The sequence below is a fragment of the Ziziphus jujuba genome, chromosome 4 (assembly GCF_031755915.1).
Source record: "Ziziphus jujuba cultivar Dongzao chromosome 4, ASM3175591v1".
NCBI lineage: Eukaryota > Viridiplantae > Streptophyta > Magnoliopsida > Rosales > Rhamnaceae > Ziziphus > Ziziphus jujuba.
The window spans coordinates 24272568-24344656 of record NC_083382.1 but is presented as its reverse complement, the minus strand read 5'-3'; the positions used below and the strand labels follow the sequence as shown (position 1 = coordinate 24344656).

Genomic DNA, 72089 nt, shown 5'->3' with positions numbered 1-72089 from the left:
CTTATGGGGGGAAGCCATTTTGTTGACAAATGACTTTTTAAATAAGGTTCCCAGGAAAGATCAAGTAAAACACCCTATGAGCTATGAAAGGGAAGACAACCTTCCTATAAATATTTATGAATGTGGAGGTATTTGGCCAAAATAGTAGTATTTACACCTAAGAAGGTGCAGATAGGTCCCAAAACAGTTGATTGCATTTTCATATGACATGCACAGAATAGTAGTGCTTGTCGGTTTCTTGTATATAGGTCAGAAATTTTTTATATACACAAGAACACGATAATGGAATCGAGAAATATACCATTTTTTAAATACATTTTTCCATATAAAGTGGAAGAAGGACTAAGTACATCTAAACGAACTTACAATGCTATCAGTGATGATAATAATGATAGTAATCAAGAACAAGAGAATGAAGATGAGATTAAGGTTGAGATTAGACATAGCAAAAAAGTAAGAACCGAAAAATCCTACGGTCCAGATTTTCTTACTTATATGCTAGAAAGTGAACTTCAAAGCTTCCAAGAGGCTATAAATTCTCTTAAAGGGAATTTATGGAAAAAAGACGTAAAAAGTGAGATTGATTCCATAATGCAGAATCACACTTGAGCGTTAGTATATCTTACTCCAGGTTGTAAACCTTTGGGTTACAAATGGATTTTTAAAATGAAGATGAAAGCAGATGGCTCAATAGATAAATACAAGGCGAGGCTTGTAATTAAGGGATACAAGCAAAAAAAAAGCCTTGATTATTTTGATACTTATTCTCCAATAACGAGGATAAATTCCATAAGGATGGTACTAGTAATTGTTGCATTGCGGTATCTTGAAGTACATCAAATGGATGTTAAAATAGTCTTTCTTAATGGAGATCTTGATGAAGAGATCTATATGGAGCAACTTGAGGGTTTCTCTGCACCGAAACAAGAAAAAAAATTCTGTAGATTGGTGAAGTCCTTGTATGGACTTAATTAAGCTCCAAAGCAGTGGCATCAAAAATTTAATAATGCCATGCTAAATGATGAGTTTAAAATAAATGAATGTGACAAATGTATCTATGTAAAAGATACAGAGAATGGATATGTCATTTTATGTTTATGTGTAGATGACATACTCATAGTAAGTAATAACGACAATATGGTCCGAACCACAAAAGCCACGTTAAATTTCAAATTTGACATGAAAGATATGGAGCTTGTTGATGTGATTTTAGAAATGAAAATCACCAGGACTTCAAATGGTATCATTCTTAATCAAACACATTATGTGGATAAAATACTGGCTAAATTTAGTAATGATGATACTAATATAGCTAAAACACTCATAGATATGAGTTTACACTTATCTAAAAATAAAAGGAAGAGTGTATCTCAAGTGGAATATGCAAGGGTGATTGGAAGTCTGATGTACTTGATGAGCTGTACCAGACCAGACTTAGCCTATGCAATAAGTAGACTGAGTAGATACACGAGTAATCCAAATGAAGATCATTGGAAATGGATCGTCAGAATACTAAGGTACTTACGATTATATACTTATGAATATGGACTGTACTATACAAGATATCCTGCTGTATTAGAAGGATACAGTGATGCAAATTGGATATCAAATATCAAGGATTCAAAGTCCACTAGTAGTTATGTGTTCACGTTAGCAGGTGCAGCCGTGACATGGAAGTCCTCAAAAGAAACTGTGATAGCTTGATCCACGATGGAATCTGAGTTTATCGCATTAGATAAATGTGGTGAAGAGGAAGAATGGCTACGTCAATTTTTAGAGGACAGTCTAGGATGGCTTAAACATGTGCCAGCAATAAGTTTATATTGTCATAGTCAATCTGCGATTGGCAGGGCATAGAATATTATGTATATGGAAAGTCTAAACACATTCTTTGTAGGCACAAGTCCATTAGACAATTATTCTCAACTGGAGTTATCTCAATAGACTATATAAAGTCAAAAGATAGTATTGCGGATTCGCTAACCAAAAGGTTAAATAGAGACTTAGTTGAGAAGTCATCGAGGAGAATGGGATTAAAGCCCGTAAGTAGAGTTGATATGATGGAAACCCAACCTAGTTGACTGGCGATATCAAGATCTATGTTCAATGGTATAACGTAATTCTAAAGACTAGTGTGGATCATCGTGGGGGTTAATCATCTGCCCAATCCTATGACAAAACAGTGATAAATGAAGAATAGGCATTAAGTATACCTTTAATGATTCCTATAAATGTGTATTTGGTAATCTATGTATAGTCATGTTGATTACGTAGGAGATATGTATCACCTATGTGAAGGAGAAAAGTGGTCGCTTCAAAGGAGAATTGTTAAGGGCACAATTCTTTAGAAATTCTTGCAGAACTAGAGAGGTGTTCAAGGCCAAAATGAGCACAACAGTGAGAACTAAAATGTACCGGGAAGAAATCGTGTGTGAACTATGTTTTCATTTACACAAACGACAAAATTGTTCAAAGATATTGCATCTATTATTAATCAGTAAAGTAGATGTAGTCTCGTAAGAGAAGGTTCAAAGAGTAACATCTACCTATCCTATACAGGTTCCAACCGTAGAGCTTTACCGCCAGAGTCATGCATTGTTTTTAATAGTTAAATCATATATGTTGGGGATTGTTAAAGTTTGGGCTTGCTTAATGTGAGTGATTTTGGGCTTTTAATTATTTGAATTTCCCTTACCATTGATGATTGAGAAAATAATGGTTTTTGAATAAATAAAATAATAATTTTAAAATGTGGGGGTTGAGAGTTTTAAGGAAAACTGACTCTGAGTTAAGATTTTGAGTTTTACACGTTCTTTTAGTTTTAGAGAACACAGAGAAAAATTGATTTTTGAGAAAAAAAACATGAAAAACCAGATAGAAAATACATTGACTATGGTAAAATAAAGGTACATTGATAGTTTGAAGAGAAAAGCTTCAGAGATGCTGTATCTGATAGTTTTAGTGTCCATTGTATCCTATGAGACGATCGTCAGAAAACATCTACACCGGTGAGCAAAAATTGTCTTAAAGAAACTGTGGTACTGCACAGGCCTCGGTCAAATTTTCAAAGAGCAAATCAATACAAGGATATACAGGTTCTAATTCTCAAATCATTAAATTTCCTATATTTTATTTTATATTAATTTTATTTATCCACATATATTTACATATATATATATATATATATATATACATTCATGTATTTTGAGAACAGATTCTTCCTCTTCTTCTTCTTCTTCTTCTCCTCCTTCATCTTCTTATTTTTCTTCTTCGTTTTGAACGTGTTTTCTTTATCTTTGATTTGCAAAAACTAGGGCTTTATTATATTATATTCATTTTTTTAATCAAAGAGAAATTAAATTTTCTGTATATATTTGTGCAAAATATATGTTTGTATGTATCTTGGGTGAAGTCACTGGAGGCAGGGGTTCATCGATCTCTTCCTGAGATTTGTTGTGAAAATTACACAAAACATGAATCGGTCAATAAACCTCTGCATCCAGTGCTTGCTCAACTTTCTGATTCTATCCTCATTCAGTTTTTTTTTTATTTTTTTATTTGGTGATTGTTGATATGTATTAGGAAAATGGCAAGGATAACAAATTTTTTTTAGTTTTTAAATTAACTGTGTTTCAATTTTCTAAGCAAGCAAATAATGGATATGAACAAATATATATGTGACACGTCTGATGTTGCCAGAGCCATAGTGAGGTTACTGATTTAATGGATGATACATCGAAAAATCTTGCATTTTTTGTTCACCTTTACCTTGTGGTAGTGATGTTTCCTTAATAATCAATACACGGTTTTAAATTTATGACATAAAACACTGCAGATATGTCTATTGTTCTCTCTCTATATCTATATGTTAATATTAGCTTGATGAGTATGGTGTTTTTATTGTTGGCCACATATATTAGGCTTCTTTTTGTTTTCAAATTTAGATTTTCGGTGAATGAGCCAAGTCAATTAAGATGTATAGTTCTTCGTTATAAGATGATCTGTGTGTATGTTGTTGCTGTTCTATGACTTCCCACCAAAAAAGAAGTTTGAAAGAGAACATTTTAATAGACAGTGGCAGGTGATGCTTGCAGGACCAGATGATCAAGTATAGAAGTAAAGCTAACTAACTGAGTTTTTACGGAGAAAAAGTGGGAGTAAAAATGAGGTTTTTGTAGTGTGAGTAATATGTATGCTTGATTTTGTGTGTCAAAGTGTTATGAGAGGGAGAAAGTGTTTGTTATGGTGATTGGGATTTTCCACTAGTCTAGGTTGCGTTGTTTTTAGGCATTGTTTTTGTTTGCCTAATCACCTTTTTTTTTTTTTTTTTTTTTTTTTGTGGTTAACAAGATATGTTGATTTATGACTAATTGGTTCTTTCTTCGTGGCAGATTTGCTAATATTTGGATTTCTTTCTCTAACAAACTGTAAGCATACCTCTTTCTCTCTAATTATGCATGTAAAGCCAATTTTATATGTTATGTTTTAATATATGTTATGTAAAGACAATTTAATTTATTTCTAAAATTATATATTAATATAATTTGTGGATTAAAAAAAAATATTAAAATTTTGTTTGTAAATATAAATATATAAATTTATGATTTTAATAAAATATAATATTTTTTATAAATATAAATATATCATTTAAATTTTTTATTTTTAAAATAAATAAATAAAATAATTTTAAAATAGTCTAATCCAAACTAATTCCATATTAAATACAAAATTGTACTATTTTATAATCCACATCTATCATGTGTACCGAATACAGCATATAGGAACTTTTTTTAAGGAAAAAGCTTCTTTTTTTTTTTTTTTCCCTCTTTTTTTTAGGCTATGAAAGAAGAAGCAAAATATTGTTTTCTTGTGGGGCCAAGCTAATATAAATTTTATTGATATGCCCAAAATTTGAACTTTGAGATGTGAAAGAGCTAAAAAAGTGATGAAAAGAACTGGGACTGCAGTCCGTTTGGGACGTATTGTGGGGCTAACAGTAATGATGAACGAGTCCATTTTCACATGTTTTAGATCTGAATTGAAAGTACTTTTTAACAGTTTGAATACATACATGCCACATGGTTGTTTTCTGAGTACCATGTTGGTGACAATATGTTACTTTTCTTACACCCAAAAATCATATCTGCTGATGGGAAAATCACAACGTTTCTATGCGTGAAAGCTAATCTGAAAGTCTCAGTCTAAACTTGCCTACTTTCATATTCAAAGTGGATTGTTTTGAAAAATACCAAAAAGGTAAAATGGGGGATTGAGAGAGAAGGGGATTGGGATGGAATATTGGAATTGTTGCATGGAGATGGAGATAATGGAGTGGGAAAAAGACCACATGTTTTAATGGGCCTTAAGGCAAGAGTAGTGGGTAGAAACTAATGGGCCATGTAGAATGACATTGATGTTGGCATTGATTGAGGCCCAGTAACATGGAGGTGGGGTTTGGGACACATTGATTCAGTGATGCAGAATGGGAACATAATGGGAGGTGGGAGAGAAAGATGGTGACCAGTGGCAGAGGACTTGTTTCACATCTTCTGGTAAAGTTTATCAGAAAAGAGAGATCAGACCATTGAAACAATTATTTTATTTTAGGTCTCGTTTTTATAGCATTAATTTTATTCCATGCGCAATTTGCTCATTTTAAATATTAATCATTGTTAATTTAAATTTTTTAAACATCACAATTAATTACAGACTTAAACAAGAACTTAAAAAAAAAAAAAAAAACACAATATTAAAAACAATTTGAAATGATTTTTAATTTAATGTTTAGTTTTTTTTTTTCAAATTTATAGTTATTTGAGATGTTTAATAAATTTTTTAACTACTACTAATGAACAAACAAAGTTACAAATTATACATAATTAAATAAAAAAAAATCAACTTATTACCAATGAGACCTTTTTTTGTTTATTTTTTTTTTTATAATTTGGTTTTTGTTTTTGCTCTGGCTTTTCCTTAGTCAATTTTGAATCATTATGATGGTACCTCTTTAGTCTTATCCAAACCAATGGGAGAGAATTTCATAGCCTTGCAAATTGTGGGTAACATGCTTGCAAAAATGCATGAAAGGAAAACAAATATACAACCTTGTTTAAACTGCAGACCAATATATGAACCTTTAATTTTAGCCTATTTGAAGAACAAGGTTTTTGTGCTAATAGGACGATTATCCTTTTTTCATTCCTCTGTGGAGTTCAAATCCACTTTAATAACCTCAAAAAGAGCGTTCAATTTAAAATTTAAAAGCAAACTAGTTTTATTTTGTTATGAAACTTCAACAATTTAAATAATAATCTATTAATGACAACAGCAAAATGAACACGAAAAAAAAATTGAAAAGAAAGTGATTTGATGGACATGTCAATTCACTAAAGATTGCAATGTTTCACTTTGCTGGAAACTTCTCAACAATCTTATAACGTGTATTAAACACATCTAAACCCTTCTATATGACTGAACATAAAGTTTACCAAATCAACGCTTTCTTTTTTTACTATTTTTATTTGACAAAGCTCTTATAATTACGTCATCCACTTTTGACAGTCCAATAGCCTATGCTAACATGCATTAAGAAGGTTTATATTTCATTCAAAAGTATATTAACAAAAAAAAAAAAAAAAACATAAAATAACAAAGATACTCTCTCTTTTGTCCCTTAGCAGTTTGGATTTCGCAGATCTCAGAAGGCAAGAGGGTTAAAAAATAAATAAATAAGTAATTGTGGGTCCTAACAGACTCCTCTTTTACTATTCCAACCCTTTATCTATTTCTCTTTAATAGGGATTAATATCATGTCGGAGAAGTTACATTTTCTGCAATAGGGATTAATATCATGTCGGAGAAATTACATTTCTGTACATATATATATATATATATATGAATTTGAGTGTCATTCAAACTAGAACCCTTTTTGAACCCTTTTTTTTTTTTTAACTTCGTTCTTCTGGGTTATATAAAACCCAGAAAACAAACTGAATTTCCTTCATTACAGGGGAAAAAAATGTACAAATTACTCAAAGCAAATGGGCAATGAAGCACTTATCATAAGCCCATTCAATAAAGTATAGCTTCTCCGTGACTAACAAAAAGTGCCATCACATCATAAGAGTGGCGGAACAAGGGTATCTCTATCCCTTTGCAAATAGACCAATGTCCCCCAATATTCCATCTTTTTCTATTGCATACACATTCCCTACTCTTTTTTTTTTTTTTAATTTATATAATCAAATTAACGTGATAATATTATATTAAAAAATTATCATACAAATAATTTAAATTTATTTTTAAAATGTAAATCTAACTCAAACATATCAAAAAGAAAATTCAGTGGTTGTGATAGTGCATGTACGTACATTTATGGACAAAATTACCCTTTTACTTGTTGAGAAAGACTCTCTTCCCCTCCAAGTGAGTTTTTTTGTTTGTGCAGTATGGTTTGCTTGACAAAGTACTTAGCACCAACCAGTAGATGGTCTCGTGCATTGGCAGCTTTGGGTTGCTTAGAGTGTTTATTAAGTGCTGCTGTAAAGCGACAGCGACTCTTATGCAAGCAAGGCATCCTATCTACCATTTTCAAAGGCTCACATTTTCCTCCCTTTTTATTTTTATTTTTATTTTATTTTTTCTTTTTGACCATGTTTTGGTGAAAATTGGAAGTGAGTAAATATTGTAAAAAGCTTTTCTCAGTGTATGGGAAAGAATTGGAAATTTGGAACCTAAGTTGTTTGTCATTGGTAGTAGAATTGAAGGTATATTTATTTATTTTTTAATACTATGGATTGGTTAAGATAAGGAGACATACGCACTTATTGAAGTACAGTGGAGGTAGTGCTCAATAGTACTGAGAAAAGGATGGCCAAAACATCATTTATTTTTTTAAAAGTGTTACCACCGCAAACATTAATTCTCTATTTTATTAAAAAATATAATATTATTTCTTTTCACAAAATGATGTAACATTCCAGCTCTTTATGTAAGACAATCTCTGTTTTAGATTCTGTGTGCGTGGCATAAATTTTTGACAAATTACCACAGATTTGTGTAGTTTGAGTGGATAAATTACCACTGATCCTGTAAATATATTTACATTTAAAAAAAAAAATCAAAATGTTTTCAATTATTATGATCCTAATTTGAAATAAAACACTCCCTTGTCCCACAAACAAGTTGCATGGTGATAGGTTTTGTGGAAACCAGAACTTGAAATTTTTGGAATGATAATTGCCAGCTTTTAGAAGTTTCAATCGGACTGCCTGGCCTACCCACTCAATTGGAATAACTTTTTCCTTTTAAAATAAAATTTTAGTCCCCAGCTGCAATTTAACAGCATCAAAACTTATTAATAACTTTTTGATCCTCAAATAATTATCACAAACGTCACAATCCAATGGTTTTTGTCTGTTTGCTCAAATAGTAATTGTAAATTCAAATTTTCATACCCAATATTAAAAAAAAATAAAGAAATTTGTCATAAACACTAATTGTAAATGTTTTTTTTTTTTCCCTCTTTCCTGTATGTTTTCTTTCAAAAATAAAAGTATTTCTTTTTACTTGTTTTTAGCAGAGGAGTATAACAAAATGCAGAATCCAATCCCTTCATTAAAGAACTAAAAATGGGGTGAAAAAATTTCTTGAACTTGAAGCCAATATAATCCTCAAAACACGATGACCAAGATTGAAATTTTTAATAACTAAAAAGTTTAAGAGAACCATGCAGAATTATTAAATGCTAATTGCATTTATTTTATGCTTTCCAAGATCTGATCAAAACCCAATTAGTCCAAACCGACCAATAGCGTGATTTTCAATATAAAAATGCATCTAAACTAGTTCAAATTTGGTTTACTTGTTTTAATCTTCTGTTTTATGGTAACAAACTAACAATTTTAGAAAGTACCATATTTAACATTTTGAGGAAGACCCCGAGACGCATGTTTCCAAGAACCTGTATCTCTTCCAACAAATTAATTAAATATTCTGTGCCCTGATAAAATTCTAAATAATAAAATATGTAAAATCCAATTTCAAATATAAACGAAATGATATTTTATTTATTGACTAAAATTTTTTAAAAAAATAATAATTCAATTCAAAAAAATGTAAATATAAGATGGAAAATTTAAATATATATATATATATATAAAATTATAGCTACTTTTTTAAAAAGGTACTAAGTCAATTCAGCCAAAACAAATTTATAATAATAATAGATGATAGTTTGAGTGACGAAAATGCCCTCGTGAAAAGAGAGGGGATGTTCCTCATGTTGTAAGGGATGTCCCATTTGATTTGGAGGCAGAAGTGTCAAAATGAGTGTGGGCTCACCACATCATGACACGTATTAGGGTTGGTCCTCGTGAGGTGGGCCACAGATCAAGCAGACTTTTGCAGATTCCACGTGAGGTCAGAATGCACGTCACATGATTAATGGACATAGTATGTCCCAGCCAACTGGATGTTGCCACGTAGATTACTGTTGGATCTGATCACGTGCTTATTGGACATCTTTCCGATGACTCCAACCCCAAGTTGTTCCTTTTTGCCCTTTTGTTTTCTATAAAACAAGTTTTTTAATTTTTATTACTTCTTGGATAAAACTATTAAAAAAAAAAAAAACAAGGTTACATTAGTAAATATAAAATAAGGTTACTAATCACATAAAAAAGAAGGTTATAGACTATCAAATAAGGTTACTAATCACGTGTATGTTCCATGGTTAAGACTAATAATTACACTTCTTTTGGCCCTGTTCAATAAGAAATTATAAAAGCGAATTTATGAGAAAAAAATGCCGTCCAAAAAAAAATACTGTTTGTTATCCGTTAATAAAGCATCGTCTATTGAAACCAATTAAAATTTAAAATTTTGGATTCTCCAAATTTTTTCCTAAAATGTTAAAAAAATAAAAAACTGAATTTCTTTTTTTTTCTTTTTCAAAAAATATGATTTTAATAATAAGACTATAATAACCGATTGTTTATCAAGTAATATAATAAAATGATTTATTATAAAAGATAAGTAAAATTAAACGTAAATCAATAAAAAAGTAAAAGTAAAATTAAACGTAAATCAATAAAAAAGTAACTTATTATTTTGCTCCTTGGCAAGTTTGACCCTCAAAAGTCCCGTGCCAATATACAGTTGGGGTTACAAAGATTATTTGTTTATCTTGACTTTGATAGAGTTAAGAGATAAGTTAATAAAGTATTTTGATCCAAATAATTTATAAACTGATGATTTGTATTGGAAGATTCATTTATATATATATATATATATATATATAATTAATAGACAAGTTAATAAGATATATAAAACTAGTAGACAAATTAAAAGGTATGCTGATTTAAATAACTTATGAATAGACTATTTCTATTTGAAAATTCATTTATATATATATATATATATATAAATAGATTTATAAACTGTAACATTATTGATATTTTTAAGTGTCCTTAGATTTTAGATTTTAGGGGGGGGGGAGTGTTTCAAATTTACAAAATTAAAATAACATGAAAAAAAAAAATCATCATAACGTGAAACTTTTTTTTTATAAAGGTTAAATAAAAATAAAAAATACATTTAGAAAGTTATTTCACAAAAATATTAAATTATCAATAACATTATTATCACATAATCTCAAAAAAAAAAATAATAATTATTATATTACTCATACCTTGGCATAAAAAGTTTGAAAGATATACGTAAGGAAAAGTATGAATTGACTTGAAACTAATGCTTCATGACCAAGAATCTACAGACAAGTTAAAAAAATAAATAAATAAATAAATAAAATTAAAAAAAAAATAAAATTGGCTCCATGTAACTGTAAGAAACAGCAAGACAAAGTGCCAGAGGTGCCCTGTTTAACATGTAGCAATAAGGCATTGATTGTGAAATGGACCACTAAGAGTCTAGATGGCAAAACTAAAGAAACAGCAATTATTGTTTTTAGGATATTTTACTTGGAATTAAGAAAAATGTTAAATATTAATTTTTTTTTTTCAAACATGGAACCGTCGCTGACAATGACCTTTATCCAACTATTTTTTTGTGATACAATTCCTAAGGCAGGTACATCCCATAAATACAATATAATGTATATAATTAATTTTCAAGTAAATTTCCACATGTACTACTTTGATGACCATCAAACATCTATTGGATTTTCTCTATTTTATTTATTTTTTTATTTTATGAGAGATAAATGATCGAAAACCAATTTTAATTTTAATCAACTTATATTTCATGCTAGTTTATATTAAAATCCTAGTTGTAATTGTCCCCTAAAAACCTAGTGGTTTATTCAAATTTTCCTATCAGAAAGGGGAAAGAATAACAAAATCCTTGTTCTAATTCTATACCTTAGATTTATTTAACTATACATTAATGAAGTATTATAACTATATTATAAATTTTTTAAACTTTACATGTATTGTTTACTTCAAAATCTTAATTACCTCAAAATTTACATGGGATATTATTTATTTTTTTAAGAAATTTACCATTCAAAGTTCTATTGAAAACAGAACTATATTTTAAAAACCGAATTTGTAGGACTAGTAGTTTCAACTTCCAAAATGATACTATAAAAGTATTTACAGGCTTAGTTAGTTGTTAAAATTATTGAGATTATATCTTTAGATTTAATGTTTAAACCTTAACCTAGATAAATTGGCTCTCCAGTTGTAATGGGCGTTCAAATTGTTTGGTAAAATAATCTCCTCTCTCCATTTGTAATCAGTTTAATGTTAATAAACCAAAAAAATAAATAAATAAATAAATAAATGCTATAAAAATTTAGATATTAGTTCATGAATACCATGGGAGAGGTTAAAGCTAGTTGAAGAACAAACTTTGTAAGATGGGCTCATTGTTAGGTTAAGAACCAGTATCATATATTAAATTATTAATGAAAATATGAAAATGTTATACTAAACCATGGAAAACTCAAGGCCAATTCTTTAGTCCATGCATGGTTGGCTGTCTAGATTTTTATATTGTTTTTACAATTAATTATCATTAAATATAAGCCAAATAGAGAAGACTTTCCAAGGAATCAAACAGAAAAATGGCAAATTACAGATAAATGGTCAAAATCATACCCATGAAAATTGTAAATGATAGGTTATCTACCAAATCAAGCTGGCTTTCATATTCCTTTGCATAATTTTGCTTGCCTTGCTAAAATAGTCCCCACTAGCTTGATTTAACATGGGTGCATGATAAAATTAACTTGAACCATTTTGGATTCTTATTTACGTATAAGTGCATTATAATAGTGACCAACTTCATTTTTCTTAGTCAATCTTTAAAAAAATAAAAAAAAAATATTTTTTATTGGTGAATTATTGGTTTTTTGTTTTTTTTTTGGGTAATTGGTGAATTATTGGGATTAAACCAATGATATGGTTGAGACTTAATCTTTTGGTCAATGTTAATGAAAGAACAGAAAATAAGTACACGCCTTTGACTTTTGAATGTATATTTTTTTACTTATGTTAAAAAAGGAGGGTTTATTATTTTTATTATTGTTTTTGGTTCTTTTCTTTTTCCTCTAATATGGATTTCCTAAGTTTTCATAAACTAGCATTGCCTAGGATTCTTAAAGTTCTATAGCAAGTCAATTTTAACAACCTCAAATAGCAATCATGCAGGTTTTAAATTCCCGCCTGGGGGCCGTGCCACACTAGCAAAAAAAAAAAAAAAAAAAAATTATAATTCACTGTGAGCTCATCAATTATAGTTTAAAAAAAAAAAAAAAGGTTCATAGGGACTACGAATTTGATATTTGGCTTAATCTCTCTCTCTCTCTCTCTCTTTTTTTTTTTTTTTTTTTTTTTCATGTAAACCTATTTTTTACTAGAAATTTTCTTTTGGGCGTTGGAAGTGGTCCTATAATTTGTACGTCAACGGTACCAGAACCTTACATTTATAGGAATTGACAGCACTCTCTTAGAAAGGTTTTTTTAATTTTTTTTTTTTTTTTGGTAATAACCCTCTTAGAAAGGTTGAGAGTGAAGTTCAATAACATGTTATATTATACTTTTGCTCACAATATTTTTTAAAAAAAAAGAAAAAAAAAAGCACATTACTATTACTTTGCTGGATTTTGAAAGATGGAATGGCTCTCTGTAAAGTTCTCACCTACCATTCCTCCTTCTACTGCCACTGGGTCACCCTCTTTTTACCCTTTTTCATTGTTTGATTAATTTTGAACTGAAAACTTATTCTTATCCTTCACTCATCAATGCATGTACTTTAATGGATAAATTATGAGTTTTAACTGTAAATTTTAAGTCTTTAACTACACTTGGCAAAAGATTCAGCTTTAGAAAGAAGATAGTCAGGATGGAGGATATATAAACTCTGATCTTTCTGACAAAAATATTAGACATTTAACATTTTTTTTTGAAAAATAGTAATATCAAAATATTTTAAGTTTTATTTATTTATTTATTTTATATCAATTGATAATCCAAGTCTTTAGCCATATGGATATCTCTACAGGACAATGACAGGAAAAATACTGTCGTATATTATAATTGTTTATTTTTAAATTTTTTAAAAATTAATGTATCTATTTCCGACTTCTTTTTTTTTTTTTGGGTAAATATATATTTATGACTTCTTATTTTCACAAATCTTGAAATGCCGCTCAAAAATAAAAGAAGTATTAATTTTCTTTTAAGATGAATTTATTGCCACCTCAGAAAACAAAAAAGAAAAAAGAAAAAATATATATATTGCAGGTGTCACAAATTTGAGCCAAAAAAAAAAAAAAGAAAAAAAATGGTTGAGCATGGCCTTAAACATTTTCCCATGTGACTACAATAGATGAGAACATGGCCTCCCACAATTGATGAGTTCCCCACCCAAAAAAAAAAGTGTGGAGAAAGGGCATTAATGTCACTTCCAGAACTGTTAACCGAGTGAGCTCATCAAGTGGGAAGGTTATAAGAGAGGACGGTTTGGTAATTTAGAAATAAGAGAGGGGGCGGTTAGTGTGTCTTCTCATTTCTGTTCAACGTCCCTTGGCCTGCAAAGAAAGAGTTCAGAGAGAGAGAGAGAGAGAGAGAGAGAAAGGGAGACACACAGAACAAAGCAAAAGGATAAAGAAAGGAACAAAACAAAGAATACAAAACAGAGTGCTCTGTTTTCTTATTCTCTTTCTCTGCTTCCCTGCTCCGCCGCTCCTCCTCCTCCTCCTCCTTCTTCTTCTTCTTACAGATTCTTCTATGCACTTGGGTTTTCTCTGCTTCTTTGGTCTCTTTGATTTTATGGGTTTTTCCTGAAAAAAAAGAAAGAAAAGAAGCTATTGGCTTTGAAACAACAGTAGTGTTTAAAAGAAGATGTCTTGGAAAAGCAGAGGAGATAAGCCTTCTAAAGGCATTATATCACATAAATGGGCTCTTTTGCTTTGTATTGGCAGCTTCTGTGCTGGAATGCTCTTTACTAATAGGTATATATCTTTATTTTGATATTCTTTATTTGTAATTTAGGCCAAAAAAAAAAAAAAAAATAGAGTTCAATTACTTATGAGTTTTGATTTTATGGTTTTAATTCAAATATAGACATATTTGCAAAAAATGGGTTCGAGCCAGCTTCTTCAAAGTCGTTTAAGTCAATGGAATACTTTTCTACTACCATCTGTGCCAAAAGATCCTTGTTTGTTTTGTGGAAAGTTGATTGGTGTTTAAGTACGTGTTATATATATATATATATATATCTTCCTTTCAATTATAAATTTTCAAGTTTGGAATAGCAATTATTGCTAATTTCTCTTCTGAGTGCCATTGTTCCATTAAAAAATGAATTTCGGGACCTTCTTTATAATTTTGCGTACAGTATATGTTGCTGTTTCATTTAGTATGAAAGTGGCATAGATCTAAATTTGATTTATATTTTTGGGTCTTTTATCTTCTTATCAAGCCGACTCATTTTGCGAAGTCCATGCCCAGTTATGCCAAATTCAATAATTTAGAGATATATTTTTTTTCTTAATTTCGTATTAATGGACGGTGAAGATCTGCATCCATTCAGTCATTGAGGGCAGAATCTGACATCTGCCTAGACGGTCCTTATCCTTCTTGTTTTATTGCAATTTTCGTTTTGCTCAAGTTGCATATTATTTTTGAGATTTTAAAAGCTATAAAAAATTAGTCCATCTTTTTGAATTGATCTGAACTGGTGTAAATAGCTTTGTAAACTTTTGGAAATTCGATTAGTACTGAAACTTTCTTAAGGATAATAATGACACAGTAATGAAACTTATGAATTTGTATATCAGGATGTGGACTGTGCCTGAAAATAAAGGCATCACACGGACAACAGCATTGGAAGCTGGGAAATTGAAATTAGTTTCTGAGGGTTGTAATCCAAAATCTGTGAGCATCTTCGTCCCGTTCATTACTTGGAATTTTCTAAATCCTAGAGTGATTCTTTATCTGTTTTCCTATGTCATATCTTTCTTTCGTGTTCATTATTTGAAGTTTCCTTCTTTACTGTATTTTTTTTTTTTTTTTCCTTTTTATGTAATTGGGTTCTTTTAGTTGCATCAGAAGGAAGTGAAGCGCGACTCTAAGGACATTTATGGTGAAGTTTTTAAGACTCATAATGCAATACAGTAAGTCTTTATGGTTTTACTTTGGAAAATATTATTGCAAGGTTTGGTTTTTAGAATTACTTAGAATGAAAAACTTATGATAGTTTGTTGATGTAGGACATTAGATAAAACCATTTCAAATTTAGAGATGGAATTGGCTGCTGCAAGGGCAGCACACGAGTCCATACGCAGTGGCTCTCCGTTGTCAGAAGAATTAAAGAACTCAGAGGCATCATCTGGGAAGAGAAGATATGTAATGGTCGTCGGAGTTAATACTGCTTTTAGCAGCCGCAAAAGAAGAGATTCGGTTCGTGCTACATGGATGCCACAAGGTTGAAACAAGAATTTTCTTATTTCTTTTCCCCACTAGTTTATTGTGGTTTGTGGAGATTTTTTTACACTTTCCTTGTGGCTTTATAAATCTGTCTTCTGATGACTGTTGCTTCTCAAAAACGTGAAATTAGGTGAGAAAAGAAAGAGGCTGGAGGAAGAGAAGGGCATCATCATTCGCTTTGTCATTGGTCATAGGTGGGTGCTAGGACATTATTTACCTTATGATGCTGTATAGTATTTGGATCCGGATCTTCTATTCCCTTTTTGGTGTTTCCATCCCTATTTCACCATTGAAATGATGCCATATTAACAAAGAAATAAATTACGCTAAGTAAAAAAAAAAATTAACTACTTTTTAAAAAGAGGGGAGATTTTATTGTTGGTGGAACGAGAATGGAGACAGAAGATCCCCATCCTTAGTATTTACTGAATTATTATAATTTATGTGACCTTAGTAGGAACTGTTGCTTTAGTTTTACCATTTGTTTGGTAGGGAGGAGGGAAGATTGGGAGGATGAATAGGATAGAAAGATGGAAAAGTGAAGGAAAGGGGGGAAAAAAAAAATCCTCCATCTGTCTTGTGGCTAAATTATCATAGAAATTATTTTCAGATTAATATGAATTAAGTACTTTAGGATTAAAAGGTAAATGTTAGAAAATTTGCTCGACTAATTTTCTTTCCTTCCTCCAATCCCTCCATTTTTGGAGGGATTAGTTTAGTGGATTTAGAAGGATCTTACATTCACTCGCTTTAGCCTTGCCTCGTTCTTTCCCTCCTATAAAAGAAGGAATGAACTTTCCTTCCATAGAGTAAAATCAGCTAAAAATTTGTGTTATTCATAGTTGCTCATCTGCATGATTGCTTCTATTGTCAACAAGAAATTATTGATGTTATCTTTGTAGTAGTCTTGGGAGATAAATTTCATTTTGACAACAAGAAATTATTGATGTTATCTTAATAGTAGTCTTGGGAGGTAAATTTCATTTTGATAGAAGTTTGATAAGTTCTTTTCTTCCACCTTATCTAGTGCCACATCAGGGGGTATTCTAGACAGAGCAATTGAAGCAGAGGACAAAAAGCATGGAGATTTCCTCAGGCTGGTAATATTTTTATTGCTTTTGTTTCACTTCCTCTATTCCATGTATATGTTCAGTTAAACACAGAATATTTCATTATTTTGGCTCATCAATTAAAAATTTAACTTATTTATTTGATCTTGTTAGCAGGACCATGTTGAAGGGTACCTTGCTCAGTTAAACAAAGAATATTTCATTATTTTGGCTCATAAATAAAAAAATATAACTTTATTTATATGATCTCGCGAGCAGGACCATGTTGAAGGGTATCTTGAATTGTCTGCCAAGACAAAGATATACTTTGCTACTGCTGTTTCTTTATGGGATGCTGATTTTTATGTCAAAGTCGACGATGATGTACATGTAAATATAGGTAAACTTTATTTTTGCTAAATCTTATTTACTTATGTTCGGTAACACATAAAGGCTGAAGGGATAAAAACGTTGTTTTATTATTTGAGAATTGCACATGATGCACGGTTTGCAATCACTAATTTAGGTCTAAGCAAGTCAAATTTCACTTTACATGGCTAGTAAATTAATCCTGTGATATATTGTTTTTATGAAAATATTGAGTCCATCTGTTTTCATACTGTTTTAGCAACACTTGGAGAAACACTAGTCAGACACCGATCAAAACGAAGGGTATACATTGGATGCATGAAATCTGGTCCTGTTCTTGCACAGAAGTGAGATAATTTTCCTCAAAATTATGTTCCTTTTTTCAGATGAATGTTCCGAATGTAAATAACTTAACTGAAGTTTCTCTAACTGTCAATTTCTTCACACAGGGGAGTGAGATATCATGAACCTGAGTACTGGAAATTTGGTGAGAACGGAAACAAGTATTTTCGTCATGCTACTGGACAGCTATATGCCATTTCAAGAGATTTGGCTACATACATATCCATAAACCAGTAAGCTTTAATCTATAAAAGGAGATAAACAGACATACATTTGTTCATATGGAGGGGATTAGGCAGTCTTCTCGCACGTTTGACAAATTTTTTAAATATATTTTCTCAGGCATGTTCTACATAAGTATGCTAATGAGGATGTCTCTTTGGGATCTTGGTTCATTGGACTTGATGTGCAACACATTGATGATCGGCGACTATGTTGTGGCACACCACCTGGTAATTTCCAGTTCTCTTTCAAAATCATGTTAATGTAGTTTTATTGTTGAAAATTTTGATTTACATAAAGCCGTAAGTACCATCTCTCATATGGATGAAATGCCTTAACAAGTGTGAGTCAATCATGTAAACAAGGTAACAAAAACATGTCATGTACATTACAGTACTGATAAAAATTTGCTCTAGAAAAAGTGTACTCCAATCAACTTAACAACTTCTGATACCAAAAAGAAGGTATGAACTTTGACTTGAGCTTCTGACGCTTGAGCTCAACCGTTAATAGACCTTCTGGTCTATGATGTGAATCGTGGTAGTGCATACAAAGCATGAGACCGGGTTTATTGAACAATACATAGTTGAAGCTTAGAAGTAACTTGTTGCTGCAGACTGCGAGTGGAAGGCTCAAGCAGGCAACATCTGTGTTGCTTCATTCGACTGGACATGCAGTGGGATTTGCAGATCCGCTGACAGGATTAAGGAAGTCCATCGACGTTGTGGAGAAGGTGAGAATGCTTTGTGGAGTGCTTCTTTTTGAGAAAGAGCTTTGGTTCTTCCAAACTCAGGAAGGATTTTTTGAGCATTTAGTATAGAAAAAACCAGATGTTCGAGTCTTTTGTCTTTTTTTCGTGCCAAATATAGAGAAAGTGTAATATCAGTCAAAACGGAGAGAGAGAGAGAGGAGGGCCCGGGGGGGGGGCGGGGGAAGAGAGAGAGAGAGCGAGAGACCGTGCCATATGGACCACCTCCATTTTAGTATAGGAGAATGGCCATTGTAACAGCCTGAATAGAAAGAATGAGGCTGACACCACAATTCTTTTGAGGCTTGAAGAGCCAACTTGTAAGTTACAGTTTCATGGCTATCAAGTGCACAATAAATGCATACCTTTGTGAGGGGGCGCTTTACTGCCTTTTCGTGTACAATCTTGCCCTTAAGTATGAATACGATGAATCTATTATTATTATTATTATTATTATTATCATGTTTTCCTTTTTTTTTTCTGTCACTCATTTTGTGAATCAGTTTATCCAAAGCTTTGAAAACGCCATTTGTAGACTCCATGACCGGAGAAAAGAATCATCTTCTGGTCCAACACTTACAAAATGCTAGAAACTTGATTTCTGATTTTTTGGGCAAGCTTAGTGTTTTTAAGAGGCATGATTAGTACTGTGAATTTAATTTCTTTAGACAAATACATCCTACAGGGATCATGAAGAAATGATTAGGGATATATATATATATATATATATATTTCCCTTTTTGGATGTCACATGTGATAAAATAATTGAAGGGGTAAGTCCAATGCCATCGAGCTAGCAGCCTCATTTAACTCAACGCTTATTTGGCAACATTTACGATTTATTTGGGATCTAGTTTTCAATTATTTTCTTTAACTTTTACTTTTTTTTTCTTATGGAAATTTTAAACTTCGGTTGTATGTAATTGGCTTTTTCCTGGCTTGTCACTTAGCTTTATAAGACTAAGAAAAGAAGGAAGAGAAAAAGCAACACAAGATTGAAAACTATTTCAAATTGTTTATCATATTGCTGAATTAGTCTTATTTTTTGTTAACTTTTATTTAATTTCTATTACAAATGACTATGAGAGTAGTCATTCACGTATGCTTTGTCTCTTGAACTAAAAAGGAAAAATAGAAAACCGTATACAGAAAGCTCTAAGTAGGAAATTTAACTCTAATTTGCAGTTCAGAAGCATCTGTTTTCCTTTATTTTAACTTTTGGAACTTGATATATAATCTACCTGGGAAGTTGCCACTCTGGTTGATGAACCCCAAGGTAATTTAAATTGGAAACTGAGGAAATATTGTTTTCCTTATTGCTTACATATTCTCAGGACATGGTTACAAAGTGAACAATGATAGATAAAATAAATTACAAACTGCTATGTTATCTTTTATAATGTGATGCCTAAATTAACAGTTTGAAATTTATGCCTTTTAACCCATGATAAGGAAAAAGATGAAGTTTACCTTCTAATGGAGATTGAAAAGACAGAAAAAACAAAGTTTTAAGAGTTCTCATGAAAACTCTTTCATGAACTGACATTGATGAACGGGACTTTGCAGTACGAGATAAGAACCTTCCCAATTCTAATGGTTGAAAAGAAATTCTCTCAAGGGTACTCTAAATATATTGTCTTTAATTCAATATGTTCAACAAATAAAAATAGCTCACAAAAATTTACTGCAATGAGTCACAATGTCCCTGGAACATCAGAAAGTTACATTGGCAAATTTCCTGCATTTTGGCTGCTGAATATAAAAAGAAGAAGCAGAAAGTTTCTTAAATAAACATACAAGCTATATATACTAGTTTAAGCGTAACGTTATCCAATTCTAAAGTCTAACCTCTCCAGTCCTCACTCAAAATTCTATAATTAAATAACTTAGCACCCAAGATAACCTTCTTCAGATCTTTTAGAGCTCAACCTTCCAGATATCGGCCATTTCGTAAACGTGAAGAGAAGTGGGAAGACTATTAATTGCTCAACCTTCCAGCTATTGTTTCATGCATCCAAAATGGTTTTTAAGATTTAAAATGAAACAGCTTTTGCTTTGTCTCCATAAACCTTGGGATAAATCAACAAGGATTTTGTGTACATTGAAGTTGTTATGAAAACTACCAAAGAAAAAATATAATAAAATAAAAACAGCCAAAGCAGGAAACGGCAAAGTGTACTAATCTTGGTACAAAATTAATGTGCCAATATCAATAACTTGGATAAACCATTGCATGGACATTGTGAAGATCAATAACAATAATAAAGAAATAAAAACAAAGAAGTATATACAAATTAAAAAGAAAATGGAAAAAAGAGAAGAGGGTTACCTTTTGAACGCCGCTGCTGAGACAGCAAGCAAATGGAATGATTAAAGAGTAGTGCCACGTGATATTGGCACGGCTCAATCAAAAAGCAGAGCCCAAAATCATTTCGAACACTGCTTTCTTATTGAACCGGACCAATATCCCGTTAAACTGATCCATTTTCTCTCTCATATGCTCTTGGGCTTCAACTTATCACAAAAAGAACAACTAACCATGAGAAAATATTAACAAAATATAATATAACAAAATCAGAGACACACACACACACACACACACACACACACACACACACACACACATATATATATATATGGTACCATCATTCAAAGACCAAGAAATTGCAAAAACTATAGTAAATACCATTAACATCAAGAACACCAAAATGGGTACCAGAAACCACAAATATATATTTTTGGTTGGAACTTTGGAAGTGCTTGAAAAGCAATATGTCTATATATATATATATATATGAGCAACTTCGAATAAAGGGGCATAAAAGTTGCAAAGAGACTGACAAGAGAAGCATACAAGAAGGAAGAAGGAAGAAGGAGGAAGTTGGTCTTTAAGAAGGTAGTGTGTATAGCAAAGGGAGATGGAAGGCCCTAGGGCATGGTGGTAAGCATTGAAGAAGTCGCATTTAAAATTTCAACTACCAAACGACAAAGGAAGTTGGGAATATTTATTTAAGAAGGTACAAGATTCGTGAAAAAGCTCACGGAGACAAATCTGGAGCTTTTAATGTGGCCATTAATGGATGATGGGGTAAAGAAAGAGGGATGTTGGTTCTGTTCAATCAGCATTTATGGTTCAAACCAAGAGAACCTTTTTTTTTGCCCCCACTATTCAACTTCTTCTACTTCTTCTTTTTTAATTATTTTATTTTATTTTTTATTTACTTCCCATGAAGCATTTCGTAGGTTCAGTGATTCTCAATCTTTTTTCTTAACTAGTGCATATATTTGAGACTTCTCAAACTGTTGTTCCCCTGCAATTCTTTAAGAAAAGTTTATGTGATATTTACTGCGTCATTTACCTTCATTTATGCTGACAGTAAATCTTGACCATCAAGTCTCTTAAAACTTCTTTTTTATTTTATTTTATTTTATGTTATCTTTTTTTAATTCTATATATAGATTTAAATTTGCATCATGTTCTTTTCAAAAAAAAAAAAAAAAAAAAAAAAAACAATGATTTTACCATTCAAATGGCCCTATGGAAACAAGTCTTTCAAAACCGGCAAAATCAAAGTTTACTGGATTTTTAAACGTTTGGACTAAAATGAATTAGGATTTGGAAATTAGATACAGAATATTAACAGCATTTATTGATGCCATCCATTATCCATTTTTGAAGATCACAATTTAAATTTAAAATCAGAACTTCATATTATTTGACTCTAATTTTCTTTTTTAAATATATATATTTTTACTTATAGCTGTGCATGCTTTTCATAATTGAAAAAGCTCAATGTCAGTCATCCTCTTCATTAACAATCCTCTGGTTTATAGAAAAAAATGAAGACAATTTTTTTTTTTTTTCAAATATCAAATTGTTAATCGATTTTATTTTATTTATTTATTTATTTTTTTGGGTGGGGCTGTAGGCCCTGAGAGGGGAATAGAATAAATGGACATAAGCAACATTTTGGGGAACCAACTTAAATAGGATGTCACTTGTGTTTGCTGTGCTTGATTATTTTTGCTGTATTGCTACTAAATGCCCTTTGGACCGGTCTGATAATAAAGCCAATCCAATTATAACATACATATAGTTTCGTTAAGGGAAAATTGTACTTATATTTTATTTATTTTGAAGGTTTGCATATAATATAGGGTGTATTTCATCTAGTACTTTGAAATTTGCACTAATTATAATAGAATTCCTTAGTTACTATTTAAAAATTATATCCCACATTTTTATAAAGGATGTGGATTAGGGATAAACATAAATCCAACCATATTAACCAAATCAAATATTGATATATGCATATACGAAAAAGGCTTATGTTAGGACAATTTAACTTTTTTAAAATCAGGTATTAAATCTTTAACTTTTATTTCTTACATATTGGCCAGGCTTCATCATTTTTTCAACCTACGTGATAGAATCAAAAATCTGATTTTAAAAAGAGAAATTCTACTTATAATACTAAAAGATCGAAATACAATCCCTAAAGTTTTTATTGTCTAAACTACCCTTTTATTTTTCTTCTTTTTAGATTTTTTCCCCCTTTAAAACTCTTTTCTCCTTTACCTGTTCTTCCTATTACGTGATAGAGGATGAGTTGCCAGCGATGTGAGACTCCCAGTGCTCTATTGATGGTTGTTGTTTTTTTTTTTTTTTTTTTTTTTTGGTTAAAAAATTTCAAATGATTTTTTATTACATGCTCTGCCACGCCACCTCCTGCTTCTTCTACTTTATCTTTCTCTTTATTCCTACAACCTTGAATGATGATCTTGACCAATCTGGAACAATCTGAGGAGCCTTTAAAGCAAGGTTCTAAGGGACTTGTTGATGAATGAATGGAAATTCAGTATTACATATCTAAAAGATTCGTCTGGTTAAAAAGTGAGATTCTTCTCAAAAGCAAGTTGTCTTGCAGGTAAAACATGTATAAATGACAAAGTTATATGAATTACGGCCGTTGTAGAGCAACTAATACCCAAAAAAAAAAAAAAAAAAAAAAAAATCTTATCATAAAATAAATAAAAATATATATAAAAAAAAAAGTGTGAAGATAAAATGGACTTTTTGGTAAATTCAATATTTATAAAATTGTGTATAGTTAATTTAGAAGTGTGAAAAGAACCTTTCTTTTAAAAAAATTAAATTATTCTAACATAAAACGAACTATGTATACACAATTTTTTTTTTTTTAATATTCAATTCGAATTACTTAAAATAATATGTATATATATAGATAGATATACATGTTTTGGGCCAAAAAAACAAGAGCCTGTTTGGCCAACTGTTTTTAGAATAGTTTTCTGTTCTAGAAAATAGAAAATTGTTTCTAAAACAACAACTCATCTGTTTGGCCATTTGTTTCTAAAAACAAATCCATAAAACAAATTGAAAAAAAAAAAAAAATTGGGAAAACATCAAAAAGATGTTTCCATTGTTTTGAAACGCACTTGTTCTCACCTTCGCCGCTCACACCCGCTCCTTCGCTCTTCGAAACTTTCACCGCTCTTCGAAACCATCACCGCTCACACCAGCGCACGTTTACCACTTTTCGAACAGATCTCGAACCAGCTTCATCGTCCTCCTCTAAGTATGAAAATATATATGTATTTTCATTCTCTGGTTTTGGGTATTTTTTCTCTTGTTATGTTCATTCTCTGGTTTTGGGTGAGCCACCGAAAAATTTTCAATTTTTTTTTTTTTCTGTTTTTGAGAAAAATTGGAAGGTCTTTTTTCGATTGTGAATTTTTCATCAGCGACTGTCAATCTTTTATCAATTGTGGGTTTAATTGCTTATTATCGATTGTGGATTTAATTTTTTTTACCCAATCCCCATCCCAATCTCAATCCCAATTCCAAGTCCAACTCATCATCATCACTAATGGTTATGAAATTATTTTCTTCCAATTTTTCTTTCCCTTTTTCTTTTCTCTTCTGGGCCTCGACTGTATTGACAAGATTCAGATATGCAGCTGCGGCTTCCTCCAGATCGATAAGATCCTGAATGCTAAATTGGACTTCCTGCGGAGTTTCATTGTCAGTGATGTCTTGTTCATTTTCACCATTCATCTTTCTCTTGCCCTTCCTTTGCTTCAGCTTCTTGAATTGAAAGGGAGTTGGTTTTCGGTTCCAGTTCCAAATCCAATTCCTTTCCTTTATCTTGAACATCGTCTTTTTTTCCTTTTCCAACAACTCTGCCCATTCTTTTCTTCGAAACTCTCTTCCCCAAATGTAGATTCGAAACCGCTTCATCGTCCTCCTCATCTTCTTCAAGTGAAACTAAAGCAGCCCATGAATCCTCCACCAACTTCTTTTTCCCTAACTCTCCTTTATCTTTAAGAACATCCTTTTCTTTCTCAAGAATTCTGCCTGTTCTTCTCTTTGCAACTCTCTTCCCCAAACGCAGATTCAAAACCCCTTTATCAATGAATCAATACTAATAGGAAAAAAAATTAATCAATAATAATAGACAAAAAAAGTTCAACGGAAAAAAAAAAAAGTTATGGTATATTTCAATATATATTTTATATTATATATATGAATATAATTCATTAATATGTGAATGAATTAATATTATGTAACAGAAAAAAAAAAAAAACAAAAACTGTTTAGAAATATGTAACCAAATATATTAAGTGTTTTTTTGGTGTTGAAAACTGTTTTCAAACATCAATGGCCAAACGTTTTTTATTTTCATTAAACAAGAAAAAATAGTTTTCTATTCTCATTTCTTAAAACAAATGTTTCAAAAATAAAAAACAGAAAACATGATCAAACAGCCCTCAAGGTTCCAAAAGCTGCCGCACGTGGCAAGGTGGTGTGGTGAAACATAAGACTAACTGTATATATACATAATTTTTTAAAAATATTTTTAAATATTTAATTAAAAATTTAAATAATATTGAATTCAAATTACTTACAATAATATATATAAATAAATATATATAGGAGGATTCTATGGTTAGGACCGTTCTGATGGAGTTGCATGCGGACCAAGAATAAAGCCGAAGCAAAGCCTAAGCAAAGCCGATATTTTTAGAAAAGCCGATGTTTTTAGAAAAGCCGATGTTTTTTTTTTCGTGTATCGTTGGCTTTTTCTCTGAGTAAAAAACTGACGTTTTTTTCTTATGTAGCATCGGTTTTTCTCTGGTCCGCACATAGTTCCATCCAAATAGTCCTAAGAAATATAGATATAGATATATATTTTAAATCCACAAAGGTTCTATGGTCAGAACATCCTGACAAAACCTCATCAGAATAAAAAAAAGTGATTTTTTAATAAGCTCTCTTTTTGGTCATTGGATTAAACCAATGGATTTTGGCTTCTCCAAATTTGAAATTCCCTTCCCTTCATGTCCTAGACCCAATCATCCACGACATCCATCGGCCATTAAAATCTACCAAAGTCACCATTGACGGAGAAGAAGCATGTCCATTCGAAGCCCATTGAAATCAACTAGAGCCACCATTGAAGGAGAAGAAGCGTGTTAGTTTGAAACCCAGCCCTTCCGTTCAAACCCATCATAATCACATAGAGCAGAACTTTGATTGCCATAAATATCAACACTTAAACCTGTTCGAAATCCATTGATGCTCAAATCGCTTCCCATCATGACAAGGCTGAACCCAAAACCCAAATCGAAGATCAATGTCCATCAGGTATTTTGGATGGTATTTTATTGTGCTTCTACTTATTATTGTGTCCTGGTTGTATACCATGTTCTTCAAGGGACATATGAGCACTAAAACTATAAATAGCAATTTCATAAGTGTATATGATGGATACCAGTGTTTATAGCTAGTGAATGCTTTAGGCATAAAAGGGATTTTTCATATGTGTTATATAGTTGGTTCTATAGTTGGTTCTCTTAGTTGAAACTGGAAAACCATGAAGATAGATCACAAATAATAAATACTAACAACAAGAATAGAAATGTTGAAGGTTCATTGATAATCCCCATTATTTCTTTTGACTGTTAAAAGTTTGCATATGACAAATAGTTTGTAATCTATGGAATCCGATATGGAGTATGAAAAATAATAATAATAAGGAAAATAAATTTTAGTTGATAACTTCAATAAGTATGAGGGAAAATTTGAACAAAATCACATCTGCTTTGCCAATTTTGGGTAATTGTTTATGGAAATTGGTTGTTACTGCGATTTTTTGTTTTGTTTGAGTACATGAATTTGAACATATTGTGTTCTTAACCTATAAATTTTACATTTTGTTGGATATAGTGTAATCAAATGAGTGCTAAGCTGAGGCACCAGGGATTTGCCTTTTAAATTTTTTTCATAACTAACAAATTCTTACGATTTTAACACTTAAATTTTATCACATCTTACTGAACCTTTCCACAGAACAAATCATAGAACCTCATAAGCCTTTCCATAGTATTGGTTGATGAATGGGGCTTACCAAAAAAAAAAAAAAAACATGAAAAACCATAAATAAGTATGCCGAAGATCAGTGCTATATAACATATGCATCTTAAGAGTACACGGAAAATAATATTTGTATGAGGCAAATGATATTTTTCTTAGACAATCATTCTGTTCCTAAATTGTACTGAAATTAATTTAAAATGTTTGGCTAGTGACCATATATAGTTATGGTTAAACTAGTTTTGGCTACTTAACATTCAATTTCAATCTGTTAGCTTATTACAAGATTATATATATATATATATATATATGTTTTTGTCATTTTTTATGCCACATGTTGAATCTAGAAAGGCCTGCCCTTTTAGCATTGCTTTTTGGCACTGCCTCTCTTGCTTTTTTATTATTTGCTTGCCCTCTTAGCATTGCATTTCTTGCTTTTCTCTATCTCGATTGATGTTTATGCCCAACTAGTGTTTATTCTCGCTGATGTCTGTTTGATGTCAACTTTAAATTTCATATATAACATGTGCTTCAAATTACTTTAAGATGCACATAAATGTTCAACATAATTTACTTTAAATTACTTTAAAATGCACATAAATGGGCATAGAGTACTTAAACATTACAAATTGATGGTCATTTTGTTTAAATTGGTGTGCATTTGATGTTGTAAGTAAAAGTATAATGGTCATTTTGTTTGGAATGGAGCACTTTGAGCATTAATTTTCCATAAATCTTCCTTCTTTCTTTTTTTTTTCTTTTTTTTTTTTTACTAGAAAATAAAATTTATTCCATATTTTTGCCATTGCAAAAATTCACCAAAAGGCATCAAATAAACCAAAAAGCTTAAGTTTTCAAGCAATTTATCAAATATTAAGAGCCAATTAAGTGGGTAAAAACTTACTTCTCAACAACTAACTTAACAAGACAACATTTTGTTCCTATCAACCAAGACAAATAGTTCAAATAGTTCCATTAAAATATTTCTAATTATTTATCAACAAATTAAAGCAAAGCCTATTAAATTAAGAATTAAATCTATTTTCAGAAAATGTTGTGTATAGAAATTCAATTTTTTAGACAATTAAAGCATCATTGCAAATTGTTAACAAAGGATTAAGGGCATTAGTTTTTTTTTTTTTTTTTTTTTTTTGGTGCTACATCAATTGCAAAATTCTATATTTATTCAAACTTTGTAGGCTACCAAGGAAAGGGCCTATGAAAGCCATATATTTCCATTAAGCTATTGTAGGATTATTTATCACACCCAAGAAGTCATCCCTTATGGTACCAATGCAGACTTGCCAAAATGAAGCAAAATATATGATGAGTAAGATGTTAAAAAGCAATTTTAAACTGAATTTAAGAACTATAAGGAAACTATTTCTGACAAGATATCAAATGTTGAAGACAAGATAGTTGGCAGGCATATAACAGTTATAATTTAGTTTTATACCTGTAAAATTAAAACTATTAGCTCAAATTGAAATTCTAATACTTATTGAAGATTATCTTCAAATTGTAAGGATCTACATAAAAATAAAAATAGTATGTACATTAATAAATAATAAATAATAAATATATAATTTTCTTACTAATTATTGAGGACTGGATAGTTTATTTTATCGTGTGATTGTCCAATTTTTTCACATTCATTGCAGTGTTGACTACTATACTTTACAACATTTGTTGCCTTCTATTTCCCTCTTTAATCTTCTTCCATATCCCTTTGCCTTTACTTGAGATGATTCTTTCAAAGTTGTCTCATAAATGTTACTATATTTTTTTTTAGAAATTCTTCCGCTTTTTGTGGTACTAACTAATGGTTTTATCTTACTAAGTAGAGTTTCGAGACAATCTTTCACAATTATACCTGCCTCTTCATTTGTTATGGCTTTATCAATGACTTTTGATGCAAGTTAGAATAGTTTAGTTCTCCACATGACAACTACCTTTTCCATTTATCTCTACACCATGCTTATTAAAGATTATTTGAGATTTTGCAATTAGTCCACCTTTTTCATGATATATAGATTTGGCAAAGGCATTTTACCAAAGAGTCGTAAGCATATCAAAATATGTCTACATGAAATTGCTTCACTCTCAAACTTCTTACAATTGCATGATGCAAAGTCCAAAACTTTATCATAAACAATTTCTGGTTCTCTAGAATCCCTTCATTTGTACTACTTTCAACCTTTTACATTTTATGTGTGTCATTTTCACATATAAGTTCTACTCTAGTTACTAAGCTATGCTACAATTCATCTTAAAACTTATAAAAAAATCTTGCGTGCGTAAATTTCAGCCATCTGTTTTTCCATTTCCAATGGCAACTTCAAAAGAGGCTTCTCATTAACATAAACATAATTAGTACCTAGCTCTTTGTGATGTTGATGTGCAAGTGTCCTATTAAACCAAAGTATAAAATCCATCAATAAGTTTTTTTTTGAAATATACTTCTTGAAAAATGTATGAGTGCTTTCTACATATTTGCTACTTGACTTTCCAGCTAAGAATATGTGATTAACATATGTAGGCACCCCTTTTGAACGTACTTCAAATACTAATTTCAACCAAACATTGTCATATAAGTTCGCCTTCTCAATAATAGTTACCCATTCTTCATGACATTCTGATTCCCACTCTGTAAGTAACTGCATTTATCTGTATAGAAAACTTATCAAGTATGTGCTAACTATAATCCTTGCGAAATGTATTGGTAGGCTCTGAGCTATAACCTTTGTCATTATAGAATCTTAATTAGTGATAATCATTTATGGACTGTTACTAGGCATGGTTTTCTTTAGTAGCTTAAATAACCAGAGAAAAGATTCAAATTTTTTATCACTTAAAAATGCACACGCAAATATGACTGTTTGACTATAATTGTTAATCCTAACCAATAGTGCAAATATCATATTATATTGATAATGTTGTAAGTTGTATTAAATATTACATCATCATAACATCTATAAGCTCTTCTAGAAACTGAATCAATCCAAAAACAACGCTTCAATTTACGATCATTATTTGCATCTATTTCAAAAATGAATGGTGGATCCCTTTCTTGCTTTGTCAAGAAATATTCTTTCAACAGTTCTACATTTTATCCTTTCATTTCATTACGCTTGTAACAGCCCGACCCAAATCACATCGGAATTCGTGCACGTTGACCGAGGTTGACCGTTGACCGAGCGGGTCAAAAGTTGACTTTTTGTTCCAGTTGAAATTTCTAGTTGATCATGGTACCATGGCGAAGTGCATGATGCCCCGAGTTCGTAGACTAGTAGCACGTCGAAAACGGAGCTACGGTTTGAAAGTTATGGGTAAAACAAGTCGAGGTGTAAACTGTCCAAAAGGTGCCATGAGTTGACTTTTTATTGTTGTGTAATTTTGTTTTGACTTTTGTATGGTCGTAAAGTACTCGTCGATATGAGTTCATAGACTAGTGGCACGCTTAAATTGGACATCTGGTTAAAAAGTTATGGACGTGTGAAGTTCGCCGGATATCGTAATATTTTATTATATCTGGTTTAAGTGCACAGTAACGCCACGTGTCGTCACCTGATTGGTCCACGTGAGTGAACAGTGTCACCCAAGGTGGCTTTTATTTGGCAAAAACGTCGAGGAGGAGAGAGAAAGAGAGAGAGGAGAGAGAGAGGGAGAGAGAGAAACGACCGGCCGTCGGACTCGACAAATTTTCTGGCCGATCCTTGCTACACGTGCCGGCCAGACGGGAGCGCCTCCCCATTTCCGGCCGAACCCCGAAATTTCACGACCGCCGGTCGCCGGACGTGCCCAGACCGAGCCGGCGAAGCTCGGCGGTGATTTTTCCCCTCCACCGCCGGCCACCGCCGTTGACCCATTTTCGGCCACTTTTAAGCCACACGCACCTGACTGGTCTCTCACCCGTGGCAATTCTGGCCTACCCACCAAATTTCACGGCCACCGGACGTCCGACGCTCCAGGATCGGAGCATTTTCCGGTGAGGCGCCGAAAATCTTCAAACCCCGATCTCTTCGCCGTCCGGCCTCCGTTTGCCTCACCGCCGGTCCCGTTGGAGTCCTCTTCCCTCGATCTACAAAACCCCCAAAAATTTAAGCCATCGGCCACCGCACGCGCCGCCGCCGGCGACGGTTGCCGGTGACTGCGGCGGCTCGCCGGAAGTCACTGTTCCGGCAAGTATCCAATTGCACCGCCAGTCCCTGTCCACTAATTCCGACCTCCTGAATCCAAATCCGGTGTCCTTTTCCTCCAATTAGCGACGGTTTGGGAGAATCGAGGAGTTGAATCCCGAAAGCTTTCCGACGAGATTCCGGCCACCTCGAGTCCGATTTCCGGGAAGTAAGACCGAATCCATGATCCTCATCACTCAAGCTTCGATTCGGTATATTACTCGTAATTTTTAGTTGTCGTTTGTGTTCGCTCCCCGGGTACCCATTTGGGAGTTACCCGATTAAAATATTAATATATTTGGTTGGTGTACTGTGGATGTTTTAGGTGCGCGTGTGGGTAGTGGAGTTGATCCTGCGAAGGATCTTAGCTGATATATGCGCTTAAGGTGAGTGACCCACCTTTAAAAATATTTTGGGCAATTAATTATATTCAATTGGTGTTTAATTGATATTTGAATTATGCTCATGTGGTGCAATTTAATTATGATTTTATTTTGATTTAATTTTATTTATTATGCATGAGCAAGGTATTTTCAATAATAAATCGTATATGGTTTTAATATTATTTTCGGGCATAATTGGTTTAAATATTTTGTGAAAATTATTTGTTTAAATTGGTGGTTTAATTTTTATAATTATACCTGTGGTATATTATTTGTTGAACTTCGTGTTACGAGAAAAATTATTGTTTTACTGTTATCGATATTTTCGTACCGGATTTGTTAAAGGAAAATATGTGGGATGGTAAAAATTGAAATTGGTATATTTCCCACGGTAATTTTGAAAAAACGGTACGGTTAAAATTAATTTAATAATTATTTTAGATGCATTCATACAGTATTGGTGTTCTGGTGTATATGTGATTAGCGCGCAAGTTATTATGTCTCCCGTGAGTTGCCATTGGACCGTGGGCAGGCAAGTTTGATATTGGCCACAGCCGCCCCCCTCCTTGGCCGGGATGACGGTTTCAGCAGCGGTACTGTCGGGACGCCGAAGTGCCGTTTACAAGTTTCTCTCTTTAATCTCCCCGCCAGTCGGTGCTCGGGACGCTGGGTATCGGAGGGCATCACTGGTATATGGTGTGGTGCTTCAAGTGTAAATTTTCAAATAAGATTTCAAACTCCAAAGTGTTCAAAAATTATTTATTATATTTATTTACATTTTAATTACATTTGGGGTATTTATTTATTTATTGTTTATTAAATTGTTTGATCCTTTGGTTTCGGAAAATACGAATATCGGGTTTTGTGAAAATGTTTTAAAAAGGGAACATTTCCAACGGAGTGATTAGTGAGAGTTTTGAGGGAAATTATTATTTTCAACTGTTATTATTTACTTACCTATTTAATTGTCGGTACTAATGAAATTTCCTTATTTGTTATATTATTATTATTAAAAGTGTTTAGTAGCTAGGGTCGCTCACTGAGATGATTAGCATTTCATATTTTTAAATTCCGTTCCCTTAGGTGCAAGGGGTGGTAGGCGTTCTTCCGGAGCGAACCAATTCTCCGCTGCTATCGTAGTTCAAGAAGTACCTTTGTACTCGTGCAATTCAGTTGTAATATTTCTTTCATCTTTGTTGTATTTTCTATTGAATAGCACTTCATGAAGCTCTATATACTATTCTGGACACTTATATTTTATTTATGCACTGAATTACTATTATTCCTGTGAAGTACTGTAAAATTGTGGAATCAATTTGTAGTATTGTGGGAGGAATAAGGGGATGATTATAGAAGTGTGTTTTCAGTGCAGGTAATTTGTGGTAAGTCCAACCCTTAGGGGAGGTTCTGCCGGATTTTCCATTGGAGGGTCCGGTAGGGTTTCCCTGGGATCAGGATTTGTCTAGGGTTCCGGTGGGGAATTTTGGACGGGTCCTGACAACGCCACTTAGTTTCACGGTCATAGATATCATTCTTTGTACACCCGATGTTCTCTATACTTCTAGCTTAAAATTTAAGAATGCTTATTTGTTGGTGAATTGGTACATTTGTTGCTGAAAACTGATGGGTTCATCATTTTATGGCTTTAGAAATACTAAGATGTGACCTCAATAAATGTACTTTGTGAGGGATTACTAATGGATGACTATATTACTGATGATATATTTTCCTAATTTTGACCTAACCACTGTAAGTTTTGCTTTACAATTTTCTCTTATTATCCGTTGACATCCTTTTTTCTCATTGACTTTTTTATAAGATGCTTCTTCTTTATAATATGAAAATTCTTTCCTTAGAACTTTATTGGTATCTTTACATCTCCTATTAGAATTACTTCGAAAACTAACCCCGCCTCCTTTAAATATTTAATATAAAACTAATGAACCTCATCTATTGAATCAAACTCTTATCCCATCTTTGGTTCGCAGTCTTCTGACACTTGGGGAATGTAAATATTATCAGCGGAATTTGAATATGAAAATAGTGATATTTCTTAAACTCCTATTGGATGATTAATTGCATCTAACTCTACATCATTCATGTTAACATCTAATATAATAAAATCAACATTACGTCATTATCAAATGCCACATAATATAAGATATATTTATATATAATACATATCGTATAAAAAGGAGAAAGACATTTCAAAGTAAAAACTGTTCTTTACTATTAATCCAATTGATGTAAATCAAGTTCTGGCTTAGGTCCTTCAAAAGAGAAGGTATTAAGTTCTCGAATACTAAATTATTAGCCAATAAAGCTTTCAATGATCCTAAATTAAAATATTAATGAACCAAAGATATTCTTAAGTCTGATAAATTGAGAAAAAGGCAGAGTAGAAGAAAATGCAAAACTACAAAGCTCAATGCTAGATAAAATAATTAAGCAAACGATTTCATCAATATGCATAAATCAATAATCCAAAATCAACCTCACATATCCACTTTTGCTAACAAAAGTTATAGTAAGATTGAAACTTACAGTGATCAAATTTGCTAACAAAAACTTCAATCTATAAGTATGGGGGACATTCAATTTTATCTAACAAAATATTGCAAGAGAATTAACCCATGATCACAATTCCCTTTGTCCCCTGCTTTCACTACATTGTGTTTTCCTCTTACTAAACTCAACAACCATATTTCAACAGAAACCAAGTGCATCCTTTTATAATCAATACAATACCAACAAACCGTATGTGGAAAAGGTTTAGCTATCCTCTATTAGGATTAGCTCAAGATCAAAGACGTACATGTAATATTATATAACAAACCTCTTACCACATACATAATTCAAGTTCTTCAAAAATATATAGCAAGGAAAAACAAAAAGAAAAAAAAAAAAAAAGAGTGAAAGGCAAAGTTGCTGGGTATTAAATAAGTTCATTTGGTCTCATCTTACATGATACGCATTACACTCCTAATAACATGACGAAGATAGAAACCTAGGTTAAAATGTATAATATAATAGATAATTGATAATAATATTCAATTGTTATAGTTTTTCTTCTATGGCTTTCCATTATGACTTAATTTTGACTTATATCATTATAAAGTATAAAAAATTCTTAGAATGCAATTTTATAGCATATATATATAAGTCAATTTGTCCTTGTTCCAAATATAATTTTTTTGCTAAATTTGATGGAATTATTAAGAAAAGTTTGTAAATTTATAATAATCACATTCACAATATCAATGTAAATGTAAGAAAATTCAAAACGACCAACCAATTATATCCATAAATAACCCAAAAAAAAAAAAAAACAATCAGTTTTCAAAGAGCATGGCCATGACATATTAAGCAATTCATCAAACAGGAATATAACAAAAAACCAGAATAAAGAGGGGTAGAATGAACCTTTGCTTCCCACCATTGGAGATGAGTTCTTCCTTTGATGGGTTTTTCTCTGTCGATGGGTATTTCCTCTTTCTCCTTTGATGGGTACTTCTTCGATATCAACGGAGGCACTGGCGATTGCAGATGGATAGGTTTCCTTCAACTTCTATCTGGTGTTGTATTTGGGAGTTGGATGATGGTGTCTGGGATGCGAAGGGAAGCGCACAAAGTTTTGTTGGAGGGAATTTCAGATATAGGAAAACTAATCTGGGTTGTTGGTATAATCCAATAGCCAAAAAAGAGCTTATTAAAAACCACGTTTTTTGTCCTGATAAGGTTTTGTCAGGATACATATGTTTGGGCCAGAAAACAATGTTTTAAAAGATGCAACACGTGGTAAGGTGGTGAGATCAAACTTCAAATTTTATGAATTACATTTTATATTTTTATTATTATTTTAAAACCATTAAATCAATAATAATAATAATAATAATATATATATATATATATATACATTGAAAGTTAATATTGTCTATCTCATCTTAGTGCATAAAATTAAAATAAAATAGTAATAACTAATCATAATATATTTATTAAAAACTTTGTGATTTCCAAGTCTCCAACACAATATAAAACTAAAACTCATAAATACTACAAATTACTTAGTAGTTTATGGTTAACCTTACAAAAAATAACAATGTCTATTTTAACTTCACTGGTATATTTAATATTAAACAATGTAAATTGAAAAAAAACAATATTAAAAATTTTAGGAAAATACAAAATTGAAAAAGAAAAAAAAAAAAAGCGCACCATTTGACGCTAAATTCTTGCCTTTTTACACCTTTAACTATCAAAGTAGAGTTAATCATCTTTTATCACGTCTCTTCTATATGCGAGGCTTTTTTCCCATGCTTCAAGCTTAGCCGTGCCTAGCCTCCTCCTTTTATTGCATTTAGAACATTGCCAAAAAATGGGTCTATAATGAGTTAAAGCCTCCAACGACCATCTTCAATTTAGTTTAGTTTTTCCATGGTTTAATTTAGTTTGATTTATACAAGAAAAGGCCAAAAAATCAACATAATTGAGCCACATCCATCCTAATGTGGATGATATTTAATCAAAAGGGTATAAAGAAAACAATAAGGAAGGGAAAGTGATGAGTTTTTGAAATTTGTGGAGAGGTTTATAACACTTCTAGAGGAATGAAATGGCATTTAGGTTGAACTTTAAAAAAGTGGATGAAAATTAATTCATAAATATATGTATATATATATATATATATATAAACCATATTTTTTTTACTATAGATGATCATTGTTAATAATATTCATATGCTATATGACAATTTATCTAACTGTCAAAATTTTATTTTTCATATTAAGTTTTTAGTATAAAAAATCGAAGCATGATAAAAAATGCATGAAATTAATGTTTACCGTATCAATAATGGATTTCATTCATACTCATTGCTGGTAAGAACAAATAATAAAACTCTAAATGTACAGAAACACTTCCGAACAAGATTGATTAAAATAAACTTAGTTATATATAACTCAAAGATACACACACACACACACACACACACACACATATATATAATAAAGTAAATTGCCTTAATAAGGTTGTTCATTGAGACATTAATAAGGTTGTTCATTGAGACATTCACCCCCAAAAAAAAAAAGAAAAAAAGAAAAAAAAAGGGTTGTTGATTGAAATGGTTTGATTGGCAACAACTACTACTCATAATCTTATATTGATTAGATCAGGACTTTGCTAAATCCCCCTCCCAATTTGTTAAAAAAAGAAAAATTGCTTCTTGGTCACCATTTTTTTTTCTGTAATAAAATGAAAGAGAAAAGAAATATGTGGCGAAATAAATTATCTAGAATGAATTTGACCAAGTTATAAATTCCTCAAAGCAGCATTTCAATTTGCGTGAATGAAGGCGAGTAGGACTTGTTACTACATAGTTTAGGCATCGATGCTTCTTTTAACTTTTGAATATACAAATATTTATATTTATACACCGTCTATTGAAAATGACTCCATAAACTCGAGATTTCATACAAACAAGGAAACATGCAGCAGTAGGCTCTGTACCATTTTAATGTAGACATTAATTATTGGTATATAATAGTAGCAAAATCTACAACATCCACACATTCATTTTGGGAGGACTATCCAAACCTGTGCCAGCACAGTAACATAACCACACATTTCCTCAGTATATAAAACCTTGACCTATACTCTCTTGTCCTTCCCAACCATTTTTCCCTTAAGCTCCGTAACTCCTTCTTCTTCTTCCCAACTTCTTCCATTGAAGACGATGTTGATGTTGCTGAGCTAGTAATACACCATGACCAACCCATCACTTCCTCTTGCTCAAACTCTTTTGCAAAAGGGATCTCATAAAAAGCTCTGTTTTTATAGAACCAACGTTTCATTGAAGAACATGGAGGACAAAGAAGCAGGGAGTCAAGCTGGGTCCCACTTGGGTTCAAAATCAGAAAATGGACACGAAGAAGAGGAACTGAGGAATGGAGATGGGTAGGGGCCTAAATTTTGGTTCAATGGAGGGGTGAATGAGTTCTTTAATAGGCCTATTGATGGGTCACATTTCACCATAAAGGGTTCACAGCAGGGCCTACTTTTCTCTCTGGACCCATCATCATGTAGCTTCCTAGTCTTCTCTCTTCTGTCGTACACATGGCGCTGTGACTACTATGGCCATTTGCTGTTCTATTGGTCACCTTTTTTTGTTCTTTTTAGGTAAAATATTCTGTTGGTCACTTGGGACTATTATTATAGCAGTTTAAGAGTGGCCTCTTGATGATCATTGTGGGACAATAATTATTTGACATTCTGATATAGATTTGATGTTCTCAGTTACAGATTTGCTATTAATTTTAAAAATGCTTCATTTTTCCTTTCATATTTTAAGTCTATTGGAGTTGTATTTTAGATTACGTTGTTGTAGTATGATGTATAAATGAATCTAGTATGTTATTTCAACAGTTTTGAAGGATGTCTAGTGGTCCATTACCTTTGCTCTCATTTAATTAGCTACCAAAGGAATGTTTTCTACTATTGAGATTATTCCTTTGTTTTTTCCTTATTTTTTTATAGTTCTTTAAATTATTCGTTAATTGAACAAATTTTTTTATTTTTGAAATAAAAAAATATAGTACATGACCAAACGAACTTTTAAAATTTTTTAATGGAAGAGTTTCTTAATGTTCTCATAATGTTTGATGCAACTATATAAAAAAAAAAAAAATGTTTGATGCAAGTGTATTAATTTGTCAGTTTTGATTTAGAAAATTAATGACAAAATATTCAAAATTATACTAAAATTGTTAATATGAAGATGGGGATACAATTTAAATGTCCAACAAAACTGGATATTTTCCACATAAGAAACAAAAAATGTTAAATTTGATAAAAAAAACATAGAAATATTTATTTTCAAAAGAAAAAAAAAACCTTCGTTTAGTAGATTTTAGTAGATTTTACGCGCATGAACTTTGAAATTTTGAAGCAAGTGCTTTTGGTTAAAAAAAAAGGAAAAAAAAAAAAAAAGTGCTCCACGTGTCTATTGACAAAAAAAAAAGAAAAAAAATATTTCACATATATTAAGTTATGGACCAACAAAAATAGTAGTTTAAAATGAAAAAAATTAGTTTAAATGGTTGAGTATTTTTATTTATGATTACGAAAGCACGAATTCGAATCATATGGAATACAAAATAATTTATTTTTTTTTTAAAAAAAAGAAAGTTGTAGTTTGGCCCAAAAAAAAAAAAAATTATTCAACAATTACACCTGTATTTGTAATTTGAAAATTGTACTCTCAGAAGATTGAAAGATTTTGTGCCGTGATAGCCCGTAAGGCAAGGTTCCAATCTAAATATCTATGTTATGATATTAACAAGAGGAATCTCTTTTGATTTACCTAAAAAACATGTCCAAGTTATGATGATATTAAAGCCCATTTACGAAACCAAATTATCCTTATATTTACTTTTTTATTTCTTTTTTTAGATCTAAATATTTTCTCAAAATGAAAATCCTCCAATTTATCAGTGGCCACTGGCCACCGTCAATGGATTAGGTATGGCTGTGATGTGGTAATAGACAACTGCTTTTAACCGTTTAAATCGTAGGTGATGGATGGTTTTTCTTCAAACCATATATATATATATATAAATATATATTTTAATGGTGATGGTTGGTGTGGATTTAAAGAAAAATTAATTTGTTATAATGTTTTTTGTTTTCAATCTATCTTCATCTTGAAAAAATGGATTATGTGAATGTCCATGCTACATCAACGTTTTTGGTTAACTGATTTGGACCTTTTTAGTTTCTGTGAGTTGGTTATCTCAAAATAATGAATATGCCGAAGTTCACACTTTTGCCAAAACCTAAAAGTGTTTTAGGATCCTCACCAACGTCAACGATGCTTGAGCCCCATGTGAATCCATCGCTCTGCTGAAAGGCAATGTCAATCCTTGTATTGGTAGGCATAATGGCTGCTATTTGAAGAGGAAAATCTTAATTCTAACAAAGGATTGAAAAAGATAAAGTTTTTGATAAATTAAATTTTTATGAAACTATATAAAATTAATTTGATATTATAAAAAAGAACTTCTCTTTGTTAAATTGCCATGCAAAAGAACCTTCACCCCCAAAAAGAAAAAAAAAAAAAAAAAAAAGAAGCCCAACAGAGATAAATAAATGAAAAACGATAGGATTGGGCCAAGGCCATATGTTGAAGTTCCAATCTTGTTTTGCTTTTGGGCCATATCTCAAAGTTTGATCACCCATTGACTTCTAACCTTATCCTGATTTCCAAAACGAATGCGTAATCATTGCAAAAATCCATCCGTTTTGTGGAGATAATCATATAATAATGAGCTAAATTATCTTAAAATTCATAAGATTTGAAAATTTTAATATATATAATTTTTTAAATACATTTTTAATAAGTTAACCAAAATAATTGCTTTTGTATAATGTTAAATGACATTAACTAATTTATATAAATAATTAATCCCAAAAAATCCACAAAAAGAAGAGTGTTTGAGACAAAATGGAGGATTTTCAAAGGTATCTGTAAAAATATTTCACTGTTAATATTATATACTCGGCAAAATAAATTTATTTTATTTATTTATTCTTTTTAAATAAAGGTGCAGATAGATAAGAATATTATCAAAAAAAAAAAAAAAAAACAAAGGTGCAGATAAGAATAAAATATTAGGATTTCTTCTCTTGGAGGGCAACTGGTCCTTTTCCAATATATCGGCCCTCGTTTTGGGATCTTAATCATCTTAATCATATACCCACTTTCTCTCTCTCTCTCTCTCTCTCTCTCTCTCTATCCCAATTTCTTTCTTTTTTTCTCTTTTTTCAGTGTCTCGTTTGGTAAGCAAAATTCGTCAAAATTCAGTGATCGGTGCTATTGATTATCAAACTTTGATTTTTTTTCGGTGTTCTGAATTTTAATTATTTTGTGTTTCAGAAGCAATTTTCCATGGCTAAGAGTTCGTTTAAGATGGAACACCCTCTCGGTTCGTACTCTTTATATTGCATTGCAAAAACAGAAACTTTGAAAAATTATTGGTTTTTAATATTTTGGTGATTAAATCACGGGGAACCCAAAACCCTAAATTCTTCTGATTGTGTGGATTTTATTATTATTATTATTATTATTAATTTTGGTGATTGATTGTGCGGATTACTTGATTTGTGGACTTGGGTGTGATAACTTTTGTCAAATATCAAGCAAAGCCTTCGGGATATTACCTAGTTTATCAGATGGGTTTTGCCTGTAGTGGTTTAATTCTTTTTTGGGTTTTTGAGATTATTGGTGTTTGAAATTTCATAAAAATTTGAGCAGCTAAATTACTTTGGAAATTTAGTACTTACCCATCTCAATCTTTTGTCGCAAAGCTTGGAATTTGGTTTTTTAATGCTTGTGAAGTATAATTCCTATGTTTCGTAGTAGATTTGGCAATACGAGTAATATCTTCTTAGTTTTTTTGTTAGTTTTTTCTGTGGGGATTTTGATTATTATGTCTTTTAGGACGGTGATTGGATTTTGATCTCAATTTTTAGTTTTTCCCCATCCCTAGGATTTGTTAAGATAGAACATACACACAAAGCCCTTTTTTCAATTTATTTTGTTTAATTTTTTCATGCCCTTCTAAGTTAATAGAAAGTCTATTGATGATGTAAAAATTTTGTTCTTCCTTGGAGCCAGAAAGGAGGCAAGCGGAAGCTGTTCGCATTAGAGACAAGTATCCTGACAGAATACCAGTATGATTGTTCTTGCTTTTTGTGTGAGAGAGAGAGAGAGAGAGAGAGAGAGTGTGAGATCTCATTTGATTTTACATTCAAAATTAACTGTTGTTTAGATATTTTCTTTGATTTTGTGTTATAGGTAATTGTTGAAAGGGCGGAAAAGAGTGATATTCCTGAAATTGATAAGAAAAAGTAAGTCTTTCTTAACCGTCATCCACAAGTCAAATATTTCTCTATCTTGACTTTTAACTCCAATGTGAATGTTCTGCATTTGGTATTATTTCTGTACTTTGATGATATTTAAAATTTTAATTTTTTTTTTTTTTTACTTTATTGGATTTCTTGCTTTCCATAACAAATTTAGTTAACTTTCTTTTGTAGTCTCCAATTTTTCGATGCTTTATTAAGGTCACAACATTCAACTTATTTTCCTTCTTAACTTTAATTTGTGGGCTAGAACAAAAAATATTGATATCTTATGAATTCAATAATATTTAGAATATTGTTTCGTAGATTTTTCTAGCTTCTGAGTTTGTTGTATTGGTATTAGTTGCCATCACTTAGAATTTTAAGTTACATGTATCCTTTTTGAAGTTCACTTTTTAGGTAATGAAGAATGGTACCTTGATCCTGCTGGTTAATGAGAATTTCACATGCATTTTTTTGTTGCTTACCTATTGTGAAACAGTAATTATGAACTTTTTCTTTTTCTTTTCATGTTTTGATATGAGATTTCAAAGGTAGCAACAAGAAACACGTATATAATGTTTTATAGGTTGATTGAGTGGCAGAAAAGCGACATTTCCATTCTAGGGCTAAGTTTCGCAGGTTGATACTTAGTATATATTTCTATTGGGTCATAAATGGGGGATTCTTATGTGATTATATCAGCATCTAACTCACTGTAGTTTTTTGTTGTACGTAAATTATTTTAAATGACTAATCCAACATTACTTGATCTCAATCAAGAAGAGTAGAGATCCGATACTTAAATGATCTAATATATCTCTATTGTATTGAATTTAGATATCTGGTGCCTGCTGATCTGACTGTTGGCCAGTTTGTGTATGTGGTCCGGAAGAGGATCAAGCTCGGTGCTGAAAAAGCTATTTTTGTTTTTGTCAAGAATATTTTGCCTCCTTCTGGTGAGATGAAGTGTTATTATTTTGGCATCAAATTATTATGTATTCTGTGCATTAACGGTTTGTAATTTGGTTTTTTGGTTGTGTTGCTGCAGCTGCTATGATGTCTGCAATCTATGAAGAGAACAAAGATGAAGACGGTTTCCTTTACATGACTTACAGTGGCGAGAACACGTTTGGAACGTTCTGAAACAGGAGGAAGCTACATCTTTGTAAATATATCTTGCAAAAGATGAAGAAAATAAAAGATAAAGAAAGAAATTATGGAATTTAGGTTAATTGTAGATTCCCTTCAAATCCATTCGACGGTATCTGTGGTAAACATATTTATCGAACATATTTATCAGACAATTCTCTTTACAATTTGGATAATTTGACCATTTTTTCTGTTATGTCTATTTGATGCTTAAAATTTGTTGAATGATTTCAAGTTTCATGCCCAGAATAGCCTGAACTGTTTCACGCAATGCTTTTTAAATGCAACCGACGGGCCCTGATATGAATTATGACAGATTTCCAGATTTGTATCATTGAAGTTTCGAATGTGACAGTTTAGGAATAATTGTGTAGGAATTATATTCCCTCTACAAATTAGCTATAGGGCTTGTGTATTTTTTTATGCAACTTTTTTTTATCTTTTAAAAAGTGATTTTAAACATTTTAAACTCAATTCCAAACAGGTGATTACATATTTCTACAAAAATCACAAGTTGTTTACATCTTCATACTTGACCACCACCGGGAAATCTAAACAAGTAAACAGCAACTAAACTTCCATGTGGTGTTAAGCAGAAAAACATCGGAAGAAGCGCCAAAAGGAGAATAAAAATTTCACTCAATCAATTTAACAAATAGTTCGTCTGCACATTCTTTGAATAAATATATGTCCCATATCGGGATCACTTAGAAGTCCTTTTCTGATACTGATCCTTGACCCATTTGATACCCATGGAGGTTCCACTCTTGAGCTTGAGAGCACCTACTACTGCGGCAGCCTTGGCCTTGTCAGCACCCACCAGTGCTGCTCCCTTGGCCTTGTCATATCCCGCAGAAGCCGCTGCTTTTGCCTCCGCCATCTTTTTGTTATTGCCACCTTCTTTCTTAGTAACAGATTTCTCATCGTCTTTACTGTCACCGAAACTGCCAGTCCCCCATTGATCAGCCCAGCTCGGTGCCTTGCTTCCCATATCCCCCTTCAATAAAAAACAAATCAAACACAAAACAGAAATATCCACTTTAGATTTCACAATCAAGATATCCTAGCTTGGTGCCTTGCTTCCCATATCCCCCTTCAATCAAAAACAAATCAAACACAAAACAGAATATCCACTTTATATTTTCACAATCAAGACATTCACGCAGTATAAAATTTTCTGAATCAAAAATACAAAATCCATTAATTACTATACAAATACTCTTTCAAATAAATCTAACAGAATAATAATAAACTTTACCAGCCCTAGAAGCAATTCAAGGGTTAAAAAGTAAGGTCAGAGAAAAATCATCAAGACTTCCTGATATGAAAATTCTCTAATATACATATAAATATATATATATATAGATATATATTTTTTTTTTCTTCTTACGCAGGATGAGAAAATTTGAGAGATGGGAAAGTGGGTTGTAAATGAAATTGTAGATACAGAACTAAAAGTTTATACATGAGGAATGAAATCCACGAGAGAAAGAAGCTGAGGAATCTAAAAAAACATTGTATAGATGCATGTGGGTTTATATCATTTTCTATGTTGTAATCATTGATTGATATAGATTTGGAGAAAATGGTAACAAATTAACATACAGCCCCAAAAGAAGAAGAAAGAAAATAGTTCTCCCCACAAAGACCCAGAGAGACGAGGCGAAGAAAAGAGAAAGTACCTTTATTGCGAAAAGAGTGGCGAGAAGGGCACAGAGGAGAGGAGAGGAGAGGAGAGGAAGTTTGCGTATTGGGATTGCAGTGGAGGCGAATGAATGAACGATGTTAATGTGATGGGCAGGGTGGAGAAGGTGTTTTGTTTTGTCTAGTGGCTTTTTTTCTGAGCTGTATTACTTGCTTTTCTACGCTTTCTTTCCACCAGCTGACGTACTGATGTGCTGTTTCTGGCTGTTTTTTTCGTTTCAATTCTTTTACTTATGGGGAATTATATATTCTTCATTTTTTTTTTTTTTTTTTGTTTAGCCCTTTCATTTTCTTTACTTTTTATATGGCGCTCGTGGTTTGCCTATACGTATGTGTGTGTATATATATATATATATATATAAAATTTATTTATAAAAAATCATCTTCAATATTATTATATAAAAATAAATATTGATAATATTTTTTTTAAAAAACTATCATTTTGAGATGGTTTACATCAATATTTTATGCACCGTTCATACCGTAAAATTTTACTATATATATGATTTTGGATGTGTTTTAAATGTCAACAAGCATGTTGTTTTAAATAATAATATTTTCTTAATTAATGTAAACATAGCTTTTTTATTTTATTTTATTAATTTTTTAAAATTTATTTTTTCATAATTATCTAATGGATGATATGAAACTATTTTATTATAAGGTTATTCACACGAATATCTTTGAATTTTTTACTTGATTTTACATTTTATTTTTGATTTCATTTCTGTAAACTCTTTAACTCTTTTCCTAATAAGCTTTAATTTTTTGTATCATGTTCCTCGTTCGCCTATATATATATTTGCATAATTTTCTTGATGATTTTCTGTTTAAAACAAGGTTTAAAAAATCAATATCGATGTAAGTATCGAAAGTTTAAAATATGAAAATTTTTATGAAAATATCGAAAACTATTGAATATCGATAAAAAATTATGAAAATTTGTTTTAACAAATGAAAATTTTTATTGAAACTTTAAAATTAACTTATTTAATCCATCAATTATCAAATTGATTATAAAACTTGCTAAAATATTGAATAGATGTTATATTCTTCTTAGTAAATTGATTTATAATAAGTATTAATGACAATAGATAAATTATTATTAATAAAAATATATCAAAAAATACATATATGAAAAAATTATTTATTAACTAAAATATATAAAACAATTATTACAATTATATTGTAGTTCATAAATGTCATCTTAATACCACATAAAACTTTTGGGTTGTTGAAAATTATCGGTTCCTTTCTTATTTTGATTTTGAGATGTGAAATGTGAGAAGTAATTATGAAAAGATGTATCTCTCTGATAATTTTGTATATAATTATTAATATGCCAACCATATAGATCTTGTATTATTGGTTGACTATGTGCATAACTACTACTTTATGATGATTGAGTTTGATATGTTATCTATGAGTTGTTACTTGATGACATTCTATAAATATTCATTAAATAAGGGTTATGAAAATTACTTCCAATCCTCATTGATCCAAAATTCATAGAAATCAAATCTTCTTCTTGTTGTGACATCTTCATGTATATGTTTCATTATCTATTTACTTACATCTGTAAAACAGATATTTCCGGCAATAAGATTTTTCAGGTTCAAAAATATAATCCACAATCTTTATATTTTGGTTTTATTGATATTCAATAAATAGAACCTATTAATGTTATTCAATTCAATTTATTCTAATTTTACTTATATCACTAAATGTTTAAAAGACAATTAAAGGGTAAAAAATTATTAATGAAGTTAATTTGATAAAAACTTTTACTAAATATCAATAATATATTTTCGAAATTTCAGTGGAAATTTCATGGAAATTTTAAAAATTTCTATGGAAATTATAAATTTTTTTTTAACTAAATTGTTGAGGATTTGATGAGGATATTTTTACGGAAATTTTCATGGAAATTTTGGTGAAGTTTTTAAAATTTCAATGGATATTATGGAAATTCTATCCATTTCCATTTTGAAATCTAAATTTTATTTCAATCCTTTAAAAAAAATAGAAATTTGGAGGAAATTTAGAGAAAATTTTGGATATTTAAACCATGGTTTGAAGTAGCCTAGTTAACAATGATTATGAGTGATAATTCTTAGATATTTAAGTTCAAGCACTTGGTGCTAAAATCTCCTTATTAATTTATCAAAATAAAAATAATAATAATTATAAAAGATTTAGTACTAGAAATAAATAGTAGCCAAGAAAAAATAATAATAATAAACAAATTTTCAATCAAATAGATTTTTTGTTTAAGGCTTGGTTTTAAATAGAGTAGAATAGCTTTTAATTCTTTTTTCAAGTCTTGTTTTTAATTCTGACTTTAATGTTGATTCATTGTATGACTTAAGTCATTTTATCAAAGGTTATTTGCACCAATGGTCCAATACCCTTGAATTTTACTTAGTTTTACATTTTACCCATTAACCTTTGATTTTATTACTGTAGCCCCCAAAACTATTCTAATGGTACAACTGCTGTACAAAACTCTTAACTCTTTTCCTAATTTTCCACTTCAATCCTTTTTATTCTCATATAGTACAACGAGGAAATAAAAAACATTTGCCTATTGTTAGCATTAAGGTTTTGGGGATTTGGCAACAAAGTAAATAGTAATAAATTTAAGATTAGGAAACTTGGGTGAGGAAGAAAAATTTATCCACCAATATATAATCAAAGAAATTTTCTTTGAAATCATTGCAAATATTAAACCAACCAACGATAGCAAACTTAGGTAGGCCACTGGAGGGGCAATCCTTAGTCTGCATGCTCCTCTCTTCCACCACTTGGGTATATTTTGGTTTCTTGAGCGAGATTTCGGTAAGGGTCTCAAAATCTTCAATGGTTTTCGTAGTATGTTTTTACCTGGCACAGAAAATGTGCAATGGGTTTTCTGACCAACAGGATGATTTGAGTGTAGAAAAAAAGTGTTGCGGGGATATATGGGTTTTAATGTGGAGGTAATTTGCAAAAGATTGAAATGAATTTAGAACCATCACTCTTTCTCTACTTTTTTCTTTGCTTCTTTTTTGTTATTTTTTTTATTTTTAAGTGACCGTGAGTATTAGAATCATATAAATATTCCAAAAGCTGTCTACATCCAAATATATTTTATGAGATAATTTAAGAGTTCTAGTTCTTGATATATATCTGACAAGGAGTAATTCTCCGATAAAGGAATCCTTTATTTAGTTAAATCATGGATGTTTATAGCTTAAATATTTAACTATTAAATAAAGTGATAATTAGTATTTAAATTCAAATTTAAAATCTTAGATGGGATCTAATAACCTTTGGTATTTATCATACAATCATTCTTTATTAAAATTAAGGAATTCCTGACTCGAGAATTCTTGATCTAATAAGTGTATATATATTTTTAATACATATTTCTAACTTTTGGTTCTGTTTCTAATCCTAGCTATTTCTAGCTTTGAATAGAATATTAATGAATAAAGATATCAGGTGTTTGATAATCCAATTTACTGTGCGTTTCTAGTTTAATCTTTGTTCATTTTTTCTTTTTAATGGGTTAAAAACTTTATTTATGCTTTTAAATGACTGTGAAATAAAAGATGGAACAGAGAAGGACAAATGGGATGCTCAACTTGTATTCCTGTAATTAGATGATGTTGTATCTTTGTAGGATCAATATTAGAATGAGTTATACCGTCCAAATATTTTTTATTTCACCATCGTACTTTTGTCATATGATAAGAAAATAGATCCTATGCACTTCACATGCCGCATAACGAGAGGAAAGGAACAATTTTAGGGTTTTATATAGTAATTACATCGTCAAATAGTTTGATAAGCCACAATGATGAAATTAAAGTTTAGAGAGCAAAATGCAAAACTAGATAAAGTTAGGGGACATTGTTGTAACTTACCCTTTTATCATTACAAAATTTTATAAAAAAATTAAATTTAAATTAAACATATGTAGGTGCATTTTTCAAACGTTTTAAAGAATAAGTTTATCCTTCCCGGATAAACTAGGAATGATCCAATACTAAAGACGTCTTGTTAAGCAAAATATAGATGCTTAAAGGTCAGGGACATAATCAACATTCTACAAAGTGTTGATATATATATATATATTTAGATGAACATTGATGATACAAGAAATTTTATTAGTTGAAAAGTAAAAATATATCTAGTTAGAAGGGGACATGATAAGTCAAACTTCTTAATATGCATATAGATTGCCATTGTACAATAACTTTAAAAAAAAAAAAAAAAATCAACAATAACATAAGCAACAATAACTTATGATAATAAAAAGAGTAAATCAACTGCAACATAAACAAAAATAACTTATGATAATAAAAAGAGTACAATGTAAATACAATAAATATAATAAAACTTTGTGATCCACATAAAGATTGATATAAACAAAACATAAAATATACTTATTATAATGATAAAAAATCTGGTAATCACGATTTTAATATGTGTTCATAGTTAATTTTAAGAATGAACAAATCTTTAGGGTCTAATTGGCCCAAATGCAATCTCAATAATTTTACTAATTTTCACAAGTATGAAGAAGTTCTTAAGTTACTATAGGTTTAATTTGGTTGTCACAATATCAGGGTAAAGAGTCTAAGTTAATTTATTTTAATAAATGGGTAAACCACTTGGGGGGTTCATAATCCATATTTATAAGATAAATTAACTAATGCAAATTGTGATATTTTCCAAAAAAAAGAAAAAAACATTGGCCCAAGATTTTTAAACAAAACGCGTTAAGAAACAACCTTAAAACCCTTTCCTCACATGCTTTAGGGCCAAACAAGACAAGGCCCATTCTCTTCACACTCTTGGTCAAGGAAGGTTAACTTTTGTTTTTCTTTTTCTTCATGAGGCTTAAAAGTCCAAGATCACTCCACATATCTTTTGCAGAAAAAGAATCTTCTCCATTTCTTTATTCATTTTATTATTTAAATTCCACATGGCATTTTCGTAAAACAAAATCCAAGTCTTCTTGCATAAGAAACTTTCAGGTTAAGAGAAGCCCATGTGACCTTTGCTCTTACTCCTCTTAATGCCACCTTTTCTAAGGATCAATCTAGTGATCTTTAGTATTTTTGTTTTTGGCAAGAGCATCTCTCTTTAACCTTTAAAAAGGAAACAATCACAAGAATTGTAAAGTGGTTTTTTATATCCATTCCTTCACCTTTGTTGATAAAATTATACATAATATATGAATATATACGTGGAATGAAAATATAAACAAAAATACAGGAAATTGATAAAATAAAATTGAGAACCTGTATGTTCTTAGCTTTAATCTTGTTGAAAAATCGTCCAAGGCCTGTGTGGTACTATAGTTTCTTTAAGACAATTTCTGTTCCACCGGTGCAGATGTTTTCCCGACGGTTGTCTCCCAGGATATAACGGATTCTGAAACCTTGGACTCGATACCACCAAGATTTTCCTTTGAACATTCGATGCACCTTTGCTTTACCACACTCAAAAAGATGCCAAGAATGCAGAAAACTTTTTTTCTCTATTTTTTCCCAAAAAACCCGTAAGGGAGTAAAATGAAAAGCTGATTCTATTTCCTGAATTCTTTCACTTTTTCCAAAAATTTTTGTCAATTCCAAAATCCAAAACAGAATACATTAAATGCAATTAAAGCCCAATAGACTACATATCATTCACACCTGTTGATTAAAAAAAAAAGTTCACAATTCCCCACATGAATGATTTGACTATTTGGACTATGCAAGACTCTGGTGGCAAAGCTTTATGGTTGGAACCTGTATAGGATATATAGATGTTATTCTTTGAACCTTCTTTTGTGAGATTATATCTTCTTTACTGACTAATGGTAGATGCGATATCTTTGAACTATTTTGTTGTTTATGTAAATGATAACATAGTTCACACAGATTCCTTCTTGGTACACTTCAGTTTTCACTGTTGTCTTCATTTTGGCCTTGAACATCTGTCTGGTTCTACGAGAGTTTCTAAAGAATTGTATCCTTAACAATTCTTCTTTGAAGTGGCTACTCTTTTCTCTCACATAAGTGATTCCTTCTTACAATGTAATCAGCATCACAATGCAAAGATTACTAAACATACACTTACAGGAATCATTAAAAGCATACTTTATGCTTAACCTCTTTTTATCACTGTTTCATCATACGAATGGGTAGAGGATTAACCCTCGTAGTGAACCATACCAGTCTTTACAATTTCGTTGTCCCATTGAACCTAGATATTGGGATATCCAGTCAACTAGGTTGGGTTTCCATTATATCGACTTTACTCACGGGCTTTAATCCCATTCCCCTCGATGATTTCTCAACTAATTCTCTATTTAACCCTTTGGTTAGCGGATTCACAACGTTATCTTTCGACTTTACATTATCTATCGAGATAACTCCAGTTGAGATGAATTGTCTTATGGAATTGTGTCTACGACGAATGTGTCTAGAGTTTCCATTACACATCACATTCTGTGCCCTGCTAATCGCAGATCGACTATCACAATGTATATTTATTGCTGGCATAGGTTTAGGCCATCTCAGAATGTCCTCCAAAAATTGGCCTAGCCATTTTGCCTCTTTACCACATTTATCTAATGCGATGAACTCAGATTCCATCATGGATCGAGCTATTACTGTTTGTTTTGAGGACTTCCACGTTACGGCTGCACTTGCCAATATAAACACATAGCCAACCACTAGTGGATTTTGAATCATTGATATCTGATATCCAGTTAGCATCACTATATTATTTTAATACAGTTGGATATCTTGTATAGTGCAGTCTATATTCACGAGTATATCGTAAGTATCTTAATACTCTAATGATTCTTTTCCAATGATCATCATTCGGATTATTCGTGTATCTACTCAGTCTACTTATAGCGTATGTTAAGTCTGGTCTTGTACAATTTATTAAGTACATCAGACTTCCAATCACCCTTGTGTATTCCACTTGAGATACACTTTTTTTCCTTTATTCTGGATAAGTGTAAACTCACATCAATGGGTGTTTTGGCTATACTAGTATCATCTTTACTAAAATTAGCTAGTATTTTATCTACATAATGTGTTTGACTAAGAATGATTCTATTCGAAGTCTTCATGATTTTCATTCTTAAAATCACATCTGCAAGCCCCCATATCTTTCATATCAATTTGGATTTCAACATTGTTTTCATAGTTTGGACCATATTGTCGTCATTACCTACTATGAGTATGCCATCTACATACAAACAAAGAATGACATATCCATTCTCCGTATTTTTTACGTAGATACATTTGTCACACTCATTTATTTTAAATCCATCACTAAGTATGGCATTATCAAATTTTTAATGCCATTGCTTTGGAGCTTGTTTAAGTTCATACAAGGACTTCGCCAATCTACAGACTTTTTTTTTCCCCTGCTGTGGAGAAACCCTCGGATTGCTCCATGTAGATCTCTTCATCAAGATCTCCATTAAGAAAGACTATTTTCACATCCATTTGATGTACTTTAAGATCTCGCAATGCAGCGATCGCCAGTACCATCCTTATGGAATTTATTCTTGTCATTAGAGATTAAGTATCAAAATAATCAAGGCCTTCTTGTTGCTTGTGTCCTTTAATTACAAGCCTTACCTTGTATTTGTCTATAGTTTCATCTGCTTTCATCTTCTTTTTAAAAATCCATTTGTAATCCAAGGGTTTACAACCTGGTGTAAGACCTACTAACTCCTAAGTGTGATTTTGCAATATAGAATTTATCTCATTTTTTACAGCTTCTTTTCACAAATTCCGTTCAGGAGAATTTATAGTCTCTTGGAAGCTTTAAGGTTCACCTTTCTAGCATATAAGTAAGAAAATATGGACCGTAGGATTTTTCTGTTCTTACTCTTTTGTTACGTCTAAGTTCTACCTCAGTCTCAACATTAGTTTCTTGTTCTTGATTACTATCATGATTATTTTCATCATTAGTATTATAAGTTCATTTAGACGAATTCGGTCCTTCTTCCATTTTATACGGAAAAATATGTTCGAAAAATGATGTACTTCTCAATTCCTTTATCGTATTCTCATGTATATAAGGAATTTCTGACCTATACATGAGAAATTGCTATGCACTACTATTTTGTGCATATCGTATGAAGACGCAATCAATTGTTTTTAGACCTATCTTCACTCATTTTGGAGTTGGTACCACAACTTTTGCTAGACACCCCCACACTCGTAAGTAATTACAGGAAGGTTGTCTTCTTTTCCATAACTCATAGGGTGTCTTTACTTGGTTCTTTCGGGGCACTTTATTTAAAAGGTCATTTGCCGATAAAATGACTTTCCTCCACAAGTTCTAAGGTAATCCAGAACTTATCAGCATTGCATTCATCATTTCTTTCAAAGTTCTATTTTTCCGTTCAGCCACACCATTTGATTGTGGCGAATATGATGGAGTGACTTCACGTATTATGCCCTACTGAGCACAATACTCTCCAAATGGAGTCACATACTTTCCACCATGATTACTTCTGATCACTTTAACTTTTTGATTAAGTTGATTATCAACTTCTGTTTTATAGAGAATAAATTCCTCTATAGCCTCATTCTTGCTCTTAAATAAGTATACATAGCAATATTTCATGCTATCATCTATATAGGTGATAAAATACTTATTACCATCTTTAGTTAGTGTAAACTTTAAATCACATACATCATTATGTATTAAATCCAATGGTTCATTATTTCTTTCAATTGTATGATATGATAACCTTGTTAATCTTGCCTCTACACAAGTTTCACACTTATGTTTGGAATCAATATCAAATGTGGGAATATGATTCAAGTTAATTAACCTCCGCAGAGAATTAAAATGAATATGACCTAGTTTACTATGCTACAAAATGGAAGACTCAAGCAAGTAAACGGAAGAACTACTAGTTTATTCATTACATTTAATTTGAACATTCCATTGACTATATAGCCTTTTCCCATAAACATCCCATACTTGGACAAGATAACCTTGTCAGACTCAAACAATAAGTGAATACCATGTTTGCTTAGCAGTGATCTAGACACAAAATTCTTTCAAATGTCTGGAACATACAAAACATTATTCAGAGTCAGATCCTTCCCAGAGGTCATCTTCAGGACAATCTTGCTCTCCCCGTGGATTTTTGAAGTGGCAGTTACCCATGAACAACTTCTTCCCATTAGCACTTGGTTCAAAGGATGTGAACATGCTCTTATCTGCACACACATGGCGGGTTGCACCTATATCTATCCACCATTCTCTAGGATTAGATTCCACTAAGTTCACCTTAGAGACAACAACACTTAGGTCAATCTCATCAACTTCTCTTGTGATATGCTCCATCATCGTTGCCTCTTTGTTCTTCTTTCTCTTCGGCAGTCTACAATTCGCCACTCTATGATTCATCTTGTCATAATTGAAATATTTCCCTTGAAACTTGGCATTCTTGGAGATGCCTCCTTTAGGCCCCAACTTGAAATTTTTTTTAGGTTTTTTTGTCTTATTCTTGGACTTACTTTCTTGCTCCATAACATTGGCCTTCACCACAGCCTTCATGGATCTTCTATCAGACCTCCTATTGTCATCTTCAGTTTGAAGCTTGCCAATAAGAACCTCCATATCCATCTCTTTTCTTTTGTGGTTGAGATAATTTTTGAAGTCTCCCCAACTATGAAGCAGCTTCTCTATCATAGCAACAACTTGAAAGGTTTCATTGATGAACATTCCTTCGGCAAGAAGTTATTTAATAAGCACTTGCAACTCATATACTTGACTTATTAGTAGCTTGGTATCCACCATCATGTAGTCCAAGAATCGACCTATAACAAATTTTGTGGACCCAGCATTCTCAGTCTTATATTTCCAGTCCAAAGTTTCCCGCATCTCTTTCGCTGACTTCGTGCCATAGTACACTCTATACAGGGCATCAGATACACCATTCAGGATATAATTCCGATATAAATAATCGAAATTCTTCCATGCATCCACCGCCGTCAGAGTCTCTTTCACTCTCTTCACTATTTGGTGGTGCGTCTTTAGTTAGGAACCTCACAAGGCCCAACGAAGTCAAGTAAAACAACATCTTATATTGCCACCTCTTAAAATTCGCTCCATCAAACTTCTTAGATCTCTCTGCATGATTTGCCGGAGGAAGCACTTGAAACACAGAAGTTTGAGCAAACACTTGTGCAGCAGGCACATCTCCACTTGCCATTTCTGTAAAATCACAAAAAACAGAGATCAATTAGTTGTTATTTTCTATCTTTACAAACTAATTAAAATCAATTTCCAATAGGAAAACATATAAAAATGTTATTTTTAGGGTTTCTGTATATAACACAAAAATTATTGTATACATCCACAAAAATGCTTTATACATCTACCAAGGCTGACATCATTAATTATATAATAATGACATCATCAATGATGTCACTGCCATATGTAACTATTGCTGGCGTGTAATCGTGCTGACGTGTCACAGCAACATAGCACATGCTGACCTGGCGCCCCTGCCACATCATCACTGTTGATGTGGTTTTTGATATGTCATCATAATGCTGATGTGTCATTCGAGCCATGTCATCACTTTGCCAACGTGGCATTGCCATGTGTCATTCCTCGGTTGATGTGGCATCTGCCACATGTCCATCGACTGACATGGCAGTAGACATGTCTACTAACGTCCATAATCATCTCCACGTGGCAGCACATGTGGTACTACCCTAACCGACACGTGTCACCACATGAGTCTGACATGCGTCACATGTATCAGGTCGACATGTGGCATCTCCATCATGTGACACATGGCGTAGTCTAAGACCGACACGTGTCACTTGTAACAAGTTGACACCTGTCACCCTTAGTGCTCGACACGTGGCACAATGATTGGTTGACACGTGGCCTAGCCACCGTGCACCATGTCACCTCATCTCGCCATGTGGTGCTATCTCAACCTGACATAAGGCAAGCCCAGAATTGGTTGGGCTGGTTTTCTCGTGGGCTTGGGTCTGAAATGCATCTAAGTCTTGAGTTGAACAGTAGTTTGTTCTAACCATGTACTGGGCTTTGAAACTGGGCCAGATCTATACCCATATCCGTTTCTCTGACTCGTTAACCCGTTTTCTAACCCATCTTCAATCTTCAGCTAGGTTTTCTTGACCCATTTTACTGATAAACGGGTTTTTTGACCCTGTTTCAATTTTTCAACCATTTTTTATGATTTTGACGACGGATTGAAGGAGAAATAGTATTTGTCTCAGTTTCATTTAATCCCATGTTATTTGACTCACAACAAAATGGTGAGTCCATATTAAGAAAATGCCACATACTAAATAACATATTTTTAAAATATATTATACAAGGAGATCAGTTCGGTTCAATATTGTTGGTTTTTTAACTTTAGAAATTGATCCAATTTGGTCCAAATCGGTTTTCTATAAATACCAATTGAATTAATCCAATTACGGATTAGATTACCGATCTGATTATATTGGATTTGATTGGATGCATTGGACAATTCGGTTGGTTCTATTGTGCCACTGGCATACAGAACCTCAACCAAGGCAAGCAAGATGCAAGCTTTAATGATGTTTGGAATGATGTGGAATGAGAGCGAAACAAAAGAAAAGTCATAAATCATGCATGTGGCTTAAGGCAAGGTAAGTGTAAGTTCCAGTAAAATCTGACTCTTGCTTTACCTAGTAATAATTACCACTTTTCTCAAAATATTTTTAGAAAATGAAGAGATATCAATTTTGATTTGCACGTAAATTGATTGGTGATTGATACAACATTGTATGGATCCAAAAACTTGATTGTATCGAATCAACAAGCATACGAATCGCTCAATTAATAATGTAAGTGAGTTTGAGTAAGGATTGCTCAAGTAATAATGTAAGTAAGTTTGAGTATTATTCCACTAGGATTGATTGTTAGTCTTTTTAAAAATTTTAGTAAGTACTAGAGCTTTTCACCAATTTATTTTTTGAAGAAATTTAAATTCAATTCTAAAAAAAAAAAAAAAAAAAACAAATAAAATGCAAAGCTAAAGAAATGAAACCAATACCACACAAATATTTTTGAAATTTATACATAAAATTCTAAGACCTAGAATTAACTTGGATCCAACATATGACTACTTAATTTGGCAATTAATGACTGATTTCCTCTCTAACTATTAACAAAGGTTTTTTTAATTTCATTCACTCTCTCTCTCTTTTAAAGTAAGTAAAATATATGGAAAATTAACTCAAATTGAAATCTCGTTTTAATTTCACCTATTAGCATTCAATTAATTCATTTTCCAATTATCCAAGCCAAATTGGTTTTATCAAACTCAATTCTAGCCAAAATTAAGGTTGCCAAAGAAAAAGGCTCTCTTAAGCTCAGTTTGTTCTCAGATTATGTTTACCTAGTTCTCAATTTACTAAATAGGCTTTCCCAAGTAATTAATCTAAACAATACTGAATAAAATTCTCATTCTAGTTAGGTAAGATTATCAATTAATCCAAGGAAGCACAAACAATTTGAAAGAAACTAAACAATAAAGAAACCAAATTAATTCATTTTTTCAAAATTCAAGCTACATTAAGATCCTAGATTAAAGATCTAGCGTTCGTAGAAATAAAAACAGCAAACACAAAAACATAATAGAATCCTACGTATTCAAACTTTGTCTTTACAAAATACCAAGAATTACATTAAAAATAATCAAGAAGTATAAATAAGAGATGAGGAATAAGAGAAATCTTAATAGGTGATGGCTTTTTCAAGAAACCCAAAACCTTAGCTTCTTCAAGAATCCTCCAGATAAAGGAGCTTCTCTCCCTAAAATTGCTTTCTCTTTCTAAATTGTGGTGTTTCCATGCTAAATAATTTCTCCCAAGTCTTACCTGTTTTGGGATAATATAGCCACCTTTTTCAAAAGCCTCTTTAATCCTTACCCTATTAAGCTTAATTTCCTCTTTTAATATCTATAAAATGGTTTATAAAGAGGCACATTAAAGTCACATGCTTCATTAACGACTAAGTCTCATCCAATAATTAGCAAAAATTGAAGACCAATAGGGAAAATCAAGTGTAATTGGTGTGTACACCCATTGGAATGGACTGTACACACCACCTTGTCATTGTGATGTGCCAAAATCATTGTGTGCACTCCCTCAGGGACACTGTAATTTTTGCTTTTGGAAGGCTAAATATGACTTTTTTTCCTTGGTTTATAGGGTAGTTGCTTAATTTTTTGATTGACTCTCAAGAAATGATCCAAATATGCTCCAAAACTTTAATCTTTTAGAAAATATTCATCAAAATCCTCAATTAAAGCTTTCCCTACAAAAAGATAACAAAACATATAAAAAATAACAAAAAACTCGGGTAAATAAACTAACATTTAGGTTTAATATGCTACATTAGTGAGTAAAATGCTCATTAATCATACTGATGTGCTTTACTTCCCCCCCCCCCCCCCCCCCCCCCCCCCCCGCAAAAAAAAAAAAAAAGAAGTGACTTTTTTTTTTTCAATATGTGTTGAACACCAAAAAGGCTTCGAGCCTCATCACACTCTTTTCTTTTAGAGAAGTTCGAGACCATACTTCTTTTATTCAGATTAGGCCTATAATAACCTACTTACGTCCAAAAAAATTTTCTTCAACCCAAACCTCAAAGCTTTTCAAATTTAGTGTTCGTTTGGTATAGCTAATGAAAGTAAAACTTTAGTTTGTAGAGTTTTGTATAATAGAATTTTTTTTTTAAAAAGAGTTTTTATTAAAAAGCTAATAAGTGTTTGGCTATAAATAAAAAAGTTCCATTAGATGCTCATTATGTCTCTTATATAAGTTTAAAAAAAAAGAAGCCTTTTTTAAAGAAGCTTCTCTAAAATAACTTAGAAAAACTGTTTTTTTGATCAACAAGTACTTGTTAATTCTTGCCAAACATCTTTATTTTTTAACAAATATGCTTTTGGTCTTCAAATAGAATTTTTGGCTAAAAAAAGCCTTGCCAAACAGACCTTTTATATATATATATATATATATAGGTTTATTTATTTATTTATAAAGGCACAGATTAAAATTATTCTTGTCTAAGAATGCCCCAAATTTCACAAACTTTTATAAATCAAAATTGGTTGTGTTAATTCTTGACCAAGAGTTGAGAGAGCTTGGGTGTTATCTTATTGGATCCCAAATCACCTAAACATTTCCTTTAGGTCAAGGAAGGTCATCTCTTGTTTTTCTTTTTTTCATGAGATTCAAAGGGCCTGCAATAAATCCACATACCTTTTCTAGAAAAGTATCTTCCTCCATTTCTTTTTTCATTCTATAATTTATATTTTAAATGACATTTTGTATATAAAAAAAAAAATTTCCTAAAGTCTTTTTGCACAAAGAATCTTCATGTCAAGATAAGCTCATATGACCTTTGTTCTTATTCTATTCTTCTTAAGAATGGATCTATGGACCTTTAGTCATTTCCTCTATCTTCTTTTAAACCCTAGAAATTGTAAACAATAATAAGAAACGTAAAGTGGTTTTTTTTTCTCCATCCCTAACCCTATTCTATTTTTTTTTTTCTTCTGGCAAAGTTCGTTTCCTTGAATGACAGTGAATGTCATCTCCCCCTATATAAACTCAATTCTTTCTCTCTAGGGAGGATCCTTCTCCAGTACTTAGAACATATTTTCTAGCTTTCAAAGCATTTCCAAATCTTAAAAAATAATAATAATAATAAAAAAAGCATAGCTCATCTAAACATTCTTTCCCTAAGTAAGAATATATACATGTCTACCTGTAAGAAAAATATACCTGCCCATAGATAGACATATTTGCCCATAGTATAGATTTGTCTGCCCATAGAACAGTTTGATGATTCAATCTTTAAATATCATCTCCCCAACACTTATTCTATACATCATTAAAGTATTTGACTAATTGTACATCATAAGTCTTTTAAGGTTGTTCATGATTTGGGTTTCTCTAATCATTTCCATTCACTTCACTGTGTGCTAGGCAAGACACAAATTATTTTTTTCAACTCTCTCTCTCTCTCTCTTTCTCTCTCTTGTCACAATACTTTAATATTACTTTCCTTTATCCCTCTTTCTTTTTTGTGTTTCCATTGCAACTTTGAGTTTTGCGTAAATGGTTACCTTATTGCACTTTATGTTTGTTGTATTATATTATTAATGTCATTATTCTCTTAGAGTTTCTTGGTATATTGTTGCAAATTAAACCTTGATGCCAATTTTGTAATTTAAAAACTAAATATTGAGGATAAAATATCCTCATTATATTTATAATGTTGATTATGTTATACTAAATAAATAAATTATATAAGTTAAATTGACAAATAATATATATATATATTATGAAAAACACAAATAATATGTTATTAGAATAAACTAAAACTAATATAAAAATTAGTATAAATGAGAATATAAATAGATTTTACAAACTTTTGGCTGCATTATTATATTATCCAAATATCAAGAAAAAGAAGTAACAAAAATTTATAAAATACGAAAATTCAAATAACGAATTCAAAGTTTTATGTATTTCTTCTAGAAGGTAATATTTAATTTTCAATTTTTTTAATCAAAAATTATAGTTACATTTATGCCTTTAGATATGGGAAGTGGAGACCATGAAATTTTTATCAATTTTTTGTAACTATTTTAGTTTTATATTAAAATTAATTATTTATGATCTATATTCTTATTTGATGAATTGAGGATTGAGATGCGATAAATAATATTATTGACTAAGTTAGATGATTTAGTCAATGTCTTATTACTTTGACAAATATAAAATTGGTAGTTGATTTGAGTGTTACTATTATTGCTATTTTTGCTTTTTTACTATGCTTAATATAATAAATTGAAAGATTATTTTACTTCTTGGTTTTATACAACCAATTATACATTTATAATTTTTCATAAATACTTTAGTATTTATATCTTTAGTATATAACAAAGTTTTGAGAATTGCAAATTACTACTTTGTAGTGTTTTATTGTATTTCCATGCAAATTTTTAATTTTATTGTTTTTTAAGTTAACATGTTATGATAATTATATGCGTATTCAAATGTAAGACTCATTTTGTTATTCTTAATTGTGTATTTTTACATTTTCGATAGATAAAATTTTATTGTACGGTCTACATTTATTCAAGAAATAATTTATTGAACCCAGCATGAATACTAAATGTCGGCTGCGTCCCTGCAGGCAATTCTAGGCAGACCCATCTCAAATTCAAACCTAGACAATATGAAACTAATTTAAATTAAAAAAAAAAATGAGAGAAAAATTCATAGTCCTAACTCCTAACTACTCATATTTGTTTTTTGGTTTTATTTTTTGAAAAGAAACCAAAACTAATTCGAGACACCTATCCCTCTCCTCTCCCCTTGATGGTCAAACCACATAATCAGCTAATATATTTTAATCAAAAAGACAATTTTGACCCTTCTTTATTTTAATATATATCCAAATAAAAAAATATTTACAAAGACCAATCATATATATATATATATATATATTTTTATTATTTGCTATCCATTATTTCTTGCAATATTTATGTCTAAACAAATTATAAATGATATTTTATGACACGGAGATTATTCTGGTGGAGTCGCTATAATCAGGTTGAGAATTTGCTTGAATTCTGGGGTTTTTTTATGTTTTTCTTGTTTAATAATCATACATAAGTATCTTCACTTAAATGAAGCTGGAATAGCTCAGTTGGTTAGAGCGTGTGGCTGTTAACCACAAGGTCGGAGGTTCAAGCCCTCCTTCTAGCGGATACATCTTTCTTCATTTATTTATTTATTTTGTCATTTCCTCATTTTATTTATATAGAACTAAACTGGTTCCACTGTAACCACCCCATTTTGAAGTACAATTTATTTATTAATTTATTTTTTATTTTCCACGGACATTTGATGAAAACAAAAACAAAAGAAAATCTTTTGGAACAAAAACAACTCTACCAATAGTATAACAAAAATAAAAGCCTAGTTTAGATCGCATGCATTACCAAGAAGAGTTTAAAAGGTCATGGAATGGTCTTATATGGGTTTCCTTAAAAACGAATCTATACGACATACCTAAACTCAGAGTATAACGCACATTAACATTGATTATTTCATATATTATGTATAAAGAGAGTTTAAAAGGTCCTGGAATGGTAGTAAAACAGTTTCCTTCAAAACAAGCTTAAAAACCAACATTTCCCAAAAAAAAAAAAATAAAATAAAATAAAAGGGGCCTACGTAACATGCGCGCATAACTCATAGTTTGAGCAAGAAATAGCATATTAACATTTATTATTTCTACTAATATGCATAAAGAGTTTAGTCCAAGTAACGTTCACTTGAAAAGCTGGTCAGTTTTTAGATTTTTGTTTAGCGTTTATATTTTATTAATATTTTTTTGTTGCCGTTTCCTCTTTTTATTTATTTAGAACTAAATTGGTTCCACTTCTACCACCCCATTTCATTCCACTTCCGGCGTTTGCATCTTTTTTTTGTCATTTCCTCATTTTATTTATCTAGAACTAAATTGGATCCACTTTTATCACCCCATTTTGAAGTACAATTTATTTATTTTTTATTTTCCATGGACATTTGATGAAAACAAAAACAAAAGAAAATCTTTTGGAACAAAAACAACTCTACCAATAGTATAACAAAAACAAAAGCCCCGTTTAGATTACATGCATTACCAAGAAGAGTTTAAAAGGTCATGGAATGGTCTTAGATGGGTTTCCTTCTAAAGAAATCTATACAACATAACTAAACTAAATTCAGAGTAGATACAAAATTTGGCATATATATCTATTATGATTAGAGTTGTACCCAAGAAAAACATAAGCTTTAGAGTGAAAAGAAAAAATTATTTCATCTATAAGGTCTTAGAAACGAATAACACTCAACCAAATGTTATAAGAAATACCAAATTAAGCCTTAGGATTGTAAAGGTGTGGGGCAAGAATTTACAGGTGGAACTGGAAACCATTGCAGCAGTTGTTAATGAATCCAAAGAAGCATATGAAAAAATAATAGATGTTGTTTTCTGGGAGTGTGTTTTGAAAAAAAAAAAAAAAAAATTATAACTTGCTATTTTGGTGGGGGCTTTTGTCATCACAAATTTTTCCCCTTTTTAGATTTGCCATGAGCCATTTTTGTGGTGTGTATATTTTGTTCCTTAACATATCTTGTTCCTGGTTTAGAGTTTCGTTATTCCTCTCTTATTTGGGCAATACGTTGATATATGATGGGAGAAAAGTAGCTATTATTCCACTCAATTTTTTAAAAAGTTCATGGCTTCTAGCCCTGCTTGGTGAAATTATATAATAAAAACAACTTTTGTTTTCAAAGTCTAACAGATATAATGTTTTATGGGGGCGTTTGGTACGCAGGATAGGTCCGGATCGGACGGGATCGGACATGATAGGTTCGGATCAGACAGGATCGGATAGGATCGAATAGTGCAGTACTGTGTTTGGTATAGTTCTGGACTGAATGTTGGACTAGTTGTCCCATGTTTGGTGCAGGATCGGACTGGATTGGATTATTTTATAATTATAGTATTTATTTTGTTATATATGAAAAGATTTAAAATTATATTTATATTTACAAAAAAATTAAATATTATATTTAATTAAAGTTTTATTATTACTTATATTTAATATGTTTTGTATAGATATTTATATGTTCAATTAATTAATAATAAAAATAATTTAATGATATTTATAATACATTTGTAATTTTTTTTTAACACCCATAAACTACTTAAAATATTGTTTTCAAAACCAATTAAAATAAAATTACTAATCATGAATAACAATTAAATACAAATAAAAAAAATTGACATAATATTTAATTAAGAACTTGTTAATAGCATAAAAATATCCATCTTCAATTCATACATATAGATATATAGATATATAAATAAATATCACATGTAGTTGCACTTTTAACAAGTATGACATCCGTATATATATATTGGATTTTACAAGGATAATCTAATTATATAAGAAATAAGTAAATAAACCCAGTGATAGTAAGCCAAATAAACAACCTAATACAAAACCATTACTCTACTCGTTGTGAAATTGAGCACGTGTATGTACGGTGGTGGTATTTTGTATTGGATTTGCTTCATTACGATTCCTCATTGTTTGTTCTACAAACTCAACATATGTAATTTCAGCTTCTTCAATTGTATTATAGGCTTGATATAAATTATTTGTAAATCCGTGCACTTGTTGATGACATTCAGACCAAGAATTATATATCCCTGGTTGTCTACCTTTAAACACAATATAAACCCTTCTCTTTGCCATTCAATATTCCTGCATATAATAATAAATGACAATATAATATAGTAATATTATTAAACAAAATAACAACTAACCAAATCAATAAAGTGCATGTTAATATTCTAAAACATAACACATAATAATAAAATTATCCGTACATGCATAATTAGAAACCAACATTCAATACGTTACAATATATGTCCATAAGTTTCAATTCCAAATGTTCATAGTTGTCATCCTCTCATACATATCCATAAATATATAATCCACAACAATACTAATTTAGTTATCCAAAAATCCACGAGCAAATTCAATCTTCTGCGCATCGGTTTTAATAATCTTGAAAACCTCAACGTTCGATGGATCCGATCTCATTGCCTTAGAGATTTTGAGATTGTCAGTAATAGGGAATCCTAACCTGTCAAGCTCCATAGCTAAGTATTGTGGATAGTTGATATCAGACTTCTCCAACTTGTCTAACTGTTAGCTAATTTATCAATAAACTTATCTGCTACATTGTTTAACCCGCTAACGATGTCAACATCCTTCGATTGAGCTTTCCTCTTACCTCTTAATTGGGATTGTGTGGGCAGTTGACTATGTGTTTGATTCATAGACATTGGAGAACTCACATCATCAAATTGGTCATTGTCAGGCTCCATATTTATATCATTAACTAAATCAATTGGAGTTTGTGCTCCATGTCCTGTTGCCCGATCCTTCCCAAAAATATTAGCAAGCCTCTCATATATCGGAAAAGGTTTATCTCCAACTTTTTGCACTTGGATTACTCTAAAATAAAAAAAGCCATCATTTAGTAAAAACATTATACATTTAAGATAAGAAACACAAAATTCAATAAATGTATTTTTCCTAACAAAGTCAAAACCTGGACATATGCTTTCCAAGCATCGTCACTGTCAATCTCCACACATTTAAGAGTGTCATTCCATCCAAATTCACTTTTGTTCAGCATGTCGTATATGATGCCATATTGCTTCTTCCACTTTTTTAGCTTCGATTCAATATGTGGAGTTGCTCGCAATCCTGAGTTAGGACACATTTCAGCCAGTTGCCGCTCAATCATATTAAGTGTACCAGGTTTAAATGCTCCCGTGTCACAACATTGCCCACTAGCTACAACTTCATCTAAAAGAACCAGCAAAGCTTCTTCCTCACCTCTACTCCATGTACGCCTAGATTCACCCCACCTATTATCGTTACTGCTACCTCTAGCTTCCATTGCTATTCAAGTAAACATTTCATGATTCCAACATTATCAAAACAAGATGCAAACAAAATAACAATAAATCTCAAATGTTGCACTTAATATAATATAAGTTTGCCTTCATACATATTATCCAAAATATTTAACAAACAATATTAAATAAGCAGTTAGAGCATAATTTTTTACATAACCATCAACTAGTAATCATGATGACCTTTCCACTCACCAAACATTTGCTTAGCTAACTCATCTCTCCAATTCGTCCATTGATCTGAGGAAGCAATTGATCCTATAATGTCCTCCTCTTTATTAATGTCCACATTTTCCATCCTATCATATTCGACTTCTCCAGGATCGAGTGTCATTTCTCTTCTAATCAGATTATGTATCAGACAACATGCAGTAATGGTTTTGATTTGTGTTGCAATTGGGTAGAAAGATGGACTTCTTAAAATTGCCCATCGCATTTTAAGAACCCCAAAGTATCTGTCTATGATATTCCTAGCTGATGCATGCTTCATGTTGAAATACTCTTGATGATTTATGGGTGCACAACCATCTCTCCATTCGGAAAGGTGATATCTTGTTCCCCTATATGGTGCAAGAAATCCTTCACCATTTGTGTAACCAGCATCCACTAAGTAATAACAACCTAACACAGAAAAATATCTCCTATTAGTTTATGCAATGTTAATCCACTCGATGAAATATTTAAGGATTGATCTTACCGGTTGGTACTTTTAGTCCATTTGGCCTACTTATTGCATCTCGAAGTACTCTGGAATCTGAAGCGGAGCCTTCCCAACCCGGTAATACAAATATAAATTCCATATTCGGGTTACATACACCTAAGACATTTGTTGCGATCTCACCCTTTCTTGTTCGATATCTTGGCTTATCGATTTCAGGTACTTTCACCTTAATATAAGTTCCATCTAATGCTCCCAAACAATTCTACGACACAAACAATTTTACTAACGTCAGATAATGCTACAACTCATCTAACTATAAAATTAATAACCAAACTAGTCCACATACGTAACTTAAACATTTTCCATCTATCATCCGAGCAATTATCCGACACAGGTTCAGGATGCCTCAACAAAATGGAATGTAAGCGCAACACCCCATTCAATACTGAATTGAAATATCTACTAATTGTCTCCCCTGATCTATAGAATCGACTGATAATTGTAAGGTTTTTTGTATGATGAGCAATTATGTGCAAAAATATGCACACTTGCTCTTCCAATGTAACAGTACCATCTCTTTTCACATATCCATCCTGGCGTAATAACCGACATAAAATAACAAATGTTCTCCTATCCATCCTCAATTGACTAATACAAGTGACATCATTGTCCAACAAACTATCTATAAAAGATGTACGTAATTCGGTATTCCTAGTTATTCTATTCCTAACACCTCTTTCGTTTCTCCTTTGCCACGCTACATACATGTACATAAAAAAGATAAACATAAAGCCCCAACAAAAAGATTGAATCACAACTAATTTTCTTCCATCCATCTCTACAAAAAAGGAAAAAAAACAACAAATAAAAAAAAATTATAAGAAATACAATAAATTGAGCTGCTATTGCCAATACAATTGAATAAATACAGAAAACAAAAATCTTCCATAAATAATATATTTATATATTAGCATTCACAATAAACATTATATATATTTGGAAGGTCAAAATAAAAGGTGGATTTAAGTTTTTTTAAACTCTTCAAACTCAATATATATATATATATATATCATCAAATTTTTTTTTATTATTATTAATGATGGAGCCAATGAAATAGTTTTCAAACAACATTAGTAAATTACAAAAAAAAAAAAATTAAAAAAAAAATTATAATTATTGCAAAAACTAAATACAACTTTTTGAGCTTTTATAATTTGGATAATCATTATGTTGCAACCCAAACTTATGGTGAAGTATGAGTTAGATGGAGAAAAATATATGTTGTATATAATTAAAGACAAAAAATGAATTATATAAAGAAGTTATTTGAAATAGATTTAATTAATAAATATGCTTAAAAATAACTTTAAATGGGAATAAAAATATAAATTTAGAATAAAACTTTATATAGCTTGTTTTGATAGTGTACTTATAACTTCTTAATATCATATTTTGGTTAGGATAAAAAACAAATTAAGTATTGAAGACCAAAAATGGTGTTTGCAAATATTCAACCAATTAATGCATTATGCATTTTTATGTTGACCGACTTTTGTGATGAGGAACACCTATTATTTTATTATTACTTTATAAACGAGGAACACGTATTCTTTTATGTACATTTGGAATTATTATACCATTCCACTTTATTCTTATTTATTTCCTTGCTTGGTAAGAATTTTAAAAACATATATACATTTGCGTGGAATCCAAGAGTGGCATTAAAAATATATATATATATATATATATATATATATATATATATATATATATATATATATATATATATATATATTTATATTAGCACAGCTCGACCACAGCACTTTATCTGTTTTCTCTTCAAAGTCTCAGAATTTGTACTAAAAAAATTCATTGATCCTTTAAAATGTGTTACATGTAATCACTGGTCAGTACCACTAGTGAATGAGAGTTGATATTCAAGCTGTGAGCCTATGACAGACAATAAAAAAGCCAAACACGTATCAGGAACTGAGTCAAATCAATACCAAAGCAAACAATCAACATATAATAATTGTATGTTTCTTGCAGTCCAAACACCCCCCGTGCAGAATAATTTCATTTAGTACACACAAACTGACCATACTCATATATATAATATCGATACTCTTTTAGTACATGGCGATATTTGGTTGTAGAAAACAAGAAATTGGAAAAGTACTGGTACGTTTTCACAGGCCAGGTCTATTGAATTTGATATAAATTAAAAGAATTGTAAATCACTCTCAGTCCCAGAAGCAGAGGAACAACAAGTGGTCCAATTCTAACACAGTTGTGGTATACATACATCCTTTCTCTTTTGTCCGCCATAAAAACAGGCAGTAGATTTAGCTATAGAATTGCCAGTAAATCCATAGCTAAGAACACAGCTTACAGAACCAGTAGCTGGCAAAACATCTTATATGAGAAGCAAAAGCCCCGTTGAGTTATTGAGTCATTATTGTATAAGATAAAGGAGGTAGAAACCTAGCTACCTATAGTTTGAATGCTTAGAATGTTATTTTTACCATAAAAAGCCTTGGCAAAGCAAGTTTGGTGAAGGTAAGTCTTTGTCCCCCTTAACTCAACTGCCATAGCTGAATTCCCTATGTACGAATATGGTTGGTCTTGCCCCCATGATCTGTCTAATGTGTTCATTCAGTATGCTTCATTTTGTATCTATCTGCTTGTATCTATCTATCTATCAATCTATCTATCTATCTATCTACTTGGCGTAATGTTAAGAGATATTCTTTATCCGTGCATAGAACCTCGTCATCCCAATGGAGTAATTGATTTTATTCTTCATACTAGCATCAAAACATTTCAACTCTAAGATTCTAACTGATGATGTCTGTTATATAAGTCTGTCCAATAAGTGAGAAACATAGGCCTTAGACTCAAAGATTAATAAACTACCAAAACAGAAAAGGCATTACTAGGATCAGAACATAAGACTAGATGGACAAATAGACTTTGATTCTACTTCTAGGTTATCATTAACCTCAAAAGATTAAGTTATCAAAAATTAGGTCTAACCATTTATATCAAGCAACAGAAGCTCACCATAAAATTATGTATTTACTTCTTTAAATTACATATTTTGTAACAAAGAACATGGAATTAGTTTCATAAGACACAGAATTGCAAAATTGCAGAGAATTGTAGAAAATTGCAAAAAATTTATATAACAAAAACAAATACTCTTCTTGCGTTTATATATACCAAGCCAAGGTCATGTCCCCTGTTTAGGGACATGTAAGCAACAGGAAAATCTAGATGAATGGCTATGAGTCCTAGAAATGTTTGTATTTCAGGATTAGTGTTGTGCAGCCAAGTTAATATTTCCTGGCCAAGAATCATGGATAAAGTAAATTGAAGAAAAAAAAAAATTGCAGGAGACTTAAGCAGTGTGTGTGTAACACACCCAATTATTACAAACCAACAACCTCAAACCGATTCAAAACAACCACCAATGACAATCCCAAAAAAAAACCAATTACACAAACCAGATCTTATGCAACCACGTTAAACAACTAAGGACACTAAACAACAAAAAAGAGCATCACTAGGGTCTCGGAGACATCGAAATCCAAATACAGACAGGAAGTGGAATCAAAGGAAAAAAGAAACAAAAGGCCCAGATCAGAGAGTTAGTTACACGTCCGTTTGGTCAATAAGAAACAAGCAAAAGAGAGAGAGAGTATTGGGAATGAAGAATTACCTGTTAGATACGGTCACTGGCCTTGGGGATCAGCAGGGTGGAAGAGTGGGCAATGAGGGATTGGGGAAAGGCAAGGGAAAAAGAAATGAAATGCTGGAATTTCGGAGTTGGGAGAGAAGGCCGGTGGCTGAAATGCTGAAATACGCAAAGATATACGATTACAAATTTAATAATTCAAAAATAAATAAAAAAATAAACCACAAATTAAGCAAATTTGGATTCGGCCACTCACAGTGACAAAAAAAACCCAGTTTTGGATTTTACTCTGGTCGACATTTGGGTTGAGATTTGAGCTCTTGAGGAGTGTTGGCGACGATAGAAAGGGCGTGGAGTCCAGATTGGAGCTCGTCGGCCAAGGCATCGTAGACCAAACGATGCCGTTTCACGAGGTTCAGGCCTTCGAATTTCGGGGAGACAATCTTGAGGTTGAAATGGGCTTCGCCGGCGGCAGAGTTAGGGTTAGCTTTGACAGCTGCGTGGCTGGCGTGTTGGTAGGAAACATCTTCGAGGTCAAGAATTGTGGCTTCAAACCGAAAAGAAGTGGCGAACGGTCTGGCAGAAGCAATTTTGTGTGAGAGGCTGAGAGGTTGAAAGCATCGAAAGAGGGCAGGACAAAAGTGACCCAGGTGTTTTGGTGGGTCAGCTTTGTCCCCTTTGTTTCGGATAATTTGATTAACGGGATAAGTGTGTCCCGTCCTCCATTTTCCTTCCCAAACACCAGAGATTGGGACTATATCCCATCTGGTCTTGGCCAGTTTCATGTAACAAACACCCCCTATATGTTTGTGTACACACACACACACACACACACACACACACATAGAGCAAGTGCACCTTCCAAATCAACGGATTCCTAATCTAAGATGATCAAATTGGATAAGAAAAATAAAAGTCTAGGATGATTTATCAAAAAGTTTAGTGAAGCAGGTTTGTATACAGAATCTTACCCCATATATATATTGCAACGACCCATCCCAAAAATTATAAATTAGAATCTAAATTTTATTTGGTTTGATTGGGATTGATTAGTTGGAGTGTTAATGGGCCCTAAGTTTGATTTTTTATTGATCAATAATTTTGGTTTGACCAGCACACCATAATGTAGAGCTCATCAATACGAGTTTATAAATTGGTGCCATGTCTAATTTTGTATTATGGTTAGAAAGCTATAGTTCTAGAAAGTTTTTAAATATCAGTATTTATCTGTATCCAAGCCAATCTTATTTTGTCATTTAGTGGAACTTAAGCCTAAATATATGCTTGGGAAGCATGCCTAGCAATAAACAAATGAAAAAAAATACTCAAAAAGTTATAAAACTCTAGAATCGTGAGCCCAGACCTAACTCGACTCACAATCCATTTTGATGGCAAATTGGCTTAAGCAAATCTCACCGGTTTTCCAATGTTGGAATCATACACATGTTGACCACTAGGACAACCCATGTCCTGGGGACCAAAACTTCTAAGTCCCACAGCCAATCACTTCTAGATGCATCAAGGTTGGCCATCCAATACAATGACGGTGGGCCATGGTGTTCACCATAGTTCGGCCATTTTTCGACCATTTTTTTTAAAGTTTCTTGTTGTCTGCAAGATCCAACTAAACCAAGTTAAGCTGACACTTTGGGGAGGTTTTTGGGCCATTGCTGATGTCATTTGGCCTAGTAAGCACATCATTGCATTCCTTGTCTCATAGGCTTTGCGTTGATATAAAGTTTGTAATTTTTGAATGTTGTTTGATAATTTTTTATTTTTGGATCAATTAATTTTATATTGGATAAATTTGAACTGTGTTTGCAAATAATTAGAGAAATTAGACAAAATTGAAAGTTGGATTAGTAGTTAGGTGTTAGTGGGACCCAAATAAAATGTTTAATTTCAAAAAATTAACCTCTAGGTGAAAAACCCTAATTTTGGATATAAGATATTTAGGGCTCATAGTATAATTAAACTGTTCAGTATCCAACTTTAGAAATTTTATAGTTATTATAATTATATTGGAAAATTGGTATGCATCCAATGTCTTTGGTTTAATTTTTAGATCCTAAAAACATTTTATTATTATTTTAGACACTCGAATTGATATTATTACTCTATTATTATTATTATTTCTAGAATTATTTGAATTATATGCTTTATCACTTGCTATAAAGTGATTATTTAATTTATCATATTATAGTATACAAAAATGAAAAGGTGGTAATCTTGCCACCTTGTGCAAGCCAAAATTCACCAAAGATTTTGATGGAATTTGGTGTAGGTTTATGTTGTTATACCCTAGAGCACAATCATTCAAGGTGTTAGTCAAGAATGATTGTTGTTGGTTCTTGGTTCTTGATTTTTTTTTTTTTGGGTTTGTTAAGGTTTTGTTTCTGGTTTTAATGGAGGTTTAGGGTTTTTGAGAAGGTTGTTAGCTTTTGGGAAGAAGAAAAAACCAAAATGTAGTAGTTGAGAGAGAGAGAGAGAGAGCCAAAAATGTTGTTTTTCAAAATTTGTTTTTTGAATATTTTCTTTCTCAACGTTTTTCATTACAATTTTCATACTTTTAAATACATCAAAAAGACAATAAAGCATGCTGCCATATTGAGCAATAAATACAAAAGCATTAAAAGTAACCAACCAAGCCAAACTACCTCAACTAACTCTAATCAATGTGCTGGGCATGCAAGAAACATTCTTTAATGGGCAGTTCAGGTTGTCTAAGGCATTTG

The 72089-nt window shown here is 31.5% G+C and overlaps 2 protein-coding genes, 3 long non-coding RNA genes and 1 other non-coding gene across 8 annotated transcripts; 3 read left to right on the top strand and 3 right to left on the bottom strand.

The window, feature by feature from the left end:
* The first annotated feature begins 14024 nt into the window (after positions 1-14024).
* On the top strand, positions 14025-19136 carry LOC107403921 (probable beta-1,3-galactosyltransferase 2). 2 transcript variants are annotated; one of them, XM_048472715.2, is made up of 11 exons: positions 14025-14476; positions 15305-15401; positions 15576-15640; positions 15737-15951; positions 16084-16147; positions 16981-17053; positions 17282-17402; positions 17631-17718; positions 17821-17946; positions 18056-18165; positions 18552-19136. In XM_048472715.2, exons 1-11 carry the CDS (start codon positions 14367-14369, stop codon positions 18698-18700), a joined length of 1218 nt encoding a protein of 405 aa, XP_048328672.1. In that variant the 5' UTR covers positions 14025-14366; the 3' UTR covers positions 18701-19136. The 2 variants fall into 2 exon arrangements, with proteins under 2 accessions (XP_048328672.1, XP_048328671.1); XM_048472714.2 differs by having other exon boundaries at positions 15567-15640.
* Positions 19137-20280: 1144 nt separating this feature from the next.
* On the bottom strand, positions 20281-21988 carry LOC125421930 (uncharacterized). 2 transcript variants are annotated; one of them, XR_007240399.2, is made up of 2 exons: positions 21370-21988; positions 20281-21197 (listed from the first exon to the last, which is right to left on the bottom strand). It is a non-coding gene; the product is annotated as an uncharacterized LOC125421930 (long non-coding RNA). The 2 variants fall into 2 exon arrangements; XR_009638720.1 differs by having other exon boundaries at positions 20281-21191.
* Positions 21989-25539: 3551 nt separating this feature from the next.
* On the bottom strand, positions 25540-35401 carry LOC112489629 (uncharacterized). Its single transcript, XR_003053918.3, has 2 exons — positions 35066-35401; positions 25540-26313 (listed from the first exon to the last, which is right to left on the bottom strand). It is a non-coding gene; the product is annotated as an uncharacterized LOC112489629 (long non-coding RNA).
* Positions 35402-40323: 4922 nt separating this feature from the next.
* LOC107403924 (autophagy-related protein 8C-like) lies at positions 40324-42887 on the top strand. Its single transcript, XM_016010846.4, has 6 exons — positions 40324-40474; positions 40572-40620; positions 41313-41368; positions 41493-41545; positions 42380-42498; positions 42591-42887. The coding sequence occupies exons 2-6, from the start codon at positions 40584-40586 to the stop codon at positions 42683-42685; spliced, it is 360 nt and encodes a 119-aa protein (XP_015866332.1). The 5' UTR covers positions 40324-40474; positions 40572-40583; the 3' UTR covers positions 42686-42887.
* Positions 42888-61141: 18254 nt separating this feature from the next.
* On the top strand, positions 61142-61215 carry TRNAN-GUU (transfer RNA asparagine (anticodon GUU)). The gene has a single exon. It is a non-coding gene; the product is annotated as a tRNA-Asn (tRNA).
* Positions 61216-63874: 2659 nt separating this feature from the next.
* Positions 63875-64489, bottom strand: LOC132803503 (uncharacterized). Its single transcript, XR_009638806.1, has 2 exons — positions 64306-64489; positions 63875-64217 (listed from the first exon to the last, which is right to left on the bottom strand). It is a non-coding gene; the product is annotated as an uncharacterized LOC132803503 (long non-coding RNA).
* Positions 64490-72089: the final 7600 nt, after the last annotated feature.

What these genes read in the sequence shown, in the direction of transcription:
- LOC107403921 (XM_048472714.2), top strand. Translation starts at nt 14,367, where the DNA reads ATGTCTTGGAAAAGCAGAGGAGATAAGCCTTCTAAAGGCATTATATCA. An exon ending in TGCTACATGGATGCCACAAG is followed by an intron (nt 15,952 to 16,083) that starts GTTGAAACAAGA and finishes ACGTGAAATTAG; the next exon opens with GTGAGAAAAGAAAGAGGCTG. An exon ending in ATGTTGTGGCACACCACCTG is followed by an intron (nt 18,166 to 18,551) that starts GTAATTTCCAGT and finishes TTGTTGCTGCAG; the next exon opens with ACTGCGAGTGGAAGGCTCAA.
- LOC107403924 (XM_016010846.4), top strand. Translation starts at nt 40,584, where the DNA reads ATGGCTAAGAGTTCGTTTAAGATGGAACACCCTCTCG. An exon ending in TAAGATGGAACACCCTCTCG is followed by an intron (nt 40,621 to 41,312) that starts GTTCGTACTCTT and finishes CCTTGGAGCCAG; the next exon opens with AAAGGAGGCAAGCGGAAGCT. An exon ending in AGTATCCTGACAGAATACCA is followed by an intron (nt 41,369 to 41,492) that starts GTATGATTGTTC and finishes TTTGTGTTATAG; the next exon opens with GTAATTGTTGAAAGGGCGGA.